This window comes from Daucus carota, chromosome 2 (genome assembly GCF_001625215.2).
Source record: "Daucus carota subsp. sativus chromosome 2, DH1 v3.0, whole genome shotgun sequence".
NCBI classification, from domain to species: Eukaryota; Viridiplantae; Streptophyta; class Magnoliopsida; order Apiales; family Apiaceae; genus Daucus; species Daucus carota.
In genome coordinates this window covers 28,565,977-28,638,065 of record NC_030382.2, presented here as the reverse complement: position 1 = coordinate 28,638,065, position 72,089 = coordinate 28,565,977, and the positions used below count along the sequence as shown (strand labels likewise).

Here is a 72,089-nt window from a genome sequence, read left to right as displayed (position 1 = left end):
TTCTTCTTCATATGTTAATTCATTTGCTCAGGGAGCTTGCACTTCGCATTACTGGAAACACTTCTGTATTTGAGGTACTTTATTTATCCGCTATTTAATTACTATCAATTTAGTATGTTTTTGGTTTTTGTATTTGGGTTTTCAACTGTGTGTATTCTTGGTGCTTGTGTATATACTTTATATGGGATTCCTTGTTTTTGTGGTAAGCAACTGATTTTTACTGCTTCTGAGATCAAAGATTAGATTATTTACAATTTGGTAGTTTGGGAATTGATTGGAATTTAAGTAGCCTACATATGATAGTTGGATTTGTTGGTAAAGAGAGTTTCTTTTTCTTTTTTTTTGTTTTAGATGCTAATGTGGGATGGAAGAATATTAACAAGTGTTTGTTTTCAAGTTTTCCTATTTTTGATGTGTGGTTGTCTTGTTGTTCATGTAAATACAAGTAGGCATGGGAGAAAGTATGTGGACTGAAGAAGATAAGGACATGGCTGTGGCAGTTTTAGGGAATTGTGCTTTTGATTACTTGATATCGAGCTCGGTGTCCACTGACTGCTCGTTTATGGCAGTTGGGAATGATGAGAATTTGCAGAATAAGCTGTCAGATCTTGTGGAATGTCCGGATTTGTCTAGTTTTTGTTGGAACTATGCGATTTTTTGGCAAGTTTTGCGGGATAAGTCAGGCGAGGTAGTGCTTGGATGGGGGGATGGTTCTTGTAGGGAGTTGAGGGAAGGTGAGGAATCTGAAGTGGATGGGATTTTGAATCTCCGGTGTGAAGATGAATCTCTACAGAGGATGAGGAAGAGGGTGCATCAGAAATTGCATTCGCTGTTCGGTGGATCAGACGATGAGTGCCATTCTATTGGTCTGGATAGAGTTACTGATATTGAAATGTTCTTTCTTGCTTCAATGTATTTTTCATTCCCTCATGGAGAAGGTGCTCCAGGAAAGTGTTTCCGATCGAGGAAGCATGTGTGGATTTCGGATGCTTTAAAATCGCCGAGTGATTATTGTTTTAGGTCATTTCTGGCAAAAAATGCTGGTATCCAGACTTTGGTTCTGATCCCAACTGATGTTGGGGTGGTTGAATTGGGATCTGTGCGAACTATCCCTGAAAATATAGAGCTTGTGCAGTCAATTATATCGGCGTTTTCATCGTCTCCATCAGTTTGTAAGTCCAATATACCCACAGTTGCGCCGCTGATGAGGGAGAAGGGAGATGGAAAGACACAATTCTTGGATGGGGGAGTTGTGGAGAGACCAAGGATCACAAAGATTTTCGGGCAGGATATCAATTCTAATCGGTCTGAGCTCAGGCCAAAACTTGCTGTTAGGAAACCAGATGAGAGGCCATGGGATGTATATGCAAATGGGATGAAGCCTCAGTTTATGACAACTAGAAACGATAATCATGGTTTGCATGGTACACAATTCACCAATGGGAAGCAGGGGAATACTGTAGAGATCTATAGCCACCCTCAGACTCCAACAAGCAATATTTTTAAAAGGGGTGCTCATGAGGAGTTTGGATTCAAGAAATTTAAAACTCAAATCCCAGCTCAGGTGAATATAGATTTTTCGGGGGACAAGACCAGGCCTTCTCAGCCAGTAATTATTGAATCTGAGTATTCAGATGTTGATGCTGCCTACAAAGAAGAGCAAGCTGCCTTAGCTGATGACAAAAGACCTCGGAAGCGGGGAAGAAAGCCTGCGAATGGAAGAGAAGAGCCACTCAATCATGTGGAGGCAGAGAGGAAGAGGCGAGAAAAACTGAACCAACGCTTTTATGCATTGCGAGCTGTTGTGCCAAACATCTCCAAGATGGATAAAGCTTCTCTTTTGGGAGATGCGATTGCTTATATTACAGAATTGCAAAAGAAAGTAAAGGACTTGGAATCGATTGGTAGCACTTCAAGGGATGCATCATCCTCAGATGCTAACCCAAATGGCATACCAACTCCTGAATTTCACAACCAAGTTTCTAACATTGAAATTCAAGCAGCGGACGACATAGTTAATGTAAGGGTGACATGCCCTTTAGAGTCTCATCCCGCATCCCGAGTTATAGAAGCATTCAGGGAGGCAAAGGTCAGCGTTGTGGAGTCTAAACTCGCAGCAGCTAAAGACACAGTGTTTCACACATTTGTATTAAAGACTGAAGGAACGGAACAACTAACAAAGGAAAAATTGCTGGCAGCATTTTCTCGCGAAGCAAACTCCTTGTAGCGGTCATCATCAGTTGGGTAACAAGTTAATTTTACTAGTTTATAGGCATTATATGTAGTAAAGAAGCTTATAGAATTTCTTTTTGTTCTGAGATTTTGATATACAATAGTGGTCCTGGAAGACTAAGCTCTGATGCATGTTTAAAGTATGCATGTCACATGTGTCATAAAGATCTGTTTTCTTTTTATTATTGTATATTAAGATAATATTTGTTAGCTTAATCTGCCTCTCCTAAATACTTCTTATTTTGGAATCTTATTAAGTACTTAGTCGTCTATGATTTCTCCTTGTTTATATATATTAATGCTATGCATCTAGAGATCTCATGCCCTATATATGAATGAAAGAACAACAGATTTTTAATTCTATAAATCATCCTTTCAGGTAGACCCTGGTCAAAATAAGTTTTCGGGACCACATATTTCTTATATTTATATATAAAGGATCAGCAAATTTTAGAACTCTTAACCGTCAGGGTCTGATGTGTGAGTCTTGTCCGCTTATGGTTAGAGTCACCCCTAAATATGAGAATAAGATATGTGTAGATATTATTCTATCGGTCTAATGTGTGAGTCTTTGTCTGTTTATGGTTAGAGTCACCCCTGAATATGAGAGTAAGATATACGTAGATATTATTCTATTGTGACCCTTTTACGCGAATCGTTTGTTGCTAGTGTTATTTGGTATGAACTTTAATGACATGTCTTCAAAATTATTAGACCCATCATCCACAGAGCTGCAACTAATTCTAATCATAATAATTTATGTGAAGAATATGTTGCGAGAGGCAATGCCTCAGATTGATTGATAATGAAAAATCATGATCATGTAGGGAAGAAAGACAATTGACACATGATAAAGATGTCTTCACATTGAACTAACTTGCAGGAAGATAGTACTATGTTAATTATAATCCAGCTGACAATGATATTTTCACATTAAACTAGTTTTTTAAGGATCAAGCTTGTGATTAGAGATTTGAAAAAGCAATGAGGCATAAAAAAGCAACAAGTGGAAGATTCCTTCATGTGCTATGAAGATGAGGCCTTACCAACTTGTTTCTTGTTTTCCCATTTCTATTGGCCAAGAAAATGGTTTCATACTGGTAGAGTTGATTGTGACATATATAAGATTACAAAACTAGCGAAAAATGCTCAAGAAACTTGTGAAGCAATTTCTCAATGGAATGGAGGGTGACATTATGATAAATGATACATATGTGGACTATATATATCCGTGCATGTTCACATGCATATATAATTTATATGTGACTTCAAATTGTTTCTTAGATTTTTCAATTGAATATCCTCCTCTGGCTTCTTTGTTGAGTTCCCGACATTTTTTTACCTTAAGTTATGATAACGCGTTTGGATCGTGACCTTGAAATCTACTCACCGTCTACCCCTCGCCTCTTCTTTAAGTGGAATACATGATGGATCGGCGCCAATTTAATACTTGTGTAGAGTATTAATTTTAAATTATTTATCTTGAAGATAATTTAATACTTAAGTTTTTATAGGAAAAAAATTTAAAATAAGTTATGAAACTGTATTTTTGTAAATTATTTGATAAATTGATACCCGTGAATTGTGACTCATATTTTATGTTTTTTTGTGAATTGTTTTCAATCTGATGATTCTTATTATTCTCCTTTTAATATTTTTTAAATTATGTTCAGTGGGTAAATTTAATTATATTTATAAAATGCGGACCACAACTATAATCAAGGGCATCAATTATGATTTTGTATTTTATATTTTTCTCTGTACCATGCAATAATTGTGCACATTTATGTAATTGTTTGTCCACTTCGTTCATCATCAATTATCATTCTTCTTCTCCATTTTGATTTTAACAACCTCCCTAGTGCTGTACTTCCATTGGTCTGGCTAATTTTGTTCTTTTTTTTTTTTTTTTGACGAAAACAATAGAATATATTACTCAAGCTTATCAGCCATCAAAATGGACTGCAAATCAATAGGAACAGACCTCCTATCGAAAACTCGACCTGGAAAAGAACGTGACTCCCTCGCTAAATAGTGAGCGGCCATGTTAGCAGATCGTCTAATAAATAACAACTCAATGTTTAAATCAAGGAGCATTCTACGACACTCCATAATGATACTGCCAAACTGAGAGCTCATGGTAACATTACTTCTCAACGCCTGCACCACAGTCAAACAGTCTGACTCAATAACAACCTCCCTCCATTCTTTCAACTTCACCCAACTTAACGCTTCCTTCACTGCTATAGCTTCTGCAATTTCTGGTCTAACAGCTCCATCATACACCTCTGACCTTCCCTGAATAACCTCCCCCTTATCGTCCCGAGCCAGCAAACCAATACCATGCTTAGAGTGGTCCACAAACGTTGCAGCGTCGACTGTTATCTTGACTGAATCCTTCTTAGGCTTAACCCAGGAGACTGCTCCATCACCGATCATAACATCCTGGTACAGAGCTTTTGTTGAATTACCCTGGGCACTTCTCCAATCTGCAAGATACCGCTTCGTCGAGAACACTACACCATTCACTTCACTCTTTTTCTGGTTCCACACCATATTATTCCTAGCCTGCCATATATTCCAGCACAAATTGACAATTTCCCCCTGTTCCTCCCTCCCCGTTCGATTAAACATCCGCTGTAACCATTCATTAAAATTAAGACCTTGGCAATTCAAATACACTCCACCTCTTCTTCTCCAGCATTGCTCTGCAAAAGGACAACTTACTAAAGCATGAAAAATTGACTCCTCTGCACCATCACAAACTGGGCACAACAAATTAATAGGAACTCGTTTTGCCTGCAAAACTGTCTTTGTTGGTAAGCACTGAGAAAGAGCACGCCAAACCATATTTATACTCTTTGGTGGAGCCTTAACCCTCCATATCAACTTCCACAAGCTGCTGTTATCCGAAGAATGCCACTGCCCTTTTTGCACCTGAAGTAATCTATATGCACTTTTCACCGTATATTCACCACCGAGATCTGCATTCCAATACAGCTTATCTGACTCATTTCCCCCCCCTATATTCGTACTTAAAATACATTGCTGATCTCTCTGATTGAATAAGTCCTTTAGAATATCTATATCCCAATGTTGCCCTTCCATATCCATTAAAGACATCACAGTAGCATTTTCTAACCCCTGTAATTCACTCGTTACACACGGATTAGTAACTCCTTGCAGCCAAGGGTGTCCTCGAATTTTGATCTGATTCCCATCTCCTACCTTCCACCTCGCCCCAGCCATCACCACACTCTTAGCTTCCCATATACTCCTCCATATTAGACTAGGATTATCTCCCAGCTTTGAGTCGAAAAAATGGCAGTTTGCAAAATATCTAGCTTTATAAACCTTACTGGCCAAAGTCTTCGTTTGAGTAGCCAATCTCCAAGCTTGCTTTCCAAGCAGAGCTAGATTGAACTCCCGAAAGTCCCTGAACCCCATTCCACCATTCGACTTGTGCTTACTCAGCCTACTCCATTTCATCCAATGAATTCCGCATTTATTATTTTCCTTAATCCCCCACCAATATCTTGACAGACTCCTCTCAAAATCTTTCATTATATCATTTGGCAGCAAAAACATACTCATAGCATATGTGGGCATAGCTTGAGCAACCGTTTTTATCAACACTTCACGCCCCGCCTGAGATATCCAAAGCTCTTTCCATGAGTGGACTCGATTTTTCATCTTTTCCTTTAGAAAGCCAAACACTCTCGTCTTATTTCTTCCAACCACATTTGGCAAACCCAAGTAAACTGTTGACTCATTAGCTTCATGCATCTGTAGTAAGTGACAGACTTGTTCCTTACTATCTAGGCTCACATTTGAACTAAAAACCACTGTGGATTTTGACAAATTAACTTGTTGCCCTGAAGCCTCTTCAAATATCTGCAGCAGCTCCATTAGCTTTAAAGCTTCAGCCTCATTTGCCTTGCAAAAAAGATAGCTATCATCTGCAAATAGTAAATGATTCACACTTGGTGCATGACGACTTACTTTTATCCCATGGAGTAATCGTTGGGTCTCATATTTCTTAAGCAATGCTGACAATCCTTCCGCACAGAGGATGAACAAATACGGAGATAAAGGATCTCCTTGACGAAGTCCCCTACTTGGAACTACTGGCCCCATCTCTCTTGTGCCATGAATTATAGTATACGAGACTGAATTCACACATTGAATCACTAAATGAACCCACCAATCATTAAAGCCCATTCTGCACAGCAATTCTCTTAGATAGCCCCATTCAATCCTGTCATAAGCCTTACTCATATCAATTTTGACCGCCATACAACCGTCCTTCCCTCTCCTTTTTCTCTTAAGATAATGAATCATCTCATAACCCAACATTACATTATCAGTAATCAATCTCCCTGGAATGAACGCACTCTGACATTCAGAAACCACTTCGTCCAACATATGCTTCATACGATTAGCCATCACCTTATTAACTATCCTTGCCAAAACGTTACTTAGAGATATGGGTCTCAAATCTCCTACCACCATCGGGCTCTTCTTTTTCGGGATAAGAACCACGTTTGTATCATTTAGACCCGTAGGCATAACACCGTCTTGAAAAAACTTCCGCACTAAACAAACCACATCATCCCCTACTATCGACCAATGCTTCTGATAGAACCCTGGAGTCATCCCGTCAGGGCCGGGAGCTTTGTCTGGGTCCATTTGAAACAAGGCTGACCTGACTTCCTCATCAGTTACTACTCGAAGTAGCTCTCTATTCTGGTCTTCTGTTATCTTTGTGTCGATACAGTCAATAACCTCATGCCAGTTTGTTTGAGTAGCCCTGAACAGATGGCTGTAAAACTCTGTTATATGCTCTGCTAACCCTTCATCCCAGTCTACCCAGCAGCCTTCACCATTCTTCAACCTATCAATCTGATTGTTCCTCCTGCGAGCTGTTGCTGCAGCATGGAAATACCTACTATTTTTGTCCCCCGAATGCAGCCACAACTGTTTTGCCCGTTGGCGCCAAAATATTTCCCTCTGTTCCAATATACGAAACAACTCGGCTTTTGCATCATTAAATTCCTTCACAGACAAAGCATCTCTGCATTTTCTCAATCTTTTCATTTCCTTCTTACAATTTTTATTCTATCCCCAAACCTGCTAGTAATTTCCTTACCCCACTGTTGAAGCGTTTCACCACAAGTTTTGATTTTTATCTGAATATCTTCACTACTCTCAGGACCCCAACTTTCTTCCACCAATTGCTTACACATTGGTTCTGTCAACCAAGCATTTTCAAACCTAAATTTCTGTCTTACCCCAGCCTTAGTATTACCCTCCGGAGTTAACAAAATCAGGCTGTGATCTGATGATGATCCTTCCAGATTGTACAACTTGGCAACCGGAAACATATTCAACCACGTCATTGTTGTCAATGCCCTGTCCAACCTTACCTCGGTCCATGCTGTAGTTCCTCTCCCTTTTTCCCACGTAAATTGGTGTCCCACAAGATCCATGTCTATCAACTCTACGTCCACCAGAACTTCGTTAAATCCATCTATCAGCCAGCTAGGATAAGGTGCACCTCCATTCTTGTCTTCTTGAGACAAAACATTGTTTAAATCTCCTATAGTACACCAAGGCAGATTCGAATCTCTTGCTAACGTTCGAAGAAGATCCCATGTTTTCCTCCGTTGATTTCTATCCGGCTCTCCATAAACTCCAGTTAACCTCCATCTATCTTTGCCATTCATATTTATTTCCATATCAATATGGTTTCGAGATTCACTACGAAGCTGAGCCTGATCCTTATGCCTCCACAAAAACGCCAAACCCCCACTCTTACCAACAGCATCTACTGAAATTAGGCCATCAAACCGTAATGCCCTTCTTACTCTCTCCATTTTATTTTTATTATCGATAGTCTCACACAGAAATATAAAATCAGGTCTTTGTTGACGTACAACGTCTTTAAGGAACTGAATCTTTGAGGGCAGACCAATACCTCGACAGTTCCAGCTTAGAACACTCATAATCCTAGGCGGGCCTGCATCGCAGCACCCGCCTCCAATTCGTTTTTTTGGTTCATTAAGCTGATATCCTGTGTTTCAAGCATAACGATATCCACCTGGTTTTTATCTTGGGCCAGCCCATCTTCTAACCCCTCATCCAATCTTCTTCTTTTTGGGTCCACCACTGAAAGCCCATCACCCAACTTATTTTCCCCCCTGTCTTTACATTTGAAATTTCCCGCTCCGTGATTGTAGAAAGAATATTTTCCATATCTTTCTCACCCGTGTTATCCTTACTTCCTCCTTTATTCACGTTTTCAGTTACATCTCCTATCTTTCCTCCCACCTTTTGAGCTATCCCTGATTTTGTGGGATATCTTTTATCATCTGCGACAATCCCGCGATCATCCTCACCACCCTCCTCCACCGTTGTCCGCCCTAGCCGACCTCCCTCAGCATTTCTAAGCCACTGGTTTTTTACTGCATTTGTTTGATTCCGCATTGGAGCTCGAATAGATGCATCATACTTCCTGTTTTCAGCCGTACCAGCATTATCAAACAACTTTTCACAAAATTTCTCCGAATGACCAATGATTCCACAATAGAAGCAAAAAGAAGGGAGTCTTTCATATTTGAATTTCACCCACACCCACTCGCCTCCCTGTTTTTTAATCCGCATTTGACCTTTCAATGGCTTATGAACATTCAGGGCTACTTTTATACGCATAAATTGCCTCCATATGCTCTGAAAGTTCTTCGTATCTGCCTTCAAAAATCTCCCAATGTAGTTACCAATAGACTTCAAAATGAATTCCGAATTGAAACCAACCGGAAGATCATATATTTGAACCCACATGTATAACTCATTCAATGCAATGTCAGATAATTGTTCGCCTTCCTCCAATCTTTTCACCATCAGCGCTTGATTATTGAACGTCCAAGGACCATCATCCAAGACCCTCTGTATATCAAGCTCGTGAAAGAACCTAAATAAGTACAGATTGGGAACATTTGTCTCCTCCATAAACACTCCTTTCACCGGTCTCCAAATGGAAGAAAGGGTATCCTGCATAGCCGAGAAATTAACCTTTCTCCCTGTTAAGAAACTCCCCACTAGACAGAAATCCAAATTCAACCCTTACACCTCTTCATTACTTCCTTCAAGGACTAAACCTTCATCATCATCGTCATTGATACCCAACCTTGAATATTCCTCCTCGATATTCAGCCTGGATGAACTAGCCATTTGTAATTTATATACTAATCGGAAGGAAGTACCACACTAAATATAAGCTGTTTTGGTATTAGGGATCACTAGAGATTATAGATCGAACTACTAATAGATAATCGATAAGCACGTCAATAGACGAGATCAGACTTCTCTCACGTCAAAAGACGAGACTTCGCATTGTTTTGGCTAATTTTGTTCTTAAACATAAATAAAGAGAATGATGACAATTACAATGTATTGTTCTGCACCTCAACTGTGTATCATACACATGAAATGCAAGACGATGATGACAATTATACTGGATTGTGCTGCAACTAACCTCTAAATATAGTTGAAGACGATAATGGGTAGTTCTGCTATGCACAAAGATGTAAAACCGATGTAGAGGACAATGATCTTGCAATCATATTTATAGTAAAAATCTTGATTTGTAATTGAAGATTTATTAGAGAGATTATTGAAGCAAGAAAGAGAAGTACATAATAATTAATGATATATAATTACAGTTGCGATCCTGCAAATTCGTATACCGGATTGTTATAATCAATAAAATCTGCATTTCCTGAATAATCTCAGCCATTTATTAGTTTTATAATTCAATGGTAGATTATTGGTCGGCAAAAGCTACACCAAAATAAGTCCTACGCAAAACCCAACTCTAATTATCTTATTTATTCGAAGGTAGATTATTCATTTACGAATAGGGCCGTAAAGGAGTTGATACGCTCGATAACCGCTTGGTGTTCGGTTAGAAAAAAACTCGGTTCGATTCATAAACGAGTCGATCTTGAGCATAATTTTAAGGTTCATTTTTATAAACGAGCTGAACTTGAGCACAGTAGAGTTTGACTCGATAGTTCGCGAACAAGTTCGAATTATGAGTTCGTGAACATGGTTCGTCAACTTGGCTCGTGAGCATAGTTCGTGAACTAACTCGTGAACATGGTTCGTGAACTCGGCCAGCGAACATGGCTCGTGAGTGTGCCTCGTGTACATGGCTCGCGAGCGTAGTTATTATGAATTTATGATTCCTTTGAGTATAAATTAAAATATTATTAGAATTTCAATTTATTTTTTTAATTAAATTAAATAACAAATGAGCTCGTAAATAAATATGTGAGCATAAACTAGCTCATTAGCAAAATTTATTAAAAATTTGTGAGACATGTTCATGAGCTTAAGTTACTGAGCGGTTCATGAGCAAAAGCTCGTGAGACATGTTCGTGAGCGGTTCGTGAACAGATTTATTCCTTAATGAGTCGCTCCTCACACAATATTTTTGGCTCGATCCAAGCTCGAGCTCGAGTTTGCTAATTTTTTAACAAATGATACACGAGCATGCACTTTAGAGTTCGGCTCGACTCGACTCATTTACACCCTTATTCATGAATGACTAGTTTTTTTTGTGTGTTTATATAACTTTATAAATAATATATAATATTAAACTTAACACATTAACTAAAATGGAAGAAAAATAAAAACTATAAGTATTTTAAATGTTAATTTCAACCCCAGATCAGACTAACCTAAGATGAGTAAAATTAACTTACAAATTTAAAATTTTCTATTGAGTTAAAAAGGTTCAAATTCATTTAATTAAATTAAACTAAAACTAGGAATGTGCATTCATCCCGCCCCGCTCGATCCTGATCCGATCCCCGCCTCGTTCGGGTCGGGGATTCGGGGAATTTTTCGGGGTCAGGGCGGGAAACAGAGAAAATTTTATAAAAAGAATCGGGACGGGGTCGGGAATTTGTGTCTCCCTACTCCGATCTCCGACCCCGATTCTATATATATGTGAATAATAATATATTTATATGTAAATAATATTATATTTATATATTATACTAAATATATAATTAAAAATAGATACCTTTTATAATATTATTAAAATTTTAAGAAGTAATATTTATTTTTATTGATCGATTATTATTATATTGTAATATAATATATTTAATAATTTTAAAATTATCGTTTATTTATTTTATAAATTAAGTTTAATATGATTTGACGTTAAAAATATGACATAATATCATTTTATTAGTATAACATGAGTTAGTAGTTTGTTTTTTATTGAAAAAGTATATTATATATTGTAAAATAATTTTTTTTTTTTTTTATCAAAAACTAAAATTCTCCGAATCCCCACGGGATCCCCGTTCCCATTCGGGGCGGAGATCGGGTAGGAAAAAAAATCCTCGTTCGAAGTTCGGGGCAGAGTCATGGTTGAGTATTGTATTCAGAAATCGGATTCCCGCCCTCGAAGTGCCACGTGCCCATCCCTAACTAAAACCACAATAACCGGCTCAATTTTATCGTCATCAGTTGCGCGTGGAAATTATTGAGGGTAGATTTAAATTTCAATGGTCTATTATATTATCTGTATCTATATTATAAATCAAAATTAAGATTTATCATATTCACGGTGTTCTATATCTCATATTAAAATAAAATAATATTATAATTTGTAACAAAATAATATTATAATTTGTATTAGATACTCTCTCCGTCCCTAAATACTTTTCTCGTTTGTCTTTATCACATTTGCCAATACACACTTTTGATGATCAATATCTTTGATTTTATATTAGTATTGAATATAAAAATTTCACCGTATTAAAGTACTTATAAATACGAATCCAACAATATCACTCATGACTATATTTTATCTCATAAATCAGATGTAAATTAGTAATTTGTCTCGTGTTATGAATAATACCGACATTTCAAACAGACAATTGCTTTTAGAGACGGAGTGAGTATAAACTAGAAAGTAGTTATAGATATAATTGTTAAAGTGAGGAGATATAGAGGAAAATGAACAAAAACGTATATATCGAATGTGCGGAATACTTGAAAATTAATTAGATTTATATCCGAAAATTAGATATACTTAACTTTTCGTTAAATCTGAACTAAAATTTGAAACATATGGTAGAAGACATATTGTTTTATTAATCTAACATTTTAAAATCATACTCCCTCCGTCTCTAAATACTTTTCTCATTTGTCTTTATCACGTTTGTCGATACACATTTTTGATCATTAATATCATTGATTTTATATTAGTATTAAATATAAAAACTTTATTGTATTAAGGTACTCTAAATACGAATTCAACAACATCATTCATGATTATATTTTATCTTATAGATTAGACGTAAATTAGTAATCAGTCTCGTGTTATGAACAGTGCCGACATTTCAAACGAAAAACATTTTTAGAGACGGAAGGAGTAGTATTTTATATGAAATTATTGGTATAACTGTTTGTATTTTTAACATGGTCAGTGAACATGCTGCAACATGAAACAAAGTAAAGCGGTGCAGAAAGGAAAAAGGTGGGCACATGTGATAAATGCTGAAACATGTGAGTAAAAATAGGGACCATAAGTCTAAACAGTACAACTACTACTGCTTGAGCTTTATAGCTTCGGTACCCATCTCTTTTCTTTATCACTAAACTTTAATTGTTTTTGTCCACTCCTAAAATAGTACTCCCTCCGTCCCATTGGATTGTTAACATCACTTTTTGGCACGCTTTTTAAGGCCTCAATAAAATATAGTTTCATGATGTTTTTTTTTATAAAAAAAATTCTGAATAAAAGTTTGATGTCTAAACTTTTATTCAGAAAAAAAATAAATTAAAAAAATATTATATTGCCATATTTTATAAGAGCCTCAAAATGCGTGCAAACAGTGTACGTTAACAATCCCACGGGACTGAGGGAGTATAATGTACTCGTCAAAGTTACTATAATCACAGTCATACAGGCACACCCCAACGGGAAAAACAAATGTGCCGCATGTGCCCTCTTATTTCACGATTCATATTTCGATGTCCAAGCCATACACTCAGCTCATATAATTTTTGATATTATTTTTCATGTTATTAGTCCAATACTCGAATATAATCCATGATTAATGTTCGATTCAAACTGAAATACAGATTATTTTTTTAACTTATTACCTTTGTAAATAATAGTCATCATTTATAATATTTAATAAAATCTTTGTTTAAATTTAAATTTTACAAAATATGATTTATTTCACATGCTTGTACCTGAACAATATACTTATCTTTTCCCTAAATAGCACTTTTTATCACCTTAGGATTTACCTTGCTCTCACACAATTATCCTAATATCCCTGGATTCGTGTCTTACATTCCTTTTAAATAATACTTGACAAGGTAGAACTCTAGAGTTAAATCGTTCAAAATGAATTCTGAAATGAGATTTAAATGACATTCAAATATCAATGACCTCTAGTTTTAAAAGGAACATTTTCAATTGTTTAAGAAAGGAGATTGGATTAAAAATATTTTTATGACAGAGGCGTCGGTCCAAATCTATTTCTATATATTAAAAGAGAACAAGGGGCAAAAAGAGCCAGAAAAATGCCTGTGAAATTACATATGTACCCTCGATTTTTACACAATTTCTGCATTGCCATTGGCTGTTTGTTTTCTTCTGATCTCTTAACAGTTTTGATTAAATGATGGACCAAAAGTTAACATCACTTCTGCAATTGGTCTTGTTATTGTATACTTTGCCGTGCTTTTTCTCTTTGTGCTGAAGTTGTAGACAAATTAAACGATGGACTTGTACTGTTGTACATTGGTTGGAACGTCCTCATCCACGCAAGTACATGGTTTCAAACTTTTGCCAAAATTTCCTTCATTTTTTCAGTCTCTACTCCCCGTCAAATGCTAACCCTCCCGGTTTATTTAGATTGTGAGTAGGCATATACACCTGTACTCAGCCTTCGATGGAATCAGCGGTGCAATCTTTTGGTGGTGTTTTTCATTCTTCTCCTTCTAGCATTGTTGTGTTAGTAAAGGGAATTGGATTGTAAGAACTGCGGTTGTGGCAAAGGTAATTTAATGGCCCTTACTATTCTTTTGAAATGCCTGATTATAACATGCCATACTAACTTTGTTCACATGTTCTGTTTGAATATGTGTCATCTGTGATTGTGTGAACCAGTGTATAATTTTGATGCATATTGTTAATTACACTTTGGGAAATTTTATGATGTTGTTTGAGCAATTACTTCTGGTTATTTTCGTTAATTTTGTTTATAGTTTGTTTTCACCTGCCATCAGAATTGTAAAGTAAAGTGTATACTATTGAGCATGAATCAAGTTTTTGTAGATAAAAGTGTCTTCTTGACAACAAATACTTTTAAGTTGGGGCCAACTAGAAGAGGTAAGAATTCTGGGCATAGAGGAATCATATGTATCTATTAACATTTGACTTCATACTGTTTCCTTAGCGTAGGCAATTTCAATTTTGATATACATAGTTGTTTTTAAAATAAACGGCATAAACATCATAGAATGATGATAAGTTCTTATTAATATTCATAGAATAGAAATAAACTAAATTGGCCTATATCTTCGCTTTGCTTATGTGCTTGCAAATCTTGTAGCCATCAGCCTCTTCCTTCGTCTACAGCTCCCTTTCTTGAGCTGATATAAATGCCTTCAAATAGCTTTTCCTTTTCAGAGGACAGAGGCTATAGAAAGTCTAATAGCAAATTTAGTATTCCTTGATTCTTTTGGTGCGGCAGCTGAATTAATAGAAGAATTTCTTTTCCTAATCATTATCTTTAGCTAATGATTAGTAATATTAAATGTTTCTACTTCAGCTAGCATAAAGAAATCAGAGAAAAATTCTTTTTAGAACTGGCTTTACTATCATCTTTCCACCACAGAATACATTATTATATATATGTGTATTAAATGAAATTATGAAAGTCAAAAGAATATGCATGAATATAGTTAAACAAAGATGAATAATTTGATCCAATAATATAGTGAAAGATCTTGTAAGCCTGGGATGAAAAGATGAACAGTTGGAAAGGTGTTTTGATGTTGACAAGCTTTGTGTCTGACTTATTATCAATGCATAAAGAAAATGGAAAAAATTTCGATTAATATAATGAGATTCAGTTGCTCATATAATTTTGTAATTGTGTTGCATATCCAGATGCAACTTCCCAGTTGGACATAATCTATATCCCATTTTCAGGATTACATTAAAACGGCAAAGAAGTTTGACATTTCAAGGAATTAGCTTATATATCAAGGAACCTGAGGTGAGGAAGAACCAGATCCTAATTAACCAAAAGTCAAAAAACTCTCTATTCAATTTGTCTTTACTTATACCGACTCACTTGATCTAATTTCAAATCCACATACTTTAGTGCTTGCTTGGCAAGGAACTTGATGTATTAAGCCATATTTTCTCTTATATTTATCTTCTTGGGTTGTAACCTCGACATATTCTCTCACTTCTTCTGATGTTTTACCAGGGTCCTGCATTATAAATTGGGCCTTCTACTACTTAACTTGAGCTCTATCTTTAAAAAGAGAGTCAAGAAGCCAAGAGTACTTCCCTTAACTTGGACAAAAATAGGTAATATAATTGTATCTCGATATTAGAATATTTAATCCTTTACCTTTTTGTCGAGCATTATATGTTTATTGTTGTATTTAATTGCTAATACCATAAGCTTTGTTAGATAAAGTATGCTTCTTTTCTTATGATTTTTTTCCATTTTTATTCCAAGATTTCTTTCTAATTCAGACTGGTTTTTCATATGTTTGATGCAGTAATAGTTAGAAATTTGCATCGAGGTCTGCTTGGAATTTGCAATGCAAAAATATATGTTCCCTCTTTGAGCCGCACTAAGCGAAACAAATTGGGCAAAGCTTGTGTACATCTTATTTGTTTTATGTTGTCATGGTAATGAAATTCAAAGTGCATTATCAACCCGTCTTGGTATACTCATGATCTATGGAATTGATGTTCACGACCATAACAATGCTTAAGTTGCAACAATATTTCCACACAACACTGGCTTAGGAGCAACTAGGCAAGTAAATGGTACGTAGATGTTACTTGGTCTGTGAAACGATGAATATATTAGAACTGATAGCTTGCCTTATAGTATAATCAAGACTCCTCACAAAAATTAAGTGAAAAAAAGGATATTGTTTGGTGCTTTGTTGGCAGTAGAGTTTTGTGTGTGTTATATGTTAATCCAAGATTTATTCTACCAACCACTTCTGGTCATTGACCTCAATTGCGTGTTTCTCAAATCTTTAGTCTAGACCTGCTAGAAGAATGAAATATGAGAAGATTGCAAAATAAGTTTATATGAAGGTTTTTTATTGTACATCTGGAGAGGCATAATATTCTTATGCAAGGACCCTCAACTGGAGAAAAAAAATGTTGCAGCTACTGCTCTTGAAGTGAGAGCTACAAGAATACCTTATGCCGTTGCACCTTGTATTGTGGTACATAATTGTAAAAAAATTCAATTCCAGAAATCAGAATACTTCCTTCACTTGGTTTGCTCAGCAGTTCTTAGAAATATATTTATTTAAGGTACTATTTTGGTTTCTTTCCACTAAATAGTTATAAACCAATACCTTGAATTGCTTTCCGAACTCGAAGCTTCAATTCTAAGAAGATCAAGATACATATCTATAGTCAAAATATGTATATTCTGAATTCTTCCTTTTGCTGTCTTCGCAAGACCTTGTATTGTAAACTTATTTTTATAAGTCCTTCTGTTTGGTGCCTTCTATAATTCTGGTCGATATGTAATCCAAGTCGGTGATAGAAATATTACAAGATTTACCGTTAGACTCCTAACGGTCATGTGTAAGTTTCCTTGATACCAGTGTGTAGTTCTATTTAACTAAATCCATAACCAAATAAAGGAAAGATAAATTCCTTTAACATGTACTAAACATGCAAATAAAATTGTATACATTTATAATAAAAGAACCAGACCTAGAGGTTGGCATGAATAAATATTGACACATATTGACATTGATAAAAATATTTTTTTCCCTACTGATGCCCATCAATAACAATACAAATTTCAGCCATTTTCTACAAAATGACCTGTGCCTCGCACACTCCTGTTTATCCTGTTCAAGATAAAGAAGATATATGCATCAATGATGAAGCTTTCATGATCATGAAGTAAGTCACAGCTGGAAACTCTCAGCAGATTATAAGTTACCTTCATATTCTTTAACTTATTTTAACCACTATCTCATTGGTGTTGTCATCCTTAGCAGAGAAAGACGCAGATTCCTCCACTTTTATAAATGCTTTTCGTCTAATTAGCATGGCCTCAAGCCTGGATCTTTCAGGCTTCTTCGAGAAAGAGGTAAGAACCACTGCTGGGCTTAAATTACTACCAGAACTTTGTATGGTAAGATCTAAAATAAACATTCGTTCTTGTCCACCAGGATGTTTCTGAGAGGACCATCAGATTTACATCTCATCATTCTTCAAAAGAATTGACTGAGGGGATTGAAGACATTGTTACACAGATGGGTTTTTTATTCCGGAAGAGAAGTGGACAGGTCGGTTATTATCAGGCTACTCGCTGATCATTTGTTTTCTTACAAATTTATTCTTCCTGTTCCCTTCTCTGACCCGAGTCGCCTCCTAAACCGAGCTCTGCTACCATCTTAAGTTTTCAAAACACACCAACAAGATCCTATGCTACAACAAACATTATTCAACACAAACAACATGTACTGAAATATCTCTTGCTTATTGAATATTAACTCAAATACCCAGAAATTTAACTAATTGTCGCTTAATTTGGGCCAATGTGGTTAGCTGAAAGTGCTGCATTTCATAAAGATCACAACAGTCTAGTCAGTCTTTCAGTTGCAGTAGAGGTTGGCCTTAAACTCAAATTCTACATTTATTTTAATCTACTCAGCAGCTCAATTGTCGCGATATGATTCTTATTCGAACTCATGCTCCTCTGCAACATAGAATCACGTGGATCATTAAAGAACAACCCCATTTCTCTGTCTTCCAGAATTAAACATAACTCTTTGAGTTCAATTTTTAATTACTTCCGCTTTCATGGACTACCCAGACGCTCTAACAAGGTTAGACATATCTTTACTTTTACTTGTTGTCAGTATCTATGTCATTTCCCTGCTTTTAAGTCTTATTTTAAGCCCTATGTGTATGTTTATAAATATTTCCACTTGGAAAGAGACATTAATTAAACATTAGGTAATTTATTTAATCTACAAATTGCTTAAAGATGAATAAAAAGGCTTCATATAAATTACAAGCTGATTCAAAACCATTTTCTGAGAAATAAGGAACCAATATAATCTTGTATCCAGTTGGAAGGAATTCAATTGGGAGGAAAGGGGTGTAGAACTAAAGATAAATATTAGTACCAATGTGGAGATTTATGCATGATACTGATTCCTTCCTCAATTCTACTCTACATATATGAACTAGATTTCAATCTCATTATTCTAACATGCTCAAATCTCATCGTAGAAAGAAGTTAGCCACACAGAGTTTTTTCTTTTTAATGCTTACCTCGCTCTGAACTTTTTACTTGCACTTGTTATTTTTTTCTATTCCATCTAAATCGTATTTGCATTATATTGTATTTTATTATTCAGTTGCATTATCCTGAAATTAACCTTAGCGCGTATTTTATAATTAACATCATTCTGTTCTTTTGATACAAGCGCAAGACTTTTGACGAGAACTTTTTGAGAAATACAAGTTGATTAATGCCGCACACTACTTGCAGTTGAGACTATTGTATAAAAAAAACCTGTTCTGCTGTTGCTCGAAAGATTGAGGATGAATCTCCTGAGGAGATATTTAGTTTATTTAATTTTCCCGATGTCTTGAAAGAGGTTTCATTCCGGCCAATGTGCTTAATCTCTATAATCGTATAGGTTTACTAAGTTAATTGGTACAGGCTGAAAAGTTGGAGCCTTGGAACAACGCACCTGATGATGTTTTGTTTAGTATAGAGAAAGATTAGCTTTAAACATTTTTGTATCAGTAGTTTACTCATACTATGTCTAGACCACGAAAATCTTACAAGACTTGATGTGAGTTCTCAATATGAATATTCTATATCTTAGAAGTTTGTTTTGGAGGACAAATTTGAAATGTTTTTTGGCAAAAAACTTGCATTAATAACATTTATTTGTAGAGTCAAAAGTTTTTTTTACAAGATCGGTTCACTTTCATTAAACCTCATATACTATGAAAGCTCAACGTTGATCTATTCTTACCGGAAAAAATTAGACCTGCTATATACATTCCAGCAATCTTCCAACCACGTTTTCACAGATTTGTAAAGTTTTTAATATCATGAAATTCTTGAGTTGAAACAGAGGCCCGTGCCTTGCACGGGCTTTTACGCTTTGTATTAATTAAAGGCCAATGTGGCTTGCAATGTCTTATATATCTATATTCCAGCTCTATAAAAGAATCTTGTATTATTTGAGTTTTATTTTTTATTTTGTCAGTTGGAATTGTTGATTTATATTACAGTTATTTCAAACTCTTACCTAATGTAATCCGGGTTTGATTGAGTTGGATTTATTTTGGAATTGTTATTGGTTGTTGCACATTCTCTAATGTAGAATGATTACTTTTAGTGTTATGCAGTTTCAATTTTCTTTATCGATTTGTGTTAATATAATTGGTATATTGGGGTTAATATTTATAGTAGTGTGGTTCCTTCACATTATGTAACCTGGCAGCTCTCATTGATAATCATATATCTTTGAGACAGGAGTTTAATTCTATTGTAAACAATTTTTATCATCTAATAAAAAACTAGGACTTGTGTTTTGTCACCACTATATTCAACCACCCCTATATAATGTTTTGAGACCTAACAATTGATATTCGAGCCAATATATTGACACACAAACTATTTAAGATCCAAAAGCTAGACAATCAGACAATGTTCCTTCAAACACTGATGACGCAATATATGATAATTCTAGGATCACAACTGTAGGGGTATCATCAGAAAATGAAGCAGATCAAGATCCATATGGAGACAACATAGACATGGAGGAGGATCCAGTTCTAGAAGTCAATTGCCATCTGCTAGGAAGTGGACAAAGTCTCATACTCCATACTTAATAATCGGTGATCTTGAAACTGGTGTGTAGACAAATACTACAACTGCTAATGAATGTCTTTGTCATTGATTTCTATCTCAAGCAAAACCAAGAAAGTGGAAGAAGCTTACCAAGATACTGATTAGGTAACAGCAATGTGGGAAGAGCTTAATGAATTTGAAAGAAACAAAGTTTGGACTCTAGTACCAAGACCAAAGAATAAATCCCTAGTTAGTACTGAATTGGTGTTCAGAAACAAGACTAATAGTGCGGGCATTATTACAAAGAACAAGGCAAGACTTGTAGTAAAAGGATACTCCTAACCAGAAGGTACTGATTCTGATGAAAATTTTGCTCTGGTTACCAGATTAGAGGCCTATGCTAATCATAAAAAATTTAAAGTCTTTTAAACATATGTCAAGAGTGCATTTCTCAATGAAGAATTGGAGGAGCAAGTATATGTTGAACAGCCTCCAGGGCTTGTTGACCCCAAATTTTCAAATCATGTTGTTATTCAGACAATGCAAACAATAAGTTAGATTGTAGAAGGGGGGGTTGAATACAATCTACAAAAATTTCAATAAATTCTTGCTCAACAGATTATATTCAAACTACAAGAGAACATGAATACTAAAACAGAAATTTAAAGAACAAGGATCTTAAAAATTTCAGGTGGCTTGTTTGATCCACCTGAGAGATTTTTATATTAAGAACCTACCAAGTAAGAAATACTTGGCTACTTACAAAAGAATGAAGAGCAGAAGCTTACAATTTCTTGCTAACTTTCTCTAGTGCTTTTCTATTCAGTTCTTGGTATTTGGATACTTTGAAATGTAAATTACAAAGTGAACATATACTACTACAAACAAAACTAGTCTATAAAAGCATTTTCCTACTCAATTTCTAGCTAATACAAATATAGAATTTCTTGGACTTGATACAACATTTGTCATCTTGAAATCCTTGTTGCTTTGCCAGAAATGGTAGGCTTCGAGGTTCTCAATATTTGACTAAACTGCTTTTAGTTTAGCTTCCAAAACTGGTGCAGCATCTGTCACATCAACCCATGTGCTCTTTGTCTTTTACTTGACTTGTAACTGTCAATTGCTGATTGTCAATTGCTAATATTATCGATTGATAATATTCTTGAACTATCAATTGATAAGTTGTTCCGAATGAGCGATTGATAGTCTTCCTTGAATTATCGATTGATGGTGTTGATGTAGCGATTGATAAGCTCTCTTCAATTAGCCATTGATACTTCATGACTAGCGATCGATCTTCATTTCACTTGGATAGATTACATGACTTCACATATTTACAATTATGTCACCCTATCTAAACATCCATTGATAGATCAACTGCTAATCTAAAAGTATACATAACAATACATTAATTGCTAAGATGCTCCAGCTTTGTTACAGTACCTCATCATCCGTTGACGGGTTTATGTGATCAATCGATACTGCCTTAGCATGCTATCTATTGATCAGCTACATGCAATTTTATTCTAAGTAAGAATAAAAACACTTTGTATCATCAAGCATCACATATTCCTAACAATCTCCCCCTATTTATATCTATAGGAATTTCAGATATAAATTTGAGGTGCTTGATGATTACAAAACACACAATAAAGAAAACAGATATCTTTGCATTAAGAAGGGAGTTTTAATTGCTGAAAGATAAGAGTTTTACAATGATTGGATTTTTGCTCCTCTAGACTGAGCAGATGTTCATGGTTGATTTTTCTTTTGTCCGGCCAGTTTCTTGTTTATCTCCCTCTCTAGATCTTCAATAGATTTGGCTTCTTCTGTGATCTTGGTATCAAGCTTTTTTGCATAGCCCTCAAGATATCTACATCTGCATTTCTTGCATGATCTTTCAGTCTGAAGAATCTCTTGATGCCTTGATCATCTCTGAAAGTCATTAATCTTGAGGGTTGGTTGTGAATGTAGCTGCCAGTATCAGGAAGAGACAATCTTAAGGGTAACTCAGAAGCTTCATTCCATTTTCTTCTTATATCTTCGATTTTCTTGAGAATTTCACTTCTGATTCCTTGAGAGAATGATGTCCTGTTGTTTAGCTTCATGTACACAATTTTGAGAATATTGTAGTCTTGATCCAAGGTCCTTTCAAGTGGCCATGCAATTTTTGCTTGTGAAGAGTAGTGGAACTCCAGCTTTTCAGGATACCTTTTAGTCCTTGTCAAGGCCTTTATACTTTGCAATTCATCCAGATATAGCTCAATGGGAGGCTGTTCACTGATATGAAATGCATATGCATAAGTAGATTTAGGGACCTTGACAATTTCTGGCACAGGAGGAACTACCACTTTCCTAGATGGAGATTTGACTTGAACTGGTCCAACTGGATCATATCTTTTAGGATTTCCTCCTTTCTTTTTGATATGTCCAGGCATATGTTTAATCTTGCTCCCAGTTTTGCTTTTATTTGGCCTCAAGGAGTCTGCTAGCTCATCCTCTTTTGTTACAAAGATTTTGGAAAGTTCATGGATGAGATGTCAAACTCCACTGGCTCTTCCTTGAGCTCCTCTGGATTGATAAGAATTTCAGGTTGAACTGTTGAAGTAGGAGGTGGATCTTGTCTTGGAGACTTGACTGCTTCTTCTTGAAAATCCACAATTAGATTTGGTACCATTTTCTTCACACCAGCCCTAGACTTCTTCTTACCTTTCTTCTCCAGATTCTTTTTGGCTTCATCCAGGATTCGTTGCTGAATAGCAATGTTGGTTTCATCACCAGCCAAATCAAATTCTTCTTCATTAAGTTCTTCTAGAAGCTGGGCAGCATATTTTTCAATATCTGCATCAACATTTACAGAAGGCCCTTTGTTGGTTTCTTGTTCTTCTTTAGCCTTAGCATACAAGGGGTGTCCAGGAGGCACACAGATAATTTCATTGTTCTTGTAACGTAGGAAAACTCAGATCTCCACATAGAGTCTTGATCTAGTTTGCCAACAACTAGCTTTGGCTTTATAGGCTTCCCTTCTGCAATGTCCTTAGCCTCTTGCTCAGCTCTTTATTTCTCAGCCTTCTCTCTTTCTTTCTTCTCTTCCTCAGTTTCATCCCATTTCTTGCCAAATTTACCCATATGTATGGCAAGACCAAGCAGTTTGGATTTATCAGATTTTGGCATGGGAAAATCTTCAACAAACTTTTTCTTCCCATATGGCTTCTTTGGGGATGGAGGATCAATTAGGCAAGGCCTATACTCATTAATTGAAGATGGCTCACCTTGGCACTTGATGCTTTTGACTTGAGCAATCTTTGCTTTCTTTTTAGGTGGCTATCTTTTCTTTGAGGCTGGAGGAGCCTTGGATTTTAAGACCAGAGCAAGTTGCTCCCCCTTTGTTGGTGGCTCCCCCTGAGTTGTAGGCACTTGTTCTGTAGAGGTTGATGGTAGAGTTGTAGGATTAGCAGTAGTAATTGATGATGGAGCTGTGGAGGTTGTAGCAATAGATCTTGTAGACTTCTCCCCCTTTTTGTAATCAGCAAGCAGATCAGGAATTGGAATGTTCTGAGCATGGAGGAGAGTGAGAAATAACTTTTGTTGATTGTTTTGGTTGATAAGGACTTGATTTAACTGACATTCAACATCAGAAACTCTCTTGTCTAAAGCATCAATAGAGGTAGCCATGGAGGATTCTTGATGAAGTCTAGATCTGGTGTTGGCCATGGTGTCATAAGAAATTCTAGCCTCCAGATTTTTCTTGTTATCCTCCTTGACTTCAGAAACAACATTATGAAGATCTCCAACCTCTTGCCTGAGCTGAGTAAGATGAGATTTATGAAGTCTCAAATTATCTTTCACAAACATAGAAAGTGTTTTCTTGATAGGATCTTCATCTGCTGCCCACTCCATAGCTCTCTTGTACTTTCTCAAGATTTCCATCTTGGTGTCACCAAAGTTGAAGTTTTGGCTGAACACCCAATCTGGCATCTCAGAAGGACCAGCAACTTCATCTTCTTCAACATCATCCTCATCATCTAGGGAATCATCATATTTTGAGTCATCCTGAGTAGTGAGCATGCCTTTAGGAACAACAGCATGTGCAATTTGAGCTCTCTCTAAGGCTTCAGATGTGTGAAGCAACCCAAGGTCTACTCTGCTTGGACATTGGACTGACCAGCCATAACTTGATAGGCTGGTATAGGATGAGCAAAATGAGAAGCATCGAAGAGGTCCATAGCAGGTTCCGTCCTTGTAGCACCAGTACCTGCATTTCTCTCATGTTCACTCTGTTCTTGCATCAGGGTCTCACCCTGGCTCACCACACACTCACCTTCACCTTCTAAGGTGGAACTCACAAGCTCTCCTTTTGCCTGGGAGGATGAAATTCCCAGCCCCTCACTCACAACCTCTCCTTTTGCCTGTTCACAAGGCAACCTCTCCTCTAACTCACCATCTCTCAGTCCTAGAAGTGCAGTAATAATGATGAGTTCCTCACTAGCAGCCCTTGTTACAGCAAGATGATCAAGTTGAGATTGATCTGCTAGTGGGACTTCTTCTATCAATGGCTGAGAAATAACTATTGATGCTATATTGTCACTCATTAACGACTGACTACTGTTAAGCACATCCGTTGACAGAACTGCACTTATCGATCGATGAGAGATATCGATCGATGATGAAGAAGGATTAGCAGTTGACGTATGTTAGGAATCAATAATTTTGATAATAACATAAACACTATGTAACATGTTTTGTTTAGAATCTTTATCAAAATTTCAGTTGTAATTGTTATATTTCTTGTCCTTGAGAATTGTTATGTTTTCAACATGCCTCTGTGCTAGATTTCAAGCTGATCCTAAAGAATCACATCTTATTGCTATTAAAAAAATATTCAAATATCTTATGGGAACACCAAATCTTGGTATTTGGTACCCTAAAGACTCTGGATTTGATCTAATTCAGATGCTGATTTTGCAGGATGCAAAATTGATAGAAAAAGTACAACAGGCATATGTCAATTTCTTGGAGACAGACTGATTTCTTGGTTTAGCAAAAAGCAACACTCTGTTTCAACCTCTAAGCTGAGGCTGAATACATTGCAGCTGGAAGTTGTTGTGCACAAATATTTTGGATGAGAAATCAATTACTTGATTATGGTTTAATTTCTCAAAAATCCCAATATTCTATGACAACACCAGTGCTATTACTATAACTAAAAAACCAGTGCAGCATTCAAGAACCAAGCATATTGACATCAAATATCACTTCATAAGAGAACATGTGATGGCTGATACTGTTGAAATGCATTTTGTTCCAAGTGAAGAACAAATTGCAGACATTTTTACAAAGCCTCTTGATGAATCTACATTCACAAGGTTGGTAAGTAAATTAGGTATATGTTAAATCTCTCCTAATTTATGGTGAATTTGTCTGTATTTTGGCAGCCAGAGTTTGACTATTTTTAATTGCACAAAATTGATTTAGTTATGACTCTGGATAAATTGTGTAATATTTCAACTAATGAGATACTGGAATTTTCTCATACTGAAGTATCGTTTCAACGGATGATCTCCAAGCTCAGCCATTGAAACAATACTCTATTGCCTTGTTTCTTAGTTCAACTGATGACAGCAGTTGAAGATACTTTCAACTGATCATCATCAGTTGAATAAGAAGTTGAACGAGGTGCCTATCCCATCCATCGAAACAATTACATGATCTGAGCCGTTGAAATTACTTTTCTCTCCCCTCCACTTTATACATACAATCGTGTGTGTAATTTTTACAGAGTTAAATGAAAGTTATTTCTTCTCAACGGTAATTTCTCAGCCAATCACAGCAAAATTCTAGAGAAAGTATATAAGCATTTTCAGTTTATTTTCATTTCTTTTCATCTCACTCTTTCGAATTCACAAAGCCTTCCTCTCTCTCTGCAAAAACAAGTTCTCACCTTCTTCAAGCTTTCTCTGTAACTGCAATGGCGCCAATGAAGAAATACACATCTCCTACTAACTTCATCTATGAGAAGAACAATGTCGCATCATTTGTGGACAAAGAGGCTGTTGAAGAAAAAGAGTTCCATAAGATGATGGATTTCATAAAAGCAAGTAAGTTGTCTCATGCTATGCTCTCCACTCCAACAATCTACCATGAAGTGGTAGAGGAAATCTAGACAACGGCTGAGTTCAATAGTGAGGATGATACTATCTCTTTCACTCTTAAAAATAATACTCATACTATTAACTGTGATGTTATATATGCATGCTTTAAAATCCCTGAAAATACTATTACAACATTGCCTTCTGATATTCAATTAGTTAATATGTTATATGCCATGAACTATGTTTTTCCTACTGATGCTCTAGGTAAAATAGTTAGGAAAGGCCTGAGAAGAAAATGGAGCTATTTATGTGATGCATTTGTTAAGGCCTTTTCTGATAAAATTAGTAATTTTGATGCTATCACTTCCCAAATTTTACAAATGCTGTATATGTTCTTGACTAATGAATACTATAACTTTGGCACTTTGATGATCCATGAAATTGGGGAGAAGTTAGGTGATAGAACTGATAGGCCCAAAGATATGTATTATGTTAGGTTTCTTATGATGCTGGCTAATCATGTTGATGATAAGCTAGTCATCACTAACAGAGAAGCCAAGATTCCTTGTTTTGTGCAGGAGAAAAGAATCTTCAAGTACCTTGCCAGAATGAAGCTGTACAATATCTTGGATGTTATCTATCCGCCAATCATGGAGATAGGTAATGAGAAAAAGGTATTTGGCTTTCCTACTACTCCTTCTCAACCCTCTCCTGCTTTGCTTTCTGCCATCAGGGCTGTTGAGGAGGCCCATCAACAGTCCACCCAAGTGGCAAAACCTTCTAAGTCCAAATCTTCAAAGCCAACCTCAGGTGCCTCCCAAAAGGCACCTGTTGTAAAAACAAAGAAGCACAAACCTGAGGGGAGTGTGACTGGTGGCAGTGAGGGGGAGGGACAGGGTGAACATCAAAGAAACCCTGAGGATAAGGCTGGAGAGGTGAGTGATAACCAGCCTAGCCACTCTACAGTCTCCCAAAAGACTGTAGAGATCAACAAGGAATCAAACACATCCCTAGCAGCATCCTCCCAAAAGGATGTTGCTATTGAAAATAGTCCCCATCCAGGGACACAGCAAAAGAGGGGGAGGGACACTCAATCCCCAGTAAAAGCCTATGGAAAAAAGAAGTTAATGGGTGATAAATCTAAGCAGCACTCTACACACACTTCACAGGAAACAATTCTTGATTTTATGCCTACAATTTATCAAAGTCAGATTGATGTGACTCTAATAAATGTGGAGTCACAGCCCCCTTTCACTTCTCAACCTATCTCATACATTTATGATCTCACCATTTCTACAGTCCAAACACAATCCCCTACCTCTTCTGTGGATGTGGAGTTAATTCACACCACAATTGTAAATTCTCCATCTTTAGACTTCATGGAGAAGCCCCTCTTTGAGATTGATCATCATCATCTTGATGATTTGTTGGATCTCTCTCATCAAATTTCTTCTACTGTTCCAGTGTGTTCTGTGGAATCTCACTTAAAATCAATCATCATAGAATCAACTGTCACAGCCTTCATACCTCTTTCTTTTTTATCTTCAACTGATCTCTCTCATCAGTTGAACAGTGTTTGTCCCTCAACTGATGCGCTTAACAGCCTTCATCAGTTGAAAGCCTCTTCTATGGATGTTTCAACTGATGTTCCCCATCATTTGACAACTACTGGTACTTCAACTGATCTACCTTCTATCACAGTAGTTGACCACATCATAGCACAAACACTTCTAGGATTGAGGGAAGGGAGTGACTGTGTGGAGAGGCAGCCTTGGGAGCTGGCAAAAGGAGAGATAGTGGAGGGTCTGGCTACTTCTTCTAGCCATGAAAAAAGAGAGGTATTGAATGACCCTTTAGAAAGGGTAAGTGAGGGAGAGGTGAGCTGTGTGGTGAGCCAAGGGGAGCCCTTGATGCAAGAACAGAGGGAAAATGAGAGAAATGCAGGTGTCAATGAAGGATCAAGTGAGCAAGATCATCAAGCAGAATATAGAGCCATTTTGGACAGTGTGCCACTTGATCCTGACAGTTTCACTCATGGAATGCCTTCCATTGAAGCTTTTGCAATATTGGATAATCAAGCAGCTGAGAGGAGTCTAAATCTCATTCACACCACCTCATCTATGCTCAGAGCAAAGGAGGCACTTGCAGCTCTGCCTGCCAATGCTGGTGATGACTTTCATTATGCAAATGAGAGTGATGAGGACCTCAATGAAGCTCTTGAAGATTCACTTAATGAAAAGCCTGCAGAGCCATCCACTTCTCTTCCTTCTTGGCTCTCTATTCAATCAGCCAATGCTACTGTGGTTAGCATGGAATTACAAAGAAAAGCCTCCAACTTAGTCAACTCTCAAACTGGCAGCCCTTCTTCTTCTCAAGTTTCTGCAACTTTTGCCAGCCAAGCCTTGGAAAATCTCAAGCTTCACAAGTTTCAATCTTTGCATTTCCAAGGTGAAATTGAGCACCTAAACTCCAGTATTCTTGCAGTCAAGAATGGTCTTACTGCCAAAATTGATGAAAAACTTCCCAGCAAAGCTATCTCTGCCATGTCTGATTTTGAGAAGAGACATGCTAAGCTGGAAAGTAAGTTAGATACTCTGGAGGATAGAGTAAATGTTCTGGATGCAAGGATGCATGAGATGCTGCAACACCAGAGAATTCAAACTGATCTTCTACAGCATCTTCTCATGGCATCAGGAGTCAATGTACCTAGGCCACCTGCACTAGATGAGAACAAAAAGGGGGAGAAAGCACCCTTACCATCACCTGCAGAGTTGGTAGAAAGAATTCCACCTCCCTATTTCACTGCAAATGAGCTCAAAGCAAGGAGCAAAAGGGATTCAATAAGGGAGAGGTTAGTCTGGTTGTTGGCAAAACAATCTTCAAAGTCTACCTCTACAACCACAAAAGTCCCAACCTCTTTTCCAACCACTACAACAATTCTCAGGGTAATCACACCTGAGATTATTATTCCTTCAAAGAAAGAGAAGGGTGAGCCATCCAGCCTGAATGAATTCAAGGCCATCCTATCTCCTAACAGCTGTGGTTATTCAAGGCCTGGCAAAGATTCAAGCTCAATCTAATTTCCTCCAGCCAGGCCTCACAAAAGTGAATACAAGCTTCTGGGCCAAGAAATCAAGAGCTACAAAGATTCTACAGATGAGGCTTTAAAAGTTCATTTTGCTATTATCTACAGAGAAGGTCAGAAGTTGTTTATTGGAACTGGCCACCCATATTATTCTTTTGCAAAAGCTGAGGAGGTGGCCAAAGAATGTGAAAGGAAGGAACTTGAATCTCAACATTCTATAAATCAAGAAATAGAAGTTGATGAAAGGTATGCAATTGAGCTGGAAGAGGAGTTGGAAGCTGAACTTCTTCAAAATGAAAATAGGATTGCTCCTGAGAATCCTCCAAAGAAGAAGAGAGTCAAAACTAGATCAAAGATGCCTGAGGCTGCTAAAAGAAGAGAAGAAGTGCCTGCAAAGAATGTTCAATCATCAAAGCCTTCTTCTCCATTCAAAGAAACCACAGTTATGCATCCAGATGTCGACTTCCATGATGAGCCAATCATGCCTAAAGAGGAGCCAATTGATCTTGAAGATATCCCTGTACCTGCTTTCCTTGTTCAAGAAACTTCAAAACCTAAGAAGAAAGGGAAGTCAGTAGCAAAGAAATTGGCTAATCCTCCAAAACCTCCCAAGGAACCTGAAAATGCAGATGAGTATCTTGTCATAGCCAATATTGAATAAATTTCTGAGTTGGAACTGGACTTGAATGACCTTCAAGAAGTGAGAGGAATAGAGCCAACTTCTAAGCTTCCTGAAAGATTGATTTTCCCATATAAAAGCAAAGGTGGTGTCACCTGGCCTCTTCACAGGGTTCTGAGTTCTGAGGGATTCAGTTCTCTCACAAAGATTTATGCTGCCATGAAGAGAACAGGAGGATTTACACCACCAGCCAAACAAATGGTGTTAAGGAGAATTCTTGAAATCAGGAAGGAATGGAACTCAGATGCTAGTCTGCAAAGGGGGCTGAAAATCCCCTACACTGGAAAGAAAATTCATCATGAGCCAACCCCAATTATGGAGTTCAAAGACAGCCAAGGTGTTAGGAGATTTTTCAGACCTAAAAATTAACTCAAAATTGCTAGCCTGAACACTCTGAAGACTCTTCAATCCAAACTCAACAGACAAGATAGTGATGAAGAGTGGTTTTACAGGATATTCCAGAAACAGATTGATATTCTTGAAGAAAAGCTTAAGTCCAGAAGAAGAAGATCTTCTACGAATAAGTAATCTGCTCAGTCTAGAGGGGCAAAATCATCTGTAAACTTTCTATCTCTTGCATTTAAATTTTGTATTTTATATTATTTGTGTTCTGTTATCATCAAGTGTAGAATTTATGTCTGCATCTTCTCCAGTCATAAATTGGGGGAGATTGTTAGGAATCAATAATTTTGATGATAACATAAACACTCTGTAACATTTTTTGTTTAGAATCTTTATCAAAATTTCAGTTGTAATTGTTATATTTCTTGTCCTTGAGAATTATCAACGGATGGATAGAATAGGATGGCTAATTGTAAATATTCAATGCCATGTAATTTTATCTAAGTGAAGGATATTGAACTGATGAGATGTAACTATTCAACTGATGAAGCCTGGATCATGTTTCAACTGATGAAAACCAAGCATTCAACTGAAGACAAAGTGTTCAACTGATGAAGCTAAGGAATTCAACTGATGAGACTGGAACAACATTCAACTGATGAAGTCTGTAATTCGTTCAACCGATGAAGGTACTTTCAACTGATGAAGCCAAGAGCAGTTGAAAGTGACTAGAGCTTAAGTCTGACAAATCACATGGATCGAATTACACCAAAATAGACATGGAAGCCTGATTAGGACAATCAAGAAGAACCAGACAGATTCTTATCTCATGCAATGCAATCTGGATCAAATCAAGATGATGGTCAAAGATGAAGACAACACAGAAAGCATGCATAAGACAAAGATGTGCAGCATAGTTTAGATTAGAGTGCATAATTTGTATTCTAGTTAAAAGCTTTGTAAAACTTGGAGTATATAACCAAGTTAGTAGCATCAGTTGAAAGTGTTCGAATACTTGAGAGAAAGATCTGAGAGTTAGAAACAATTCAAGTGATGAACCTGCAGCTGTGCGAATTGTAATTAATCCACAGATTCTTCAATATAAAATCTCACGGGTGGATCATTCAATCCACCCGTATTTTTAATTCTTGGTGTTTTTCTGTTTTATTGTTTTAAGTGTTCTTGTTCTTGAATCTTTTAATTTGTAAAAGATTGTATTCAACCCCTCCTTCTACAATCTTTCTCATAGTTGGTGTAAAATAACAACGTATTTATAGAAACAACTAGAGAATCTGTGAAGAGTGAAGGCCTTGGGATTTCCACAAATTCACTAGCTGTCTTAGAAATGATAGACTGATGACCCAACAAATCTTGTAAAAGATGATCATCGGTTTTAGAAATTGGCTTCTCCAAGTGCAGAGTTGGAGAATTCGGAGTGGGAAAGTTGTATAGTAAATCAACTTCCTCCATATTGAATTCTGAGCTTTGAAAAAGTGTTTCAAATTGAGGGGGCTGTGGCTCCACATTTGATGGAGCCACATCATACTGAATTTGAGAAGTATTTTGTACTATCACAAAATCTATGATTTTGGACTGTACAGTAGTGTGTGCACCAAGTGTCCTTTTCTTCGGTCTTCTAAAAAAGGTTTTGGGTGGTGTTTGGTTTGTGTCCCTTCCCCTTTTGTTATGTGCTCTTGGAGGGGAGCTCTTTTCAATAGTGGCATCTTTTTGGGAAGATGTCACCAGAGATGTGTTTATTTCAATATTAATCACCACATCTTTTTGGGAAGATGTGGGATGGCTTGGCAGGTTAGCACTCATCTCTCCCACCTTATTCTGGGGGCTTCTTTGATGTTCACCCCTCCCCTCACCACTTACCTCCTTCACACTCCCCTCTGGTTGTGAAGTAGTTGTTACAACTGGTGCCTTTTGAGAGACACCAGAGGTGAGCTTCTTAGATTTGGGTTTTGACAATTTCTTTGGTTTGGAAGCTTGGGTAGGAAGTTGGGGGTGTTCAACTTCCATTGTTACACTAGAAGTAGAAGAAATTTGAGGATTGGAAGAAGTAACAGGAGTAGAAGATACCTGCATGAGTGATGGTAATGACAAGGGTACTTGGTCATTTGCAAGTATCCTCATCAAATCATTGCATACCCTCTTGCTTTGCACCCAGCAATCCAGCTTGTTGTCTGGCTGTGCTATTACTAAATTCTTGATAAGATGGTTATCAATAATCATCAAGAACCTAGCAAAATAGATATTTTTGGGCCTGTCCTCATGGGGACCTAACTTAGCAACAATTTCATACAAAACTAAGTCACCAATGTTAAAATAATCATCAGTTAAAAGCATATGGAATATAGTTTGCATAGACATTGTGAAAGCATCATAATTAGACACTTTACCAGAAAATACCTTAATAAACGAATCACACAGAAAACTCCATTACTTGCGCATATGGCGCCTAAGAATCTGTCCTAAGTTTGACAAGTCACCATTATAATGCATATCTCTAAGCATTCTAACAATTTCATTATCATTGGGTACTCTATCAGTAGAATTCCTAGGCAAATTTAGAGCAACCCTAACAGTATCACCATCAATATTATAGCTAACATCATTAATCACAACAGACAGAGTTTTGGATGCAGAGTTATACCTGGCAGATGTCCACATTTGCTCTACAATCTCACAGTAGATTGTTGGAGCATGAAGCATGGCATAAGAGAACTTGCACTCTTTAATGAAATCCATTATAGTGTGAAAAGCTTCAGTCTTTTTGCCCTCCTTGTCGACATATGCCACATGATTATTCTGCTCGTAGATAAATCCAGTTGAACTTGTGATTTTCACTACAGGCGCCATTGATGAGAGAACTTGAAAAGAGATTAGGGCTTGAGAGAGTTTTTGTAAAAGAGAGAGAGTCAAGAGTTTGCAAATGCAGGTGAGAAATAAAATGAATTAAAGGCAAACTATTTATACTCTCAGTAAAAGTAAATGAAGTAACCGTTCAAAAAGTAGCCAAGCGTCATCAATCGATATATGCATATATGTATGTATATATCGATCGATAAAGTTACTGGACACTAGCGGTTAAAACTGCAGTGTATCAATGGGTAATTGTTTAAGAAAAGAATTAGCCATTGATGTACTACGTGTACTTCATTTATCCAGTGATATGTAAGACACTATCAATCGCTAAAATAACAATCGATAGTGGTAATTTTGACTCAAACAAAATTGAATCCAAATTGTCACATATCACAGGCTCCATAAAAACATAAATAATTAACTAGAGAAATTTAATATACCAAGTTCACTTACTAATTTTGAGAATGTGGATTCATCAAGTGGCTTGGTGAAAATATCAGCTAGTTGTTTTTCACTAGGAATAAAGTGAAGTTCAATTGTTCCATTCATCACATGTTCCCTAATGAAATGATACCTGATGTCAATGTGCTTTGTTCTCGAATGCTGTACTGGATTCTCAGTTATGGCAATTGCACTTGTGTTGTCACAGAAGATAGGAATTTTGGAGAGTTTTAAACCATAGTCCACTAATTGATTCCTCATCCATAAAATCTGTGCACAACAGCTTCCAGCTGCAATGTATTCAGCTTCTGCAGTTGATGTGGACACTGAATTTTGCTTTTTGCTAAACCAAGAAACCAGTTTATTTCCTAGAAATTGACAGGTGCCAGTTGTACTTTTTCTATCAATTCTACACCCTGCATAGTCAACATCCGAAAAACCAATTAAATCAAAACCAGAATCCCTAGGATACCAAATGCCAAGATTTGGAGTACCCTTGAGATATCTGAAAATCCTTTTAATTGCAATCAAATGAGATTCCCTATGATCAGCTTGGAATCTAGCACAAACACAGGTAGCAAACATTATATCAGGTCTAGTGGCAGTTAAATACAAAAGTGAGCCAACCATGCCTCTATAACTTGAGATGTCCACTTTCTTTTCCTTAGTATTCAACTCAAGTTTAGTAGCAGTGGCTATGGGAGTTTTGGCAGTTGAGCAATTTACTTGATCAAACTTTTTCATTAAGTCATATACATATTTAGTTTGACTATTAAAAATGCCATCACTAACTTGCTTGACTTGCAAACCAAGAAAGTATGTTAACTCTTCCATCATGCTCATTTCATATTTACTTTGCATAAGCTTGGCAAACTTTTTTCAAAGTTTCTCATCAGTAGAGCCAAATATAATGTCATCTACATAAATTTGAACAAGTATACTAGAGCCATTAACATTTCTATAGAATAAAGTTTTATCAACAATACCTCTTGTGAAGTGATTCTCAAGAAGAAACTGTGATAAAGTGTCATACCAGGCTTTAGGTGCTTGCTTCAGTCCATAGAGAGCTTTCAAAAGAAGATAAACAAATTCTGGAAAATTTGGATCTTCAAAACCAGGTGGCTGACAAACATAGACTTCTTCCTCTAGCTCACCATTTAGAAAGGCACTCTGGATATTTGATAGACTTTAAAATTGGCATGTGCAGCATAAGCAAGAAAGATTCTAATTGCTTCAAGTCTAGCTACAGGAGCAAATGTCTCATCATAATCTATTCCTTCTTCTTGAGAGTAGCCCTTGGCAACCAATCTTGCTTTGTTCCTTGTTACAACACCATTTTCATCCATCTTGTTTCTGAATACCCATCTAGTACCAACAATAGCTCTGTCTTTTGGCTTGGGTACCAGCTTCCAAACTTTGTTTCTTTCAAACTGGTTTAGCTCTTCTTGCATAGCTAAAATCCAGTCAGGATCAAGGAGAGCTTCTTCAACCTTTTTGGGTTCTTCCTGTGATAGAAAACTACTATACAGACATTCATCCATGGCGGCTCTTCTTGTTTTGACACCTGCAGCTGCATCTCCAATAATGAGTTCAAAGGGGTGATCCCTTGTCCATTTTATTTGTGGAGGAAGATTTGACCTAGATGAACTGGCTTCATTTGTAAAGTCAGGTTCATTTTGAGAAACTCCCTCTAAGTGTATGGACCTTGACTACTAGCCATTGATGGACTAGTACTAGATAGATCATTAGCCATTGATGTAGACTGAGATACATCAATTGCTGTTCTAGTATTTGATATATTATTACCAATTGATGAAGGAATTCCACCAGTATTCATATTTTCAGCATAGTCATCATCATCACTTTCCAGTTCTATCACTCCTTCAGTCTCATTTTCAAATTGGAGAACATCATGAAACCCTTCATCATCTAAGCCTTGAATTTTCTTGTCATCAAACATCACATGGACAGATTCCATAACAATGTTTAACCTTAGGTTATAGACTCTATAGGCTTTTCCAGCAGCATATCCAACAAATATCCCTTCATCTGCCTTTGCTTCAAATTTACCAAGATTTTCACCTTGATTTCTCAATACAAAACACTTGCATCCGAAGACATGTAGAAAGTTTAAGGTTGGCTTCTTTCCTTTAAACAATTGATAGGGTGTCATTCCTTGTGCTTATCAGAGAGATATTTTGAGTGTAACATGCTGTGTTAACAGCTTCAGCCCAAAAATAAGTTGGTAATTTTGATTCTTCAAGCATTGTCCTGGCAGCTTCAATAAGAGTTCTGTTCTTTCTTTCAACCACTCCATTTTGTTGAGGAGTTCTTGCTACAGAGAACTCATGGTGAATACCTTTTTCTTCACAGAAGCCTTTCATTGTGGAATTCTTGAACTCAGTTCCATTATCACTCCTGATCCTTGAAACTTTCCTGATTGGATCAATGTTGTCAACTATCCTGATTTGATTGATGATGATTTCACTTGATTCATCCTTGGCATGAAGAAAATAAGTCCAAGTAAATCTTGTAAAATCATCCACAATCACAAGACAGTATTTCTTCTTTGAAATGGACATGATATTAACTGGTCCAAACAAATCCATATGCAGAAGCTGTAGAGGTCTATCAATTGAAGATTTCAATTTGCTTTTGAAAGAGGACTTTCTTTACTTTCTAATTTGGCAAGCATCACAGAGACCATCCTTGGAAAATTCCAATTTTGGTAGCCCTATAACAAGATCTTTTCTTACAAGATCATTCATTGCCTTAAAATTTAGGTGGGACAATTTCTTATGCCATAGCCAACTATCATCCAAACTTGCTTTGCTGAACAAGCAAGTGAGATAATCTACACTGGTAGAATTGAAGTCAGCTATGTAGACATTTCCCTTCCTATTTCCAGTAAGAACCACTTTGTTATCTTTCTTGTCAGAAATAACACAGGCTTCTATAGAGAACCAAACTTGATGTCCTCTGTCACATAGTTGACTGATGCTAAGTAAATTATGCTTGAGACCTTTGACTAATGCAACATTGTCAATGATGACATTCCCTTTTGAAATCAAGCCATATCCCAGAGTAAATTCTTTGCTGTCATCTCCAAAGGTGATACTTGGGCCAGCTCTTTCCTCAAACTTGCTGAGCAGGGTGGAATCTCCAATGATGTGCCTTGAACATCCACTATCAAGGTACCAAAGATTCTTTCTACTTCCCTGCACAGTCCAAACACATTTTAAGTTGACTTTGGTACCCAAGCTGTCTTGGGTCCAGATTTGTTAGACACCACCTTTGGTTTAGAAGGTTTGCTTTCTTTGGATTTAGAAGGTTTAGAAACAACTTCATCCTCGGAAACAGACTTCTTAACTTTAGGTATCACAACAGAATTAGAAGAACCAACACTGGTAGATTTTTCAGAAAATTGATTGATAAAAGCATGATTCATATTATCATGATGAATAGGCATATCAGGCATGTTAAATGCACCAAAATAAGGATTAGGCATGAATTGCATGTTAGAATAATGAATGGGGGCATTTGGGAACATAGGCATGTAAGGCAGATGAGCATTTATCATAGGATTAGGCATGCAATGATTGGATAAAGCATTTTTGCTATATAGCAAGATGATTAACACTACCACATTTAGAGCAAGTTTTTATCAGGTGTGTAATCATTCCTCTTATTAATCCCAACTTTGCCATTCCTAGAGCTCTTTTTCTTTTCTTTTCCAGCCTCCATCTTTTCTGCACTATGACCTATTTCTTCTTTCTCAATCTTTTTGGAACTACCAGATTCTTTCACAAAGTTTTTGTTGATGGGCCCATATTTCTTGTCAAGCTTTTTGAGTTTGTCTTCATCAACTGCTGTCTGATTCTTCGATGGATAGTTCTCATCCGTTGACGGAATGTCAATCAATGGATGATCACTATCCAATAAGGCATCAGATTCTTCTAACAACTTTTTGTTCTTCTTCCAGGAATTCTTGCAAGATTCCTCAAGAACATGAGTAGAACACATGTTTTCAAGAATATTTCTGGAATCTTTCCGTTTAGCTATAATCTCTTGTTCCCTTTCCAATTGCTTTTTAAGAATTTCTTCTCTTTTCAGAACAGTCAACAACTCATCCTTAGCAAGCTCAGAAGACTTTTTGAATTTATCCAATTGGATTAATTCAGTTTCTAGCTTTCCATTTCTTTCAGCAAGCAAATCATTAGTCCCTTTAAGTCTAACATTTTCTTTTGTTAGAGATTTAAGAGAAACTCTAAGATTATAAATTTCATTAGACATATCATCAATGATTTGTTTGCATTCAGACTTAGTGAGATCAGATGTGTTTGTGGTTTTTACCTGTCCACTACTAGTGATGGAAGAATCAACTTCATCTCCAATTGCCATTAAGGCAAGATTGACATGCTCCTCATTGTCAGAATCACCTTCATCAGCAGCCCAGCCACCATCCTCAGTTATGAATGCCTTTTCCTTGTTCTGCTTGAGTAGATCAAAATATTTTCTTCTATAATCAACATTTTCAGAAAAAGATCCTTTCTTCTCAGAAGCAGGCCTTCTGCATTCATTGGAGAAATGCCCAGGTAGACCACAGTAAAAGCATTTGAACTTTGATCTATCAACCATACAAGATGGTTTGTATTGATTTCCTCTGTTGAATGGTCTAGAGATGGCATCATTTCTTTTGAACTTGAGTTTAGAGAATTTTCTGGCAAGAAAGGCTAAATGCTCATCAAGATCATCTAGCTCATCTTGGGCTGTAGGTTCTTCATTTTCTTTAATGATTTTTCCTTTATTCTTTCCAGCTTCATTCTTTCCTTCACCAGTGTTGTTGCTTGAGGTTTTAGCCATAGACTTTAAAGCTTTCTCCTCTTCTTCTTCCTTTTTAGCTACAAGGGCCACATTTTTCTCCTTTTTGGAGTTCTTTTCTAGTTCTTCATCTTGCTGTATTTCAAGCTCATAAGTTTTAAGAATACCATAAAGTTTATCAAGAGAGTATTCATTAAAATTTTGAGCCTGTCTTAGAGCCACAGTCATGGGTTTCCAATCTCTAGGCAAGGCTCTTAAGAATTTGATATTTGAATCCTTGAGCATATAGACTCTACCATACAGCTTCAATCCATTTAACAGTTTTTGAAATCTGTTAAATAAATCATTTAGAGATTCTCCAGATTTAGAGTGAAAACTCTCATATTGTTGAACAAACAACTGCGTTTTGTTTTCCCTGACTTGATAAGTGCCTTCACATAAAGTTTGAATAGTGTCCCATGCTTCTTTTGCAGTAGGGCAGTTGATAACACAATCAAACATATCATCATCAATACCATTGAATAGAATGTTCATGGCTTTGTTATCCTTGTGCACCTCTTTCTCATCTTCTTCAGTAAACTTAGAGGGATTTTTAGGCACTTCAACATCTTCTGCTTCACTTCCACTAAGTCTCAGGGCAGTGTTGATTTTGACTGGAACATGTGGTCCTTTCTCAATACAGTTGATGTAGCTAGGATCTAATGAAAGAAGATGCATCCTCATTTTTACTTTCCAGTGAAAGTAATGTTCTTTGACCAGCATTGGAATCATGACTCCTTCATCTCTTCTTCCCATTGTTGATTGTCTTTAGGATCTTGAGCTTCTTGTATGTTAGAAGCCTGGCTCTGATACCAATTGTTATTCAGACAATGCAAACAATAAGTTAGATTGTTGAAGGGGGGGTTGAATACAATCTACAAAAATTTCAATAAATTCTTGCTCAACAAATTATATTCAAACTGCAAGAGAACATAAATACTAAAACAAAAATTTAAAGAACAAGGATCTTAAAAATTTCAGGTGGATTGTTTGATCCACCTGAGAGATTTTTATATTAAGAACCTTCCAAGTAGAAATACTTGGCTGCTTACAAAAGAATGAAGAGCAGAAGCTTACAATTTCTTGCTAACTTTCTCTAGTGCTTTGCTCTTCAGTTCTTGGTGTTTGGATACCTTGAAATGTAAATTACAAAGTGAATATATACTACTACAAACAAAACTAATCTGTAAAAGCATTTTCCTACTCAATTTCTATCTAATACAAATATAGAATTTCTTGGACTTGATACAACATTTGGTAGCTTGAAATCCTTGTTGATTTTCCAAAAATGGTAGGCTTCGAGGTACTCAATATTTGACTAAACTGCTTTTGGTTTAGCTTCCAAAACTGGTGCAGCATCTGTCACAGCAACCCATGTGCTCTGTCTTTTACTTGACTAGTAACTGTCAATTGCTGATTGTCAATTGCTAATATTATCGATTGATAATATTCTTGAACTATCAATTGATAAGTTGTTGAGAATGAGCAATTGACAGTCTTCCTTGAATTATCGATTGATGGTGTTGATGTAGCGATTGATAAGCTCTCTTCAATTAGCCATTGATACTTCATGACTAGCGATCGATCTTCACTTCACTTGGATAGATTACATGACTTCACATATTTACAATTATGTCACCCTATCTAAACATCCATTGATAGATCAACTGCTAATCTAAAAGTATACATAACAATACATCAATTGCTAAGATGCTCCAGCTTTGTTACAGTACCTCATCATCCGTTGATGGGTTTATCTGATCAATCGATACTGCCTTAGCATGCTATAAATTGATCAGGAACATGCAATTTTATTCTAAGTAAGAATAAAAACACTTGTATCATCAAGCATCACATATTCATAACACATGTCTACAGATTGGATAAGGCACTATATGGACATAAGCAAACTCTAAGGGCATGGTATAAGACTCTAGCATAATTTTTGCTAGAGAGTGGATTCAAAAGAGGTACAATTTAAAAAATCTTATTTTATCTCAACCATGGTAATGATTTGATTTTATTTTAGAGTTATGTTGATTATATCATCTTTGGCTGTATTAATGCTAAACTCTGTGAAAGATCTGTCAAGCTCATGCAGTCTAAGTATCGAATGAGCATGATGGGAGGATTGAGCTATTTCCAGGGATTACCAGTCAAGCAGACTAGATATGATATCTTCATTATCAAGCTAATTAAATATACCAGAAATTTGCTCAAGAGGTTTAATATGCAAGATAGCTCTACTGCCACAAATCCTATGACTATAACCACTAAGCTAGATAAGGACATTGGTGCATCAATGGATATCACTAGCTATAGATGTATGATTGGATCTATCTTTTATTTAACAACAAGTAGACCATATTTCACTATGCCACCTGTCTATGTGCAAGATTCTAAGCTGATCCAAGGAAACCTCATATGATTGTTATCAAAAGAATTTTCAAGTATCTCTAGGATACCATTAATTTGGGACTATGGCATCCTAAAGAATCAGACTTTAAGCTAATTGGTTATTCAAATAAAGACTTTGCAGACTGCAAAATAAATAGGAAAAGCATAAGCGGTAGCTGTCAATTTCTTGGGGGCAAATTAGTTTTTTGGTCAACAAGGGATATAAGTCAATTTCCACGTCCACTACAGAGGCATAGTATATTGCTGCAGAGAGCTGTGGTGCACAGATTTTAAGTATGAGAAATTAATTGCAGGATTATGGGTTAAGTTACTCTCAAATTCTCATAAACTATGATAATCAAAGTGTTATTGCTATGATAGAAAATTCAGTTCAACATTTAATGACAAAGCACATCAGCATCAGGTACAATTTCATCAGAGATCATGTGATGGAACTTACAGTAAAACTACACTTTGTGCCAACAGACTAACAGCTTGCAACTTCACAAAATCATTGTATGAAGCAACTTTTACAAGGATTGTAAATGAACCGGAGATGATCTCTAGTTCTTTTTCAAACTCTAATTATGGTCAGGCAATAGCAAGTCAGAAAATGTCTTCTCTGGTAAGTATTTAAATACTATCATATCAACTCTGTTCATATATTCTCTGATGATATAAACTCTGATTTGCAAACACTGATATTAAACTTTCATTTTATGTTAGTGTACAACATCAAGTTGACATTCCAGTGATTATTTTGTTTGCATGTTTTTTAGTTAGTAATCATGATTTTATGTTATGTCTCACATTCTTATAAACTACTTGTGTGGAATTACTTTTCATTAAAATGCTCTTAAGATGCAACTTAGACAAACTAAATTTTTAAATCTTAGCATTGAGCTTTTAGTAGAATTTTAACTATTTCTTTGTAAGCTTAGAGTTTGTAATTCTTAAGTTGGGGTAGTCTTTTGATACATTTGCCTTTATGAATAACATGATTAATAAAATATCAAGTACTTCTTTGAGATCAGTGGTGACAATGTTGTCATTTGAAAGGAAAGAACCAAGTGTTGTGTTGGTATTAAGCACACTTGTGTTAGTTCAAATTTCTTGGTGGCTTTTGGAAAAATAGTTGACTTGAAATTGTAAAGTCTAATGGTGTTGTGTCTTACTCACCCTGAGAAGCTTCCTGACTTTAGATGAAGAAAAAATTCATGTTCAATAAGAGAGGCATAGAAGGCTTGTAAGTGTTTAATAAATTTTTTGATTAACTGAATCATTATTCGGATTTTGTTGAACTTTGTTGATCTCTCCCTTGCTAAATTAGAAAGCATGCCACGCACACACTCTACTCTACACTTGAAGTAGAATGGTTGTTTGACTACATAAGGGCATCTCCAACCCTATGAAATCTTTAGATAAAATCAAATATATGATACTATAACTAAAAACTATATATAATATGTAAAAGGTTGTTCACTCCGTCCACGCGTTACCCTTTTGTAAAAATATAGTCAACCTCTTGATGTTGGCTATATGTGGTAAACTTCTAGGGAGCTATACTAAGATTTCAAATCATAGATTATCATAATAAATGATATATTTAATTAATAATAACTTGTAATAATAATTATAACATACCATTTAAAAAATATAATCAATCAATATAGTCAATAACATCGAATCAAAATCTTCTACAGTTTAGCAAATTTTACATATGTCTTACCGGATCAATTTAGCCAACAACTTTTAGCCAATACTGTTAGAGATGCTCTAAATCACACATTTGTACAATAATTATCATCATTCCTCATACAATGAACCAATTGTTTTTGATATATACATATTAGCTTATGAACCATGCAGAACACGGATTTATGACTACTATCATTTATTTGCTAAGGTTTTTGGTTGGTAACTTAAATGCAAATTAGGAACTATGCTAATTGAATTCCCTAAATGATGATGATGATACGGAAAAAAATCTCAAATTAGTCACTGAAGTGAGCTTGTAGTATCAAAAATTATATCAACCTCAATGGAGTCTCATCTGTACCACTTTAGTAACGGCTAATGACATGTTCGTTAGTTTGACTGCTTGACCAAACAGGAAGTTGACGTGTCGATCATTTGTTTGTCAGAGTGGCTAATAGACGTCCTTATCTTATCTGCATCTACGTATATTGTAATTTTACAAAACTATTACATACCCCTATCCCGTCTTCTGTATATATAGATTGGGAACGAGAAGTGAAGAGGGGATATGGGTATTTAATTGTTTTGTAAGGTTACAATCCACGTAGAGGAAGATAGGGACGTTTGTCAGCCACTCTGTCAAACAAACGTTTGCTACATCAGCTTCTCGTTTGGTCAAATAGTCAAACTAACAGACATGTAACTATCCGTTACTAAAGCGGTACGAATGAGACCCCATTGAATTCGATATAATTTTTGATATTACAGGCTCATTTTAGTGACCAATTTGAGATTTTTCCCACAAAAATACACATGTACTATTTTATATGTTTTTTAATTTTATATTGGTTCTGGTTTCGAATAATTATAAACCAAACCAAAACCAAACTCATTCATTTTTAGATGATAAAATCAAATTCAAGTCCAAATACATAATATGAACTTCCAATAAGTGTTCCCAAATAATTAGTTGGCTAATTTTAATTGGGTAATTGGTCCCTTTATTATTAGTGGGAATGAAACTAATCATTCGACATATTATTTAGGGAAGGCACCGAGTCAGATCGGTTCAGGTTTCGTAAGATCCAAATCCTATCTATAATAAATATCCAAATCCGATCTATCGGGGTTTTTTTTTTTCGGGTTCGGGTTTAATTCGGATATTATAACACTAATTAAATAAAACAAATATTATTATAACAATATGATTGAGGTTTTGGCTTTCTTAAATGTAGGTCAAGGATGCGACTCACTCTTGGTGGGTAAGTGTGTTTAACTAAAAGAATAATACTCTATATTTTTAAGTAGTTCAATATTAATGTCAAATATATTAAATTTAATTATCAACAATTATCCAACTTACCAATTATAACCATTAGATTTAGTTATTTAGTGTATATAGGTCATGTATTAATATTATAAAACTATGCAAGATCTTAATTTATTAAATAATTCATAATATATATTAGGGGTAGCGATATCAGACATGAACCCAAACCTGACCCGGACCCGACCCAATCCGTAACCCGATTTACTGAGACAAAAATCCGAAACTGACCCGAAAATCACCCGATGGACCCGAAATTAGAATTTCATTTTTAAAAACTTCAATTTTCAGTTTTATTCAATTTTAAGTGATTTTAGTTTGACCCGAAATCAACACGATTGCTGACACGAACACGACTTTTTAACCAAACTTTCCACCCCTAATATATATATATATATATATATATATATATATATATATGTATATGTATATGCTATCAGATATTTTTCGAGTTTCGGATCAGGTTTGGAACAGATTTTAGGTTTCAGGTCAGGTTTCGGTTCGTTACCTGGATCCAAACTCTTTCGGGTCTGAAGAAAAGATCCAAATCCAAAACATCGGGTTCGGAAAAATCTAAACAGATTGGAATGGGCTGGGTATCCACTGGGTGGGATATAATTGTCATCTCTAATATTATTATTATGGAAAATGCAAGGCACCCTTAAATTTGTTCCCAAAATTTTCCACAAATCCTAGTTGGCAATTTTTATTTTTGAAAATGAGAATAAATCTCAACGAGTTGGCAATATTTGATTTCTTATAGGGATGGGCATTAATCCCGACCCGCCCGATCCCGACCCGATCCCCGCACCGAATGGTGCAGGGATTCGGAGATTTTTCGGGTACGGGTCGGGGAACGGGGACGACTTTGAAAAAATATCGGGGATCGGGTCGGGTACGGTTTTTCACATTCCCCCCGCCCGATCCCCGACCTGATTTTCCCCGATTGTCGGCCCGATCCTCGACCCGATTATTTAATTCCATTATATTATGTTATATATATATTAATTAATATGTTTATATACCTCTTTAGGTGCAAATTCAGTCATGGATTTTCACATCACATGTTTCTATATTATATATAAATTTAATTACATATTTAATATAATTAAATTTATTGAAATAAATTTTAATATTTAATTCTATTAATATAAGTCTTAAAATTAAAAAAGTCATAATTTAATCATTGAAAATCTATTTAAATTAAAATAATGAGCTATTAATAAGACATATTAAAAACTAATCCTAATTATGGATGTAAGTATTTAATTAAAAATTTTGGATTGAATTAAAAATCTCTGAATCACTGCTGGTATCCCCGAATCCCAATCGGGTCGGGGATAGATATCGGAAAAAAAATCCCAGATGGGGATCGGGCCGGGGATGGGGATTGGGTTTGGATTCGAGGATCGGGGTCGATTATAGCGATCCCCGGCCTGAAGTGACCCGATGCCCATCCTAATTTCTTACCCTCACATTAATAATAATTGGAACCCCCATCCCCCATGCGCATAAACCACCCAGTGAAAATCATCCTTTTGTCTGTCACATCATTAGGAAAAATTTATGACAGAATTCGGAGTACGTAGCATTACTCTGTTATTATTCAGGGAATTCAATAAGCACAGTTCTCGATTTGTATTTAATTTTCCAACTAAAAAGCCTATAAAATAAATGATAGTAGTCGTAAATTCGTATGGTGAACAACTGTCATAACAAATTTAAATGATATAATAATACATTTATTAGATATCAGAGTGATTTTGTAAGTACAATACCTATCTTATTTAATATAGATCCTCGTAATAAATTCACGTGCGGTGTTTGAACAAGATTAAATAATACATTTCCATCGTGGATATATATATATATATATAGGTGCAAGATTAAGAAAGTCGTTGTTGCAATTGCACCTTCGGTAGCTAGGCTTGTCACCCGGCACAGTGAAGGTTCTGTAGCATTTGTGCGATACATGGCTTCTCATAACGTACACATGTATTTTTCCTTTCCCCTTTAGGTTATCATGTCTTTCACTTATCTTCTCATATGTCATTGTGTATACATAGAACATGGAAATCTGTGAATATTATTTTCATTTGTGTATTTGTGTGATGATATAGTGATCTTGCAACAAATATATTATATACTTAAGATACATAAATTATATTTAAACCTTTATATATGAATAGTATCGGGTCTTGAGATTTTTTTTTAATTAGTAATTTTTTGATTTATCAAGTTTAGAAATATTTTGTATTTTCCTTATTATGTTTAGATATGGAATTTATACTGAACCAATGTATACCGAGTATTTTCTGGTTTGTTTATACCCTATTTAATTTAACCAAACTTTTTATTATGTATATAGACTTGAATTTTGCTTCACAATTGAATGACCCGAACGAGTTTGATTTTTTAGTTATTTCGAATCGAAATTGGATTGAGATGTGTAATGTAATATGTTGTATAGTTTATCAAAACAAAGGTCATTTTAATAAGAGTATTGAATGTTTGAAATATAATAAGAATAATGTAAATAAGCATGATGATCTTTGTAAATTTATGTAATATATATTTAGGCATATATTGAAATACTTGAAACATGTACATCGCTTTTTATAGCGAAATCAATATTTTGGTTTGTGTATATGTATGTATTAAGATTTCAATTTTTCAATTGATATAACAATCTTAATTTTGTCCATTCTTATAAATAAATGTATATGAGTGTTTATCTGTTCTGTTTGTTTTATATGAAATCCTTTACAAACAGACCTGTTGCCATCCATATTTTGTCGGGATTGGCAAAAAAAATAAATTATGGTATTTATAGTTTTATCAGTGTATTACTTAATTAATGTTCTACTAAATTTACATTTGTAGTGATTACTGGTATTTTTGTCAAAATTAGAAGGTTGACTAATAAAGTATATATGTTTGTGTGTTTTCATTACTCAGATTTGTGTATCTGTGGATATATGTAACTATGCTGAAAGGGGGAATTACCAAGATGTGTGTTAATATTTCATAATTTTTGCTAATATTTTGGACCAGGGATGGTTCTAGAAACTCAGAAAGAAAGTATAGAGGTGTGCAGAGAGTATCTTCAGGCAGGTGGAGTGCCAAAATTGAAAAGAAAGGAAGGAAAAGAATTCACCTCGGTACCTATGATTCAGATGTTCAGGCAGCCCTATCATATGATAGGATGGCTAGGAGATTACATGGTGACCGTGCTAAACTTAACTTTCCTGACGCACAGCCTGTTAGAGGTTTGGCAAGTGGATCTGCTTTAGCAAATATACCTGGTGAACAACATATGCTGGAGGTTGGTATTGAAGTACAAACTAGAGGAAGTCAAATTGGAAGTTCTGTATCAACTTCAACAATCCTTGATGAAACCTCTCATCCTTCTCAAGTTAGGTTGCCATTCGAAATTTCAGATTCTACACTCTTGGATGCAAACACTGATGCGAAACCACAGGAAAATGTGCCCCTAAACGACTTCGGTGTTACTGAAGAATTTTTTGAGAAGTTGTGGAGTTAAATTTCAACGAGGAAGGAGGCTATGACTCTTCTTAGTTGGTATTAAGGGGGAGTTTCTAGTTGTCGACCATAAACAATCAGCATTGAGCACACTAGATTTGCTTGTTCCCAACTTTAAAAATATTCGAACTTTGTGGCATGTGTTAGGAATATGTCAAGTTGATGATAAATCAAAACATTTAGTTTATTTGTTACTTGTATTTTCGTTGTAGCTGATCAACGGATGGAATACATATTGTTGTATCCGTTGATTGTACAGCTCATCAACGTAAGATGAGGCTATTTAACAAAACAAGCTTTTTTCAGCTATAGTAGTTGATGGAATTAAGTTGATCAATTGATGATGTAATTTTTTTATCAACACATGTGTAGTTAGGATGTTAAATTGTAAATATTTTAAGTCATTTAAACTGCACAAGTGAAGTGAAGATCAACGCTAATCAAAACATTCAAAAAAAGGATGAGGAATAAACTAGAAAAAAATAGCTAGTTTTTTGAGTATGTATTCATATATTGTATTTCATTTCATAGTATCAATAATAACAGGGGAAAAAGGGCAACCTAGAACATTTAAGCAAGAAATATCTGTGAAGGTTGGCACTTTAATTCTTCTAAGTAGTAAAGTAATTTTATTTGGGAGGTTCTTCAATATAGAAAATACTCAGGTAGAGAATAACAATCCACCTAAAATTTCTAAAAGCCTCTTGTTCTTAATTTTTGTTTATGTAATTTTATTGTTCTTGTTTTTGAATACAACATTTGTTTAAAAAAGATGAAAAGTTTGTAGATTGTATTCAACCCCTTTTTACAATCTAACCTCATTATTTGTATTGTAAAACAACAATTGATATCAGAGCAGGCTTCTAACATATAAGAAGAAAAGATCTCAAACAATCAACAATGGGTAGAAAGGATGAAGGTGTCAAAATTTTAAGGTTTGAGAAGGAACATTACGTTCACTGGAGAGAAAATTAAGATGAGGATACATTTTCTGTCACTTGATACAAGCTACATAAATTATATTAAAAAAAAGGTCCAAATATCCTGTTAAAATCAACCCTACAGTCAAACTTGATGGTAATGAGTTTGAGGATGAAGAATTTTCCAAGAACATCTCTGAGTTCACAGAGGAAGATGAGAAAGAAGGGCACAAAGACAAGAAAGTCATGAATATCTTGTTGAATGGCATTGATGCTGACATGTTCGATAATATTATCAATCTACACTACAGCTAAAGACGTGTGGGATACCGTCCAACCCCTATCTGAGGGTATTGAGCAAGTTAGGGTAAATAAAATGCAATACTTTGTACAACAATATGAGCACTTTTACTTCAAGACTGGTGAATCCTTAAATAATGTAATGAGCATATTTCAAAAGTTTCTAAATGCACTCAAGCTAGATAACTACAAGAGGAAGTTGTTTTATCCTAAACTAGAGGGGATAAGAGCTTATCTCTTCAGAGTCCTAAATCAAGAAGTACACGGGCTTGATCCCTATAAATAGGGTATGTAGGCACCTTGCAAAGGGACGGATTCAGATTCATTTACTCACGAGTTGTACACTCTAAAGAGAGGTACGTGTAACCTTTGTGACGTACATTTCTGGGCAATTGAAGGACGGAATTCCATAATTCCGGCCTCGTTGTTTGTTTCTTTGCAAGCTCAGCCCTTATAGACATTTGTTTTTCTTTAGTTTATGCTAACGGTAGCCCCTAAAAGATAGCCGTGATTTTCGTAGTTGTAATAGATATCCCTATAATTGTGCTATACGGTTCTGGGGGTGTTGTATCAATTCCTCTCACAACACTTTTTGGCGCTAGAAGGAGGGCATTACTGATCTTAGGGAGGAGAGATGTCAGAAATTCCCGAAAACCCAGAAAATCCCAAGACGCCGGAAGGCGCTACGTAAGATGGAAGCGACGTTCCGAGCAGAGAATTATCACGCGAGGAGATGAAGGCAAAAATGAAGAGAATGAGTCGGAGGATTGCCTCCTTGAAAAGAAAGTCAGCAAGGTCAAAAAAGGCTAGCAAGGTGACTCCCACCAAGCTAGATTTTGATGGAGAAGGCGGCAGGAAGGAAGGTGGCAACCCTGAGAAAGAAGCTAACCCCGAGGTGAATGATGGAGAACACTCACAGGCTGCTAGTGTGTTCGACCGCCTTGGAAGGAAACTGACCGAGCAAGATTTGCGGCACAAGCTTGGCAACAAGGCCCCTAAAGGGGATGAACCTGAAGGCTCGCAATGTAGGGCTCCTCCCAGCCAAAGACAGGAAAAGCCCGTGTCTGAAGCTCGGTCAAAGGACAAAAACTAAAGGATGTTGAAAGTTATCTCCATTCATGATGATGAGGAAAGCTCAGGGTCGCACAATGATGAGGAAGTAAGCAAGAAGAAAGATCAGCCCTTGGATGATGACTATGAGGTTGCACTTAATGATGGCGATGATAAGTGCAAGATGGAAGAGCTGCTGGAAGCCCTAAAGAAAGTGAAGGCCGATAAGAAGTCAAAAGCCGAGCTTACCGTCAAGTCACCCTTCACCAAAAGGGTTAGGGAGTCACCCCTACCACGTATCTACCGGGGGGTTGGTGACCTACGATTTAACGGAACCACGGATCCTGTGGAGTATCTTAGCCGGTTTGACACTGAGATGGAGGTCTACCAGATTCCAGACCTCACAAAATGTCGCTTATTGGCTGCAACCCTCAGGGATGACGCTCACCACTGGTTCAAGAGGCTTCCTGCTAATTCTATCAGTTCTTGGAGGAAAATGTGTGAGCTGTTTGTGGGACAATTCAGGGCTTCCATTACTTATGCCCCACCTGCCAACACTCTGGCTAATATTAAACAGAATGAACATGAGACGCTAAGAGAATACTTCAAACGCTTCAACTCAGAGGTGCCCCGTGTCAGGCCAACATCAAAGGAAACCCTGAAGAATTTCTTGATAGCAGGGGTAAGGCGCTGAACAGACTTCTGGAAGGAGTTGCAAGGACGGGAGCCCGAAACCCAGGCTGATTTCTTTGCTAGGGCGGAACCCCATAAAGTGATTGAGGAATCTCTAGCTAAGTTTTAGAAGGAATCGAAGTCTGAAAGCCGTAGTAGGTGGAAGAACAAGAGGGATAGGTCTTACAGCCCAGAAAGGAGGAGCACCTATAAGAGGAATCCCTACGTAAGGCCCACTGGTGAGAAGCCTTCAAGCCGAGATGGCAAGACTTCACCCATTACTGTGAATACAAACAACACGCAGGGCTTCGACAAGTCAAGGCTAACGATGAGGAAGACCAGGGAACCAAGGTACCATGAATACATGCCTCTGACAGCTTCAATTGATCATATTTTCGAGGTTGGAGACAAGGCGAGACTCTTCTGGAAGGCCTTTTGAAGTCGACCCCCAAGAAAGAAAGACCAGGGGAAATATTGTGATTTCCACGACTTGAATGGACATGACACAACGGAATGTGTGCATCTCAAGGACCACATTGAGGATCTCATTAGAACTGGATACCTGAAAGAATTTGTGGCTCAAAAGGCTAAGAAGTACAAGGAAAAGAAGGCCGAAAGGGCAAATGACCAGGAAGCCAACCGTAACACCCGGGCTGGTAGTGTACGAATGATCATCGGAGGACCCTTCGTGGGAGGCCATGGGTGCAGTGCTATGAAGAGATATGTATGGGAAGCCCGAGGGCCACCGTTAACCAATGTGTGCCATCTGTTCGAAAGGCCTCCCAAAATGTTTAAAGGGGAGACCATGGACATTACCTTTACTGAGGGGGATGCACGCGCGGTACACCATCCTCATAGCGATGCCCTGGTGGTAACAGCCGTAATTGGAATTGTCAATGTGCACAGGCTTCTCGTCGACAACAGAAGCTCTATCAATATCCTGGCCTACAGTGCATACCAAAGAATGAAAATGGCCGACAAAGACATGATGGACTGTTACAGTAAATTGTATGGTTTCACAGGAAATGCTGTCTAAATTGTTGGAAGGGTAAGGCTCCCGATCACCCTTGGAGTAGAACCACTGGCTACCACTCAAGTTGCGGAGTTCATGCTAGTAAATGAGAACATCTCTTATAACGGGATCCTGGGCAGACCTATGCTAAGAGACATGCGGATCGTAACCTCAATGTACCACTTATCAATGAAGTTCCCAAGCCCCAATGGAGTAGGATGTGTGCGGGGATGTTAGGCTGACTCCCTAGAATGCTATAGCAGGGCTTTGAAATCCGCAGTGAAGGCCTGCAAAGAGATCCAATTAATGGAGGGAGACATCCCTGAAAGTTGTTACAAGCAAGTGGAGATAGAGGAGGAACCCGAAACTAAGGCTCAGCGGAAAGTTCTGATAAAATTTGTGAAAGAGACCTGTAACATGGTGATCATTGTGCAACACACGGGGGAGGACCCATATTTCGAAGCCTCACATGCCGTGCATGGAGGGCTTACTCCCATGAATACACCCCTGGTGCAAAATGTTGGTACAGTTGAAACCCTGGTCGAGGGGATTGTGGAAGATGTGACTGAAAGTGATTCCGAAGGGGCTGGTCAAAGGCAGCCCCAAAATAAAAAGCAAGAAAGTAAGTGCGAGGCACCTTGTGACTTCAGCAGTGCTTTGGTAATCTATCAACCTGGAGACCGGACACAGCTTCCCGTTCATGAAATCCTGGGTACACAACCCCGAGAGGGTAGCAATAAAGAGGTTACCGTTGAGATCGACCTCGACCCAAAGATGCCGGAAACCCAGGTGAAGACTGGAGCAGCTGGGGATACCCTGTCCATCTTGGTGGATGAGTCCGACCCCTCTAAAGAAATAAAGATTCGGAGCAATTGGGGCCAGACCTAAGGGAAACCCTGGCCGCATTCTTAAAGAATAATCTGGACGTCTTCGCTTGGAACCATTCGGATATGATCGGGATTGACCCGGAAGTCATGTGCCACCACCTCAATATTGACCCAAACAGAAAGGGAGTCGAACAGAAGAGAAGGCCAATTAGTGGGGAAAGGGCTACCGCTCTTCAAGAAGAGGTAGACCGACTACTAAAGGCATGCCTAGTAAGAGAAGCCTTTTACCCTACATGGCTAGCAAACCTAGTGCTGGTGAAGAAACCCAACGGAAAATGGAGAACATGCATAGACTTCACTGATCTGAACAAGGCTTGCCTTAAGGATAGCTTTCCGCTTCCTCGAATTGACCAATTGGTGGATTCCACTGCGGGGCATGCACTGTTAAGCTTCATGGACGCTTACTCGGGCTACAACCAAATCCCCATGTTCGAGCCAGATCAGGAACATACCTTTTTTATCATTGACAGGGGGCTCTATTGCTATATTGGGATGCCGTTCGGTTTGCTGAATGCTGGGGCTACTTACCAAAGGCTGGTCAACAAGATGTTTAAGGACCAGATTGAGAAAACGATGGACGTATATGTGGATGACATGCTAGTCAAATCAAAGGAAGCTTATGATCATGTGACACACTTATCTGAGATGTTCGACATACTAAGAGACTATAGGATGAAGTTGAATCCCCAAAAGTGCGTATTCCGGGTTGATTCTGGCAAGTTCCTGGGCTTCATTGTCAATCACAGAGGAATCGAAGCTAACCCTGCGAAGATCAAGGCCTTAATTGAAATGAGGTCGCCTAGGAATGTGAAAGAGGTGCAATGCCTTACAGGCCGGATTGCCACCCTAAACCGGTTTATCTCGAAGTCCTCGGACAAATGTAGAGAATTCTTTGCAGCCATAAAAAAGGGGCAAAAATTTGAATGGACGACAGAATGCGAGGCTGCCTTCCTAAAGCTGAAAGAGCAACTTGGGAGCCCGCCACTGTTGGCAAAACCAACGGGGGGTGAAGCCTTAATCCTTTACCTTAAGGGGTTTCCAAGTTCTCAATTAGCGTCATCCTGATCAAGGAGGAAGAGCAAGCCCAGCAGCCGGTATATTACGTGAGCAAAAGATTACTCGACGCTGAAACCCGCTACTCGAACATGGAGAAGTTAGCCTACGCACTAATTTTGGCTTCCCGTAAACTAAGGCCTTACTTCCAGGCTCAAAGATTGAGGTACGAACATCCTTCCCTCTCAGACAAGTCTTACACAAGCCAGAAGCCTCTGGTAGGATCATGAAATGGGCAGTCGAGCTAGGCCAATTTGATATAGAGTACAAGCCAAGAACTGCTATTAAGGGGCAAGCATTAGATGACTTCATCCTGGAATTTCCACCCACTTTTGAAGTTGAAGGGATGCAATGCGTACCTGAACCTCAGTCTCCAATAGCCATACCCGAGAATTGTTCCCTTTGGTGAAACTTGTACGTCGATGGGGCTGTCAATGGAAATGGGGCTGGGGCTGGCATTGTCCTAGTCAGTCCGGAAGGCCATAAGCTACAAAGCTCCATTCACTTCGACTTTAAAGCTACCAACAATGACGTGGAGTATGAAGCCCTAAGAGCGGGGCTGAAGCTAGCCTTGGAGATGAAGGTGGAAAATGAATGTTTACAGTGATTCAATGTTGCTAGTCTAGCACATCCGAGGGGGCTTCCAAGCTAGCGGTCCCCGTACCGATCTTTACATGCGGTATGCCCAAGAACTAATTGGGAAATTCAGAGAGATCAAGCTAGAACAGATACCAAGGGCTGAGAACGCAGATGCAGATGCCCTGGCTAAGCTAGGTTCAAAGAGGGATGCGCATATGCTTGGGGTGATCCCCCTCGAAATCCAATATCAGCCTAGCATCCCCAAGATTGAAGTCCTAGATGTTGAGGTTGAAGAGTCTGACCTTTGGACAACCCCAATTCAGGAATACATAGCCAACGGAACCCTGCCTACAGATAAGGATGAGGCCAGAAAATTGAGATACAAGGCAGCCTAATATGTAATTTATGATGGAGTTCTTTACAAAAGAGGGTTCAATCGACCCCTCATTAGGTTTGTTGCTGGGATAAGATGTGAGTACATTATGCGCGAGGTGCATGAAGGAATTTGTGGGAATCACTCGGGGGGTGCCTCCCTTGCCCACAAAATTCTCCGTCAGGGCTACTACTGGCCTACCCTCTACAAAGAGGCTCATGCCTTCGCCAAAGCCTATGACAGCTGCCAAAGGTTCTCTAATACAAATAAGAATCCAGCGGTACCCCTAAAGACCTTGACAAGCCCTTGGCCGTTTGCTCTTTGGGGTATAGACCTGATTGGTGAATTACCCAAAGGAAATGGAGGTGTGAAATATGCACTTGTGGCTGTAGATTACTTTACTAAATGAGCTGAAGCTGAACTCCTGGCTTCCATTACTGCAAAGAAGCTGGTAGACTTCATTTATCTAGCAATCGTCTGTCGATACGGGGTTCCCTACAAGCTCATATCAGACAATGGGAAGCAATTTGACAGCAATGAAATGATAAATTTCTGTGAACACCTTGGCATAAAGAAAGGGTTTTCCGCAGTGTGCCATCCTCAGAGTAACGGTCAGACGGAAGCCGTAAACAAAATTATCAAGAAACCCTTGAAAGCCAAACTAGAAGAGAAAAAAGGGTGTTGGCCAGAAGAACTTCCAATGGTGTTGTGGTCTTACAATACCACTCCAAGGTCTACCACCGGCGAAACCCCGTTCACCCTAACATCCGGGGTGTGAAGCCATGGTTCCCGTGGAAGTTGGAGCAGGTTCCTTTCGAAGGGATAACTGTGACCCTGAGAACAATGAAGTCAACCACATGCTCGATCTAGACCTGATTGAAGAAGTAAGGGATACAGCTAAGTTGAGACTTGCTACATATCAACAGAGGACTCGTAAATATTTTGTTAAGTAGGTGAGGGTTCGACCCCTCAAAACGGGAGACCTGGTTCTAAGGAAAATGATGCATAACATGAGAATTCCCGCTCATGGGGCCTTCGGCGCAAAATGGGAAGGCCCGTATATCATCAAGACAGTGCTTTGGGAAGGAACCTATCAACTTACAGACATGGACGGAAGGCTCATACCACGGGCGTGGAACGCCCAACATTTAAAGAGGTATTACCAGTAGCTTAACCTGGGTAGTATTTCTATAGGCTTCAGCTTTGGGGTCAAGACAATAAAGGCGGTTTATTAGTTGTAATCGCTATGCTTTTAGGAAAATTATCATGCTACTATTTGCTTTGTTTGCTAGGATGCTCGGGGGGTGGTGTCTTCACACCCCCCCAAAATTATGTTATGTCAGCTATTTACCATGTGATTCAATAAAATTTCCTAAATGTAGGTCAAGGATGCGACTCACTCTTGGTGGGTAAGTGTGTTTAACTAAAAGAATAATACTCTATATTTTTAAGTAGTTCAATATTAATGTCAAATATATTAAATTTAATTATCAACAATTATCCAACTTACCAATTATAACCATTAGATTTAGTTATTTAGTGTATATAAGTCATGTATTAATATTACAAAACTATGCAAGATCTTAATTTATTAAATAATTCATAATATATTAGGGGTATCGATATCAGACACGAACCCAAACCTGACCCGGACCAGGACCGGACCCGATCCGTAACCCGATTTACTGAGACAAAAATCCGAAACTGACCTGAAAATCACCCGATGGACCCGAAATTAGAATTTCATTTTTAAAAACTTCAATTTTCAGTTTTATTCAATTTTAAGTGATTTTAGTTTGATCCGAAATCAACACGATTGCCGACACGAACACGACTTTTTAACCAAAATTGCCACCCCTAATATATATATATATATATGCCATCGGATATTTTTCGAGTTTCGGATCAGGTTTGGAACCGATTTTAGGTTTCTGGTCAGGTATCGGTTCGGTACTTGGATCCAAACTCTTTTGGGTCTTAAGAAAAGATCTAAATCCAACACATCAGGTTCGGAAAAATCTAAACAGATTGGAATGAGCCGGGTATCCGCTGGGTCGGATATAATTGTCATCTCTAATATTATTATTATGTAAAATGCAAGGCACCCTTAAATTTGTTCCCAAAATTTTCCTCAAATCCTAGTTGGCAATTTTTATTTTTGAAAATGAGAATAATCTCAACGAGTTGGCAATATTTGATTGCTTATAGGGATGGGTATTAATCCCGACCCGCCCGATCCCTAACCGATCCCCGCACCGAATGGTGCAGGGATTCAGAGATTTTTTCGGGTACAGGTCGGGGAACGGAGACGACTTTGAAAAAATATCGGGGATCGGGTCGGGTACGGTTTCTCACATTCCCCCCGCCCGATCCCCGACCTGATTTTCCCCGATTGTCGGCCCGATCCTCGAACCGATTATTATATTCCATTAATATGTTTATATACCTCTTTAGGTGCAAATTCAGTCATGGATTTTCACATCACATGTTTCTATATTATATATAACTTTAATTATATATTTAATATAATTAAATTTATTGAAATAAATTTTAATATTTAATTCTATTAATATAAGTCTTAAAATTAAAAAGGTTATAATTTAATCATTGAAAATCTATTTAAATTAAATTAATGAGCTATTAATAAGACATATTAAAAACTAATCCTAATTATGGATGTAAGTATTTAATTAAAAATTTTGGTTTGAATTAAAAATCTCCGAATCACTGCGGGTATCCCTGAATCCCAATCGGGCCGAGGATGGATATCGGAAAAAAAAAAATCCCCGATGAGGATCTGGCCGGGGATGGAGATTGGGTTTGGATTCGAGGATCGGGGTCGATTATAGCGATCCCCGGCCTGAAGTGACCCGATGCCCATCCTAATTTCTTACCCTCACATTAATAATAATTGGAACCCCCATCCCCCATGCGCATAAACCACCCAGTGAAAATCATCTTTTTGTCTGTCACATCATTAGGAAAAATTTATGACAGAATTCGGAGTACGTAGCATTACTCTGTTATTATTCAGGGAATTCAATAAGCACAGTTCTCGATTTGTATTTAATTTTCCAACCAGAAAGCCTATAAAATAAATGATAGTAGTCGTAAATTCGTATGGTGAACAACTGTCATACCAAATTTTAAATGATATAAGAATACATTTATTAGATATCAGAGTGATTTTGTAAGTACAATACCTATCTTATTTAATATAGATCCTCGTAATAAATTCACGTGCGGCGTTTGAACAAGATTAAATAATACATTTCCATCGTGGATATATATATATAGGTGCAAGATTAAGAAAGTCGTTGTTGCAATTGCACCTTCGGTAGCTAGGCTTGTCACCCGGCACAGTGAAGGTTCTGTAGCATTTGTGCGATACATGGCTTCTCATAACGTACACATGTATTTTTCCTTTCTCCTTTAGGTTATCATGTCTTTCACTTATCTTCTCATATGTCATTGTGTATACATAGAACATGAAAATCTGTGAATATTATTTTCTCATATGTCATTGTGTGATGATATAGTGATCTTGCAACAAATATATTATATACTAAGGATACATAAATTATATTTAAACCTTTATATATGAATAGTATCAGGTCTTGAGATTTTTTTTGATTTAGTAATTTTTTGATTTATCAAGTTTAGAAATATTTTGTATTTTCCTTATTATGTTTAAATATGGAATTTATACTGAACCAATGAATACCGAGTATTTTCTGGTTTGTTTATACCCTATTTAATTTAATCAAACTTTTTATTATGTATATAGACTTGAATTTGGCTTCACAATTGAAAGACCCGAACGAGTTTGATTTTTTAGTTATTTTGAATCGAAATTGGATTAAGATGTGTAATGTAATATGTTGTATAGTTTATCAAAACAAAGGTCATTTTAATAAGAGTATTGAATGTTTGAAATATAATAAGAATAATGTAAATAAGCATGATGATCTTTGTAAATTTATGTAATATATATTTAGGCATATATTGAAATACTTGAAACATGTACATCGCTTTTTATAGCGAAATCAATATTTTGGTTTGTGTATATGTATGTATTAAGATTTCAATTTTTCATTTGATATAACAATCTTAATTTTGTCCATTCTTATAAATAAATGTATATGAGTGTTTATCTGTTCTGTTTGTTTTATATGAAATCCTTTCCAAACAGACCTGTTGCCATCCATATTTTGTCGGGATTGGCAAAAAAAATAAATTATGGTATTTATAGTTTTATCAGTGTATTACTTAATTAATGTTCTACTAAATTTACATTTGTAGTGATTACTGGTATTTTTGTCAAAATTAGAAGGTTGACTAATAAAGTATATATGTTTGTGTGTTTTCATTACTCAGATTTGTGTATCTGTGGATATATGTAACTATACTGAAAGTGGGGATTATCAAGATGTGTGTTAATATTTCATAATTTTTGCTAATCTTTTGGACCAGGGATGGTTCTAGAAACTCAGAAAGAAAGTATAGAGGTGTGCAGAGAGTATCTTCAGGCAGGTGGAGTGCCAAAATTGAAAAGAAAGGGAAAAGAATTCACCTCGGTACCTATGATTCAGATGTTCAGGCAGCCCTATCATATGATAGGATGGCTAGGAGATTACATGGTGACTGTGCTAAACTTAACTTTCCTGACGCACAGCCTGTTAGAGGTTTGGCAAGTGGATCTGCTTTAGCAAATATACCGGGTGAAAAACATATGCTGGAGGTTGGTATTGAAGTACAAACTAGAGGAAGTCAAATTGGAAGTTTTGGATCAACTTCAACAATCCTTGATGAAACCTCTCATCCTTCTCAAGTTAGGTTGCCATTCGAAATTTCAGATTCTACACTGTTGGATGCAAACACTGATGCGAAACCACAGGAAAATGTGCCCCTAAACGACTTCGGTGTTACTGAAGAATTTTTTGAGAAGTTGTGGAGTTAAATTTCAGCGAGGAAGGAGGCTATAACTCTTCTTAGTTGGTATTAAGGGGGAGTTTCTCGTTGTCGACCATAAACAATCAGCATTGAGCACACTAGATTTGCTTGTTCCCAACTTTAAAAATATTCGAACTTTGTGGCATGTGTTAGGAATATGTCAAGTTGATGATAAATCAAAACATTTAGTTTATTTGTTACTTGTATTTTCATTGTAGCTGATCAACTGATGGATTACATATTGTTCTATCCGTTGATTGTATAGACCATCAACGTAAGATGAGGCTATTTAACAAAACAAGCTTTTTTCAGTTATAGTAGTTGATGGAATTAAGTTGATCAATTGATGATGTAATTTTTTTATCAACACATGTGTAGTTAGGATGTTAAATTGTAAATATTATAAGTCATTTAAACTGCACAAGTGAAGTGAAGATCAACGCTAATCAAAACATTCAAAAAAAAAGAAGAGGAATAAACTACTATCAACTGCTATTCAACCCATCAACGACTAAGTAAAATACTGACTTTCAACTGATAAATTCAAAGAATTCATCAATGGCTACTAAATTAGCATATCAATGGTTAATTTAGTACTTATCAATTGACAGCTACAACTCAAAGAAAGGATAGTAGTCACATGGGTTAAATAGAGAAAAGTTGCAACTATTTTGGAAGCTAAGCTATAAAAAGTCTTGGTCATATATTGAAAAACACAAGCCTACCATTTCTAGAAAAACAACAAGGAAATATGCAACCATGTTGTCTATCATAGAGGACTATATTTCCCTATAATGTTGATGTAAATAACGGAGTAGGAGGCTGCTACTGTAGACTAGAAAAAAATAGCTAGTTTTTTGAGTATGTATTCATATATTGTATTTCATTTCATAATATCAATAATAACAGGGGAAAAAGGGCAACCAAGAACATTTAAGCAAGAAATATCCGTGATTCTGTGAAGGTTGGCACTTCAATTCTTCTAAGCAGTAAAGTAATTTTACTTGGGAGGTTCTTCAATATAGAAAATACTTAGGTAGAGAATAACAATCCACCTAAAATTTCTAAAAGCCTCTTGTTATTAATTTTTGTTTATGTAGTTTTATTGTTCTTGTTTTTGAATACAACATTTGTTTAAAAAAGATGAAAAGTTTGTAGATTGTATTCAACCCTTTTTTACAATCTAACCTCATTACTTGTATTGTAAAACAACAATTGATATCAGAGCAGGCTTCTAACATATAAGAAGAAAAGATCTCAAACAATCAACAATGGGTAGAAAGGATGAAGGTGTCAAAATTTTAAGGTTTGAGAAGGAATATTACGTTCACTGGAGAGAAAATTAAGATGAGGATACATTTTCTGTCACTTGATACAAGCTACATAAATTATATTAAAAAAAAGGTTCAAATGTCCTGTTAAAATCAACACTACAGTCAAACTTGATGGTAATGAGTTTGAGGATGAAGAATTTTCGAAGAACATCTCTGAGTTCGCAGAGGAAGATGAGAAATAAGGGCACAAAGACAAGAAAGTCATGAATATCTTGTTTAATGGCATTGATGCTGACATGTTCGATAATATTATCAATCTACACTACAGCTAAAGACGTGTGGGATACCGTCCAACCCCTATCTAAGGGTATTGAGCAAGTTAGGGTAAATAAAATGCAATACTTTGTACAACAATATGAGCACTTTTACTTCAAGACTGGTGGATCCTTAAATAATGTAATGAGCATATTTCAAAAGTTGCTAAATGCACTCAAGCTTTATAGAAGAGTTTATCTTGTTAAGGAATCACATCTCAAGTTCTTGAGGTGATTGCCTGAAAGTGGAAGCCAATTGAAGTTTCTCTGAAGCAAGCCAGAATTTTTTAATGAGTGTTGTGCCATAAAATCTCCCTGGGCTTATTTTATGACCCATCATTGTATTTGGGCTTTACTTAGGCTTACTGGAATTATTTGGTGAATGGTATTGGGCTTCACCATGGTTGGGTGAACCGTTGAAGGCACACAAGAAGGTGTACGGGCTTGCATGAGAAGCATAATGAAGGCTGCCATCAGAATGGGGTTGTACTTGAAGGCGTTTTAGGGGTTACCTCTGCGAGGGGTTACCGCTAAGTGCATCCTGGCTTGCAGCTACAGGGCTGCAGTTAGGGGATGCCACTGGCAGGGCTTCCGCCGCCTGGGCAGAACGGCAGGCAGACTCCAAGCAGGACTCTTCTTCCTTGTTTCTAGGAGGACGAATTGGAAGTATATTGGGAGTATATCAGCTATCATTTATCTACAAATTAAGGGATAAATACATGCATTATGGAGATAATTACAAACGGGTTGAGATAATTCATAAATATTCGGATATACATGCAAGATGAAGGCTTCAAGTGACCTACTTGAAGTGGGATGCCGCTAGATAACTACAAGAGGAAGTTGTTTTATCCTAAACTAGAGGGGATAAGAGCTTATCTTTTCAGAGTCCTAAATCGAGAACTACATGGGCTTGATCCCTATAAATAGGGTATGTAGGCACCTTGCAAAGGGACGGATTCAGATTCATTTACTCACGAGTTGTACACTCTAAAGAGAAGTACGTGTAACCTTTGTGACGTACATTTCTGGGTAATTGCAGGACGGAATTCCATAATTCCGGCCTCGTTGTTTGGTTCTTTGCAAGCTCAGCCCTTAAAGACATTTGTTTTTCTTTAGTTTATGCTAACGGTAGCCCCTAAAAGATAGCCATGATTTTCGTAGTTGTAATAGATATCCCTATAATTGTGCTATACGGTTCTGGGGGTGTTGTATCAATTCCTAACGCAACACTTTTTGGCGCTAGAAGGAGGGCATTACTGATCTTAGCGGGGAGAGATGTCAGAAATTCCCGAGAACCCAGAAAATCCCAAGACGCTGGAAGGCGCTACGTAAGATGGAAGTGACGTTCCGAGCAGAGAATTATCACGCGAGGAGATGAAGGCAAAAATGAAGAGAATGAGTCGGAGGATTGCCTCCTTGAAAAGAAAGTCAGCAAGGTCGAAAAAGGCTAGCAAGGTGACTCCCACCAAGCTAGATTTTGATGGAGAAGGCGGCAGGAAGGAAGGTGGCAACCCTGAGAAAGAAGCTAACCCCGAGGTGAATGATGGAGAACACTTACAGGCTGCTAGTGTGTTCGACCGCCTTGGAAGGAAACTGACCGAGCAAGATTTGCGGCAAAGGCTTGGCAACAAGGCCCCTAAAGGGGATGAACCTGAAGGCTCGCAACGCAGGGCTCCTCCCAGCCAAAGACAGGAAAAGCCCGTGTCTAAAGCTCGGTCAAAGGACAAAAACTAAAGGATGTTGAAAGTTATCTCCATTCATGATGATGAGGAAAGCTCAGGGTCGCACAATGATGAGGAAGTAAGCAAGAAGAAAGATCAGCCCCTGGATGATGACTATGAGGTTGCACTTAATGATGGCGATGATAAGTGTAAGATGGAAGAGCTGCTGGAAGCCCTAAAGAAAGTGAAGGCCGATAAGAAGTCAAAAGCCGAGCTTACCGTCAAGTCACCCTTCACCAAAAGGGTTAGGGAGTCACCCCTACCACGTATCTACAGGGGGGTTGGCGAGCTGCGATTTAACGGAACCACAGATCCCGTGGAGTATCTTAGCCGGTTTGACACTGAGATGGAGGTCTACCAGATTCCAGACCTCACAAAATGTCGCTAATTGGCCTGGTGGTAACAGCCGTGATTGGAATTGTCAATGTGCACATGCTTCCCGTCGACAACGGAAGCTCAATCAATATCCTGGCCTACAGTGCATACCAAAGAATGAAAATGGCCGACAAAGACATGATGGCCTGTTACAGTAAATTGTATGGTTTCACAGGAAATGCTGTCCAAATTGTTGGAAGGGTAAGGCTCCAGACCACCCTTGGAGTAGAACTCGAAACTAAGGCTCAGCGGAAAGTTCTGATAAAATTTGTGAAAGAGACCTGTAACATGGGAATCATTGTGCAACACCCGGGGAGGACCCATATCTCGAAGCCTCACATGCCATGCATAGAGGGCTTACTCCCATGAATACACCCCTGGTGCAAAATGTTGGTACAGTTGAAACCCTGGTCGAGAGGATTGTGGAAGATGAGACTGACAGTGATTCCGAAGGGGCTAGTCAAAGGCAACCCCAAAATAAAATGCAAGAAAGTAAGTGCGAGGCACCTCGTGACTTCAGCAGTGCTATGGTAACCTATCAACCTGGAGACCGGACACAGCTTCCCGTTCATGAAATCCTGGGTACGCAACCCCGAGAGGGTGGCAATAAAGAGGTTACCGTTGAGATCGACCTCGACCCATAGATGCCGGAAATCCAGGTGAAGACTGGAGCAGCTGAGGATACCCTGTCCATCTTGGTGGATGAGTCCGACCCCTCTAAAGAATTAAAGATTGGGAGCAATTATGGCCAGACCTAAGGGAAACCCTGGACGCATTCTTAAAGAATAATCTGGACGTCTTCGCTTGGAACCATTCGGATATGATCGGGATTGACCCGGAAGTCATGTGCCACCACCTCAATATTGACCCAGACAGAAAGGGAGTCAGATAGAAGAGAAGGCCAATTAGTGCGGAAAGGGCTACCGCTCTTCAAGAAGAGGTAGACCGACTACTAAAGGCAGGTCTAGTAAGAGAAGCCTTTTACCCTACATGGCTAGCAAACCCAGTGCTGGTGAAGAAACCCAAAGGAAAATGGAGAACATGCTTAGTCTTCACTGATCTGAACAAGGCTTGCCTTAAGGATAGCTTTTCGCTTCCTCAAATTGACCAATTGGTGGATTCCACTGCGGGGCATGCACTGTTAAGCTTCATGGACGCTTACTCGGGCTATAACCAAATCCCCATGTTCAAGCCAGATCGGGAACATACCTCCTTTATCATTGACAGGGGGCTCTATTGCTATATTGGGATGCCGTTCGGTTTGCTGAATGATGGGCTACTTACCAAAGGCTGGTCAACAAGATGTTTAAGGACCAGATTGGGAAAACCATGGACGTATATGTGGATGACATGCTAGTCAAATCAAAGGAAGCTTATGTTCAGATGACACACTTATCTGAGATGTTCGACATACTAAGGGACTATAGGATGAAGTTAAATCCCCTAACGTGCGTATTCGGGGTTGATTCTGGCAAGTTCCTGGGCTTCATTGTCAATCACAGAGGAATCGAAGCTAACCCTGTGAAGATCAAGGCCTTAATTGAAATGAGGTCGCCTAGGAATGTGAAAGAGGTGCAATGCCTTACAGGCCAGATTGCCACCCTAAACCGGTTTACCTCGAAGTCCTCGGACAAATTTAGAGAATTCTTTGGAGCCATAAAAAAGGGGAAAAAATTTGAATGGACGACAGAATGCGAGGCTGCCTTCCCAAAGCTGAAGGAGCAACTTGGGAGCCCGCCACTGTTGGCAAAACCAACGGGGGGTGAAGCCTTAATCCTTTACCATAGGGTTTCCGAGTTCTCAATTAGCGTCATCTTGATCAAGGAGGAAGAGCAAGCCCAGCAGCCGGTATATTACGTGAGCAAAAGATTACTCGACGCTGAAACCCGCTACTCGAACATGGAGAAGTTAGCCTACGCACTAATTTTGGCTTCCCGTAAACTAAGGCCTTACTTCCAGGCTCAAAGATTGAGGTACGAACATCCTTCCCTCTCAGACAAGTCTTACACAAGCTAGAAGCCTCTGGTAGGATCATGAAATGGGCAGTCGAGCTAGGCCAATTTGATATAAAGGGGCAAGCATTAGCTGACTTCATCCTGGAATTTTCACCCACTTTTGAAGTTGAAGGGATGGAATGCGTACATGAACCTCAGTCTCCAATAGCCATACCTGAGAATTGTTCCCTTTGGTGGAACTTGTACGTAGATGGGGCTGTCAATGGAAATGGGGCCGGGGCTGACATTGTCCTAGTCCATCCGGAAGGCCATAAGCTGCAAAGCTCCATTCACTTCGACTTTAAAGCCACCAACAATGACGCGGAGTATGAAGCCCTAATAGCGGGGCTGAAGCTAGCCTTGGAGATGAAGGTGGAAAATGAATGTTTACAGTGATTCAATGTTGGTAGTCTAGCACATCCAAGGGGGCTCCAAGCTAGGGGTCCCCGTACCGATCTTTACATGCTGTATGCCCAAGAACTAATTGGGAAATTCAGAGAGATCAAGCTAGAGCAAATACCAAGGTCTGAGAACGCAGATGCAGATGCCCTGGCTAAGCTAGGTTCACAGAGGGATGCGCATAGGCTTGGGGTGATCCCCCTCGAAATCCAATATCAGCCTAGCATCTCCAAGATTGAAGTCCTAGATGTTGAGGTTGAAGAGTCTGACCTTTGGACAACCCCAATTCAGGAATACATAGCCAACGGAACCCTGCCTACAGATAAGGATGATGCCAGAAAATTGAGATACAAGGCAGCCTAATATGTAATTTATGATGGAGTTCTTTACAAAAGAGGGTTCAATCGACCCCGCCTTAAGTGTGTTGCTGGGATAAGATGTGAGTACATTATGCGCGAGGTGCATGAAGGAATTTGTGGGAATCACTCGGGGGGTGCCTCCCTCGCCCACAAAATTCTCCGTCAGGGCTATTACTGGCCTACCCTCTACAAAGACGCTCATGCCTTCGCCAAAGCCTGTGACAGCTGCCCAAGGTTCTCTAATACAAATAAGAATCCAGCGGTACCCCTAAAGACCTTGACAAGCCCCTGGCCGTTTGCTGTTTGGGGTATAGACCTGATTGTTGAATTACCCAGGGGAAAAAGAGGTGTGAAATATGCACTTGTGGCTGTAGATTACTTTACTAAATGAGCTGAAGCTGAACTCCTAGCTTCCATCACTGCAAAGAAGCTGGTAGACTTCATTTATCGAGCAATCGTCTGTCGATACGGGGTTGCCTAAAAGCTCATATCAGACAATGAGAAGCAGTTTGACAACAATGAAACGATAAATTTCTGTGAACACCTTGGTATAAAGAAAGGGTTTTCCGCAGTGTGCCATCCTCAGAGTAACGGTCAGACGGAAGCCGTAAACAAAATTACCAAGAACCCCCTGAAAGCCAAACTAGAAGAGAAAAAAGGGTGTTGGCCAGAAGAACTTCCAATGGTGTTGTGGTCTTACAATACCACCTCAAGGTCTACCACCGGCGAAACCCCGTTCACCCTAACATCCGGGTGTGAAGCCATGGTTCCCGTAGAAGTTGGAGCAGGGTCCTTTTGAAGGGATAACTATGACCCTGAGAACAATTAAGTCAACCACAGGCTCTACCTAGACCTGATTGAAGAAGTAAGGGATACAGCTCAGTTGAGACTTGCTGCATATCAACAGGGGACTCGTAAATATTTTGATAAGAAGGTGAGGGCTCGACCCCACAAAACGGGAGACCTGGTTCTAAGGAAAATGATGCTAACATGAGGATTCCCACTCATGGGGCCTTCGGCGCAAAATGGGAAGGCCCGTATATCATCAAGACAGTGCTTTGGGAAGGAACCTATCAACTTACAGACATGGACGGAAGGCTCATACCACGGGTTTGGAACGCTCAACATTTAAAGAGGTATTACCAGTAGCTTCACCTGGGTAGTATTTCTATAGGCTTCGGCTTTGGGGTCAAGACAATAAAGGCAGTTTATTAGTTGTAATCGCTATGCTTTTAGGAAAATTATCATGCTACCATTTTTTTTGTTTGCTAGGATGCTCGGGGGGTGGTGTCTTCACCCCCCCCCCCCCAAAATTATGTTATGTCAACTATTTACCATGTGATTTAATAAAATTTCCTAAATATAGGTCAAGGATGCGACTCACTCTTGGTGGGTAAGTGTGTTTAACTAAAAGAATAATACTCTATATTTTTAAGTAGTTCAATATTAATGTCAAATATACTAAATTTATTTATCAACAATTATCCAACTTACCAATTATAACCATTAGATTTAGTTATTTAGTGTATATAGGTCATGTATTAATATTATAAAACTATGCAAGATCTTAATTTATTAAATAATTCATAATATATATTAGGGGTATCGATATCAGACACGAACCCAAACCTGACCCGGACCCGGACCCGACCCAATCCGTAACCCGATTTACTGAGACAAAAATCCGAAACTGACCCGAAAATCACCCGATAGACCCGAAATTAGAATTTCATTTTTAAAAACTTCAATTTTCAGTTTTATTCAATTTTAAGTGATTTTAGTTTGACCCGAAATCAACACGATTGCTGACACGAACACGACTTTTTAACCAAAATTGCCACCCCTAATATATATATATAGGCTGTTGCTCAAATGAGAACTCCAACTAATGTGAGATATGAGATCTAATCTCAGCCACATATTATCATCCCCCTAAATTACATCTCAACCACATATTTTATATTTCTATTTTATCCTTCATGTCTTTCATCCATCTCTCTACCCACCACCATCCACCACACCCCCATCCAACCACACCACCACCCACCACCCCGACGCACCAGCTCCACTCCGAACATCAGAACTACCATTTCTCTCTCTAGCACTACAGTAGCACGGCCTGCTGCCATCCTCTGCCACTTCGCGACTACCGCCGACCTCTCTGCCATGTCGCGATTGTGGTCGACGTCTCTGCATCGGCAGTCCCCCGGCTACCACTGTAGCAAAACATCACACATATCCTCTCTCTCTCTCTCACACACACACACATCTCCAGCCCCGCTCTCTCTCCCGTTCTATTGTCGCCGCCGCCACCGTGGCGGTGGCTCTGCCATAAACACACACAGAACCGCCGATGTCCCGTTGCAGTCGTCGATGATCCGACGTTATTCCCCGTCGTCGATCCAACTTCAACGCAGCACGCACCCGAGCTCCAGATATACTTTAGTGCTTTGTGTATACTAGTAAGTGCTTTGTGCATTTAATAAAGGCTTTAATTCAACAAAACAATAGAATAAATGCTTTGTGTACTTATTTAGGGCTTTGTGTCTTTTCGGTGGCCTTTGCCTTTCAGTGGTGGTGAATCAGATAACAAGATTAATATCTTAAGGCAGAATCCTGTTGAATCAAATGAGGTTGGTGAGCTCTGTGAGGTTAAACCTAGTGACTTTAGGTGTTATTGTTTCCTGTGCTAACATCAGACATGTATATTCATTTCATTCTCACTGGACATGTCAATGTTTATAAATGTATTTATTTGAGTGATCTTGATTGATGTGTTTGTTCAGGGAGGCATGTCAACTATCTTCTTCAATTCCAAGGCAATTAAGATCTTTGTGGTGACGAATGGAGCTGGGCGACTTGAGATGGCATGCCCACACTTGGCACAGGAGCAGCAGGGCCAAGGACAACAATGCCGTGGTGGCTTTCAGGAGGGCCAATGACAAGAAGGCCACGGAGAGTCACAGGAGCAGGAGCAACAAAAAAAAAATCATCCGCCGGAGAGGATTATCAAAGTGATGGAAGTGATGAAGATTAAGTTGAAATACTTTATTACTTTATTTTTTGAAAGAAGACTTTGTAATATCATTAAGAAATTATAGTGTGGTTTTCTAAGACTCTGTAAAGATAATATTTTGATGATAATGTCAAGATTTAGTCATTATTTTTAGTTCAGCAGATATTTTTTATTTTAGTGATTTGTGTACATTATTTAGTGAAGGCTGTGAAATAGTGAGCCCTACTTTCTGGCTCGAAAGTGACGGGAACCAAGAGCAAAGCCATACGGAGAGACGGCGAGATTGTTGGACGAACTGAGAGTAGAAGAGACGAGTGAAAGAGGTGGCGTCAATGAGGCAGGATGTGGTTTCCGGCGAGAAAGAGAAGTTGCAGTGGAGGAGAGAGGAGGTGTATTGAATGGTACGACAGGACGCGTGAAAGAAGTGGAGTTGACATTTTGAATTAATGATTTGGGCCCTCATATTTTAAGCCCAATATCTAGTTCTCACCACTTAAAGTTCTCATTAGAGTAGCCCTCTATATATATATATATATATATATATATATATATATATGCTATCGGATATCTTTCAAGTTTCGGATCAGGTTTGGAACGGATTTTAGGTTTCAGGTCAGGTATCGGTTCGGTACCTGGATCCAAACTCTTTCGGGTATGAAGAAAAGATCCAATCCAAAACATCGGGTTCAGAAAAATCTAAACAGATTGGAATGGGCCGAGTATCCGCTGGGTCGGATATAATTGTCATCTCTAATATTATTATTATGGAAAATGCAAGGCACCCTTAAATTTGTTCCCAAAATTTTCCCCAAATCCTAGTTGGCAATTTTTATTTTTGAAAATGAGAATAAATCTCAACGAGTTGGCAATATTTGATTGCTTATAGGGATGGGCATTAATCCCGACCCGCCCGATCCCGAACCGATACCCACACCGAATGGTGCAGGGATTCGGAGATTTTTTCGGGTACGGGTGGGGGAACGGGGACGACTTTGAAAAAATATCGGGGATCGGGTCGGGTACGGTTTTTCACATTCCCCCCGTCCGATCCCCGACCTGATTTTCCCCGATTGTCGGCCTGATCCTCGACCCGATTATTATATTCCATTATATTATGTTATATATATATATATATTAATTCAGTCATTGATTTTCACATCACATGTTTCTATATTATATATAAATTTAATTATATATTTAATATAATTAAATTTATTGAAATAAATTTTAATATTTAATTCTATTAATATAAGTCTTAAAATAAAAAAGGTCATAATTTAATCATTGAAAATCTATTTAAATTAAAATAATGAGCTATTAATGAGACATATTAAAAACTAATCCTAATTATGGATGTAAGTATTTAATTAAAAATTTTGGTTTGAATTAAAAATCTCCGAATCACTGCGGGTATCCCCGAATCCCAATCGGGCCGGGGATGGATATCGGAAAAAAAATCCCCGATGGGAATCGGGCCGGGGATGGGGATTGGATTTGGATTCGAGGATCGGGGTCGAGTATAGCGATCCCCGACCTGAAGTGACCCGATGCCCATCCTAATTTCTTACCCTCACATTAATAATAATTGGAACCCCCATCCCCTATGCGCATAAACCACCCAGTGAAAATCATCCTTTTGTCTGTCACATCATTAGGAAAAATTTATGACAGAATTCGGAGTACGTAGCATTACTCTGTTATTATTCAGGGAATGCAATAAGCACAGTTTTCGATTTGTATTTAATTTTCCAACCAAAAAGCCTATAAAATAAATGATAGTAGTAATAAATTCGTATGGTGAACAACTGTCATAACAAATTTAAATGATATAAGAATACATTTATTAGATATCAGATTGATTTTGTAAGTACAATACCTATCTTATTTAATATAAATCCTCGTAATAAATTGACGTGCGGCGTTTGAACAAGATTAAATAATACATTTCCATCGTGGATATATATATAGGTGCAAGATTAGGAAAGTCGTTGTTGCAATTGCACCTTCGGTAGCTAGGCTTGTCACCCGGCACAGTGAAGGTTCTCTAGCATTTGTGCGATACATGACTTCTCATAACGTACACATGTATTTTTCCTTTCCCCTTTAGGTTATCAAGTCTTTCATTTATCTTCTCATATGTCATTGTGTATACATAGAACATAGAAATCTGTGAATATTATTTTCATTTGTGTATATGTGTGATGATATAGTGATCTTGCAACAAATATATTATATACTTAGGATACATAAATTATATTTAAACCTTTATATATGAATAGTATCGGGTCTTGAGATTTTTTTTGATTTATTAATTTTTTGATTTATCAAGTTTAGAAATTTTTTGTATTTTCCTTATTATGTTTAGATATGGAATTTATACTGAACCAATGAATACCGAGTATTTACTGGTTTGTTTATACCCTATTCAATTTAACCAAACTTTTTATTATGTATATAGACTTGAATTTGGCTTTACAATTGAAAGACCCGAACGAGTTTGATTTTTTAGTTATTTTGAATCGAAATTGGATTGAGATGTGTAATGTAATATGTTGTATAGTTTATCAAAACAAAGGTCATTTTAATAAGAGTATTGAATGTTTGAAATATAATAAGAATAATGTAAATAAGCATGATGATCTTTGTAAATTTATGTAATATATATTTAGGCATATATTGAAATACTTGAAACATGTACATCGCTTTTTATAGCGAAATCAATATTTTGGTTTGTGTATATGTATGTATTAAGATTTCAATTTTTCAATTGATATAACAATCTTAATTCTGTCCATTCTTATAAATAAATGTATATGAGTGTTTATCTATTCTGTTTGTTTTATATGAAATCCTTTCCAAACAGACCTGTTGCCATCCATATTTTGTCGGGATTGGCAAAAAAAATAAATTATGGTATTTATAGTTTTATCAGTGTATTACTTAATTAATGTTCTACTAAATTTACATTTGTAGTGATTACTGGTATTTTTGTCAAAATTAGAAGGTTGACTAATAAAGTATATATGTTTGTGTGTTTTCATTACTCAGATTTGTGTATCTGTGGATATATGTAACTATACGGAAAGGGGGAATTACCAAGATGTGTGTTAATATTTCATAAATTT

The 72,089-nt window shown here is 37.5% G+C and overlaps 5 protein-coding genes and 1 long non-coding RNA gene across 18 annotated transcripts in view; 4 read left to right on the top strand and 2 right to left on the bottom strand.

Moving 5' to 3' along the window:
- The window catches only part of LOC108210106 (transcription factor MTB1), a 2,589-nt gene extending 141 nt beyond the window's left edge, over nt 1-2,448 (top strand). Inside the window, exons 1-2 of the mRNA XM_017381372.2 lie at nt 1-74; nt 450-2,448. The exon at nt 1-74 is cut by the window's left edge and continues 141 nt beyond it. Coding sequence (XP_017236861.1) covers nt 452-2,227 — 1,776 coding nt within the window. The 5' untranslated portion in view covers nt 1-74; nt 450-451 and the 3' untranslated portion in view covers nt 2,228-2,448. The remainder of the gene's footprint in view (nt 75-449) is intronic.
- Nucleotides 2,449-7,325: 4,877 nt separating this feature from the next.
- On the bottom strand, nt 7,326-8,237 carry LOC108207298 (uncharacterized). The gene has a single exon (XM_017377756.2). The coding sequence runs from the start codon at nt 8,235-8,237 to the stop codon at nt 7,326-7,328; it is 912 nt and encodes a 303-aa protein (XP_017233245.2).
- Nucleotides 8,238-13,902: 5,665 nt separating this feature from the next.
- Nucleotides 13,903-19,922, top strand: LOC108205718 (uncharacterized). 13 transcript variants are annotated; one of them, XR_001804005.2, is made up of 7 exons: nt 13,906-14,323; nt 15,482-15,548; nt 15,765-15,868; nt 16,066-17,449; nt 17,548-17,639; nt 17,722-17,838; nt 18,101-19,922. It is a non-coding gene; the product is annotated as an uncharacterized LOC108205718 (long non-coding RNA). The 13 variants fall into 13 exon arrangements; XR_001803997.2 differs by having other exon boundaries at nt 13,907-14,092; nt 14,180-14,323; nt 17,722-19,922; XR_001804002.2 differs by having other exon boundaries at nt 13,908-14,323; nt 17,722-18,012.
- Nucleotides 19,923-37,533: 17,611 nt separating this feature from the next.
- Nucleotides 37,534-39,429, bottom strand: LOC135150486 (uncharacterized). The gene has a single exon (XM_064086812.1). The coding sequence runs from the start codon at nt 39,427-39,429 to the stop codon at nt 37,534-37,536; it is 1,896 nt and encodes a 631-aa protein (XP_063942882.1).
- A 5,503-nt stretch (nt 39,430-44,932) lies between these two features.
- Nucleotides 44,933-47,711, top strand: LOC108207297 (ethylene-responsive transcription factor RAP2-1-like). Its single transcript, XM_017377755.2, has 2 exons — nt 44,933-45,009; nt 47,222-47,711. Exons 1-2 carry the CDS (start codon nt 44,933-44,935, stop codon nt 47,709-47,711), a joined length of 567 nt encoding a protein of 188 aa, XP_017233244.2.
- Nucleotides 47,712-55,338: 7,627 nt separating this feature from the next.
- LOC108207296 (ethylene-responsive transcription factor ERF073-like) lies at nt 55,339-59,516 on the top strand. Its single transcript, XM_064086811.1, has 2 exons — nt 55,339-55,505; nt 59,030-59,516. The coding sequence occupies exons 1-2, from the start codon at nt 55,339-55,341 to the stop codon at nt 59,514-59,516; spliced, it is 654 nt and encodes a 217-aa protein (XP_063942881.1).
- Nucleotides 59,517-72,089: the final 12,573 nt, after the last annotated feature.

What these genes read in the sequence shown, in the direction of transcription:
- LOC108207298 (XM_017377756.2), bottom strand. Translation starts at nt 8,237, where the DNA reads ATGAGTGTTCTAAGCTGGAACTGTCGAGGTATTGGTCTGCCCTCAAAG.
- LOC135150486 (XM_064086812.1), bottom strand. Translation starts at nt 39,429, where the DNA reads ATGAGGATGCATCTTCTTTCATTAGATCCTAGCTACATCAACTGTATT.
- LOC108207297 (XM_017377755.2), top strand. Translation starts at nt 44,933, where the DNA reads ATGGGCATTAATCCCGACCCGCCCGATCCCGACCCGATCCCCGCACCG. An exon ending in GGGATTCGGAGATTTTTCGG is followed by an intron (nt 45,010 to 47,221) that starts GTACGGGTCGGG and finishes ATTTTGGACCAG; the next exon opens with GGATGGTTCTAGAAACTCAG.
- LOC108207296 (XM_064086811.1), top strand. Translation starts at nt 55,339, where the DNA reads ATGGTTCCCGTGGAAGTTGGAGCAGGTTCCTTTCGAAGGGATAACTGT. An exon ending in ACTCGTAAATATTTTGTTAA is followed by an intron (nt 55,506 to 59,029) that starts GTAGGTGAGGGT and finishes CTTTTGGACCAG; the next exon opens with GGATGGTTCTAGAAACTCAG.